Genomic DNA, 72,089 nt, shown 5'->3' with positions numbered 1-72,089 from the left:
GACATTAGACACTGGACACTGGACACTAGACACTGGACACTGGACATTAGACACTGGACACTAGACACTGGACACTGGACACTAGACACTAGACACCGGACAATGGACACTGGACACTGGACACCGGACAATGGACACTGGACACTAGACACTAGACACTGGACACTGGACATTGGACACTGGACACTGGACACTGGACACTAGACACTGGACACTGGACACTGGACAACACTGGACACTAGACACTAGACACTGGACACTGGACACTAGACACTAGACACTGGACACTGGACACTGGACAACACTGGACACTAGACACTAGACACTAGACACTAGACACTGGACACTGGACACTGGACACTAGACACTAGACACTGAACACTAGACACTGGACACTGGACAACACTGGACACTAGACATTGGAAACGAGACACTGGACACTGGACACTGGACACTAGACACTGGACACTGGACACTAGTCACTGGAAACGAGACACTAGACACTAGACCCTGGACACTGGACACCACTGGACACTAGACACTGGAAACGAGACACTAGACACTGGAAACTGGACAACTCTGGACACTAGACACTAGACATTGGACACTAGACACTGGACACTGGACACTGGACACTAGACACTGAACACTAGACACTGGACAACACTGGACACTAGACACTGGAAACGAGACACTGGACACTGGACAACACTGGACACTAGACACTGGAAACGAGACACTGGACACTGGACACTGGTCACTGGAAACGAGACACTAGACACTAGACCCTGGACACTGGACAACACTGGACACTAGACACTGGAAACGAGACACTAGACACTGGAAACTAGACACTGGACACTAGACACTAGACACTGGACACTGGACACTAGACACTAGACACTAGACACTGGACACTGGACACTAGACACTGGACACTGGACACTGGACACTAGACACTAGACACTGGACACTGGACACTGGACACTGGACACTGGACACTAGACACTGGACACTGGACACAAAGTTCGGAACATTGACTCAGGAACTTTTTTAAAAATCTGTAATGGCTTTTTTCCTTAAATCAAACAGTTGAGAAGTTTGTGACGAAGGCCCAAACATCGTCAGCATGAGAAATAAAAGCTGAACTGAGAGTTATCCCAGTTGTTATCCCAGTTCCTGAGTGTCAGAGTGAGCAGTGGGTGTTAGTTGAAGCTGAAGGGAGGAAATCGGTGGATTCTGATGTGATGCAACACTGGACGTCACTTCTGGCCCAGCTGAGCTTAGAAAGCCCTTTTCTACACACTCTCACACTCTTGGAATCACTGAAATGTCTCTTCTCGTAAGGCCATGACTTCATATTCCCATAATAAGTGTGAGAGTCAACTTGGTACAATGTCGGAGAGCCAAGAAACGTATGCCAACATAAATGGTTATCTGTCACAGTGGAGGCTGAGTCATCACACGGCCACAATATAGCAGCTAAATAATGAAGCTGCTAACAGGAAAAATGCTTGGTTTGACACTTCAGGCCTGGTTTTTCCAAGCGATCAAAGACTCGCTGCTGTCAGCTCCTTCACTCCTTCCACAAGTCTCAAATTGGACTTTTTTTCCACAATGTGTAAGAACAAAACAAAATGGAGCCGTCGGCTTCCCTCTCAAGTCTCTTTAAGCTCCATGTCAGTGTTTGTTTGATGATGATCGGCCAACTGGAGATAAGATCAAATATAGTTAGTATAAAAATATAGAACTACACTGTAAAACTCAACTTGTTGTTTCCACTAAAATGTTTGAGTGTTGATGCTGAGAAAGAATTTTATGTCAGGACAACAAAGACAATGGAGTTAACTCAAACGAATCTTGCTATTTGACTCAATATATTAAGTTAAAATTACTTTTTGCACAAATCTTTATTGAATTGAAAAGGACATTTTTTTTTTATAATAACAAACAAGCAACATTGGGTTTTACAGTGTAGATGTTACGTCTCATTTATAATTCTTCATTGAGCAAGATTGTGTTTAAAAGTAAAAACAAACCATAATTTTCAAAATCTGTTTTTATGGTTTTTTTGTGTTCAAAATGTTGATAATAATGGAATAATAGCTGTCGATGTGAAAAAAAATAATAATTATCAGGTCATATAGGTGAAGTTTTGCTGAAAAAAAAATGATGGTAAACATTGAAAAGTTTTCAAAAACGGACAAAATAGCCCAAAACTCCAAAGGGTTCAGACTGAGGCTCCGTTTCCATGACGACAGTCTGAACAGAAGACCTAAAGTGGCGTCTCGTCTTCTCTTTTTATTCCTGGTTTATTGAGTGTTTCCAGGAGTAAATCTGCTGATACGGTGATCTAAAGTGTGTGAATGTGATTGTATGCAGCCAGGCGGCATCACTTAAAGCCATAAGAGCATCTTTGGCCATGTGGAAGTTTTCATCAGCTACTCCTTCCACAAAGTTCTCCTCCATCACTAGATCTCCCAGGTCTCGTCCACAGCCGTCTGGCTCCTCCCACCAATCGCTGCATCCAGAATGTGATGGAGGTAATTCCAGATCCTTCTCTGTTCACTAATACTATCTGTACATATCCTGGACATTTGGTGGAAAGACTCCTGGAAGTTTATTAGAGCTGCCAGAGCAGCTTGAAGGTCCCACCATGGAAATAATCCCACGTTTCTTTATTTCCTGTCCTGGAGCATGGATGTGACGTAAACACATACGTGACGTGAGCAGATCAGATCAGAGTTTTGTGTCTTGTCAGTGTAGACGACACGCTACGGAGGAGAGGATCTAAGTTTACACTCTGGAGGCACATTTTAACGTTTTTAAGACCAAAAACACCGTCACCGTCTAAACAAAAGGCACTTCACAATATTCTGTCTTTTTTACCCGTCCTGGTGTAAACGGGCCTTAAAGTCTTCCTCCCTGAAGAGTGATACAATATGATCATCAGCAAAACGATCTTTCACATCATAGATTAACTGGTGTTGATTTTTCATTACAGATGATGAAAAGCTGCGTTAATGCAGCGGATGGACCAGTTTGTCCGTCCATCCATTTGTCTCAGTTTCATCCATTTAAACAGTGAGTTCCATCAACGCGGAGCCATCTCAGGATGTTCCATTTAAAAAAGCTGTTATCTTTAACCCCAAAATGACAACTATTACTCCATTATGATAAATCACAGCTCATAAGCAGATCTGCCAGAGGAAGCAGCATCCTGTCCATGCGAGCCATTTGGACGGAGCCACGATGCTTTTAAGGAAAAGCAAAAAGGGAAAGAGAATAAGGAAAGTCTTTAAGCCGCTCTGGGTCTCTGCCAACCTGCTCTGACCTTTGCTCTCTTGGTTTGGGAGTTAGCTAGTTTCCTTTTTCCTCTGACATCACTCTCCAGGATTCACACAATGATAACACGGCCCGATTGCATGACATGACTGCTTCCTCCAATGCTCATGGGAGAATTGTGTTAAAAATCCCTCTCGACTGCAGGCGGACTGCAGTTTCCAGAGAGCACCAGCTGCACAGCTGGTGTCCACGGGAGACACGGAGCGGAAACACAGACTCCAGACTGTTATGAAGCAGGGAAAGACATTTCCACCCTGCAGTTAGTGTCCTCACCGTTATGGGATCATATGGCACAAGTTATCTGCTCTTAAACCAGAGACGTGCTGCTATATGAGACCATCAAACATATATATATATATATTTAACATCTAGCAGTCCCATAATGCATCTTGCTTTCCTAAATAGATGTATTGGGACTCTACACTGCAAAAACCAACTGACAAAAAGTAAGGAATCAATAACTAGAATTAAGCAAATACATGCTTGAAACAAGGCAAATTATCTGTCAGTGCAGTCACTAAATGTTTCTTTGTAAGAATTCTTTAAATAAGTAAAAATATCTAGAAACTGGAAAAACCAATGACGTCTGAAAATAAATACAAAAATACTTTTTTTGAGCAGTTGTTGCTTGAAAAGCCCGACTGTAGTAACTGTGTATCTGTGGGTAGATACAGGTGGTAGAAAATGCTTTTAAAATATCATTTAAACTTCATGCAACTAAAACTCTCAACTGGAGCCAATATTTTAGGTAAAAACTCACCATATTCAACAGTTGAATAGATTGAAAAGCATGAAAAAGCTCACAATGTCAATCCTAAAAACAAGTCTTTACACCAGACTGGAATCCCTGTGAAGAGGTTATTCACTCATTTAGTTACAAAAAGACACATGTTGTTAAAATAAGCACATAAAGCTATGGTCAGTAGGTAAATTATACTCTAAACAAGATTATTAAGATACTATTGGTGGATAGAAGAAGAAAATACTTGGTGAGCTTCATGTTTTTTGCAGTGTACTCTCAAATTAGACAGACATTAAAATACATACGGCTTTATTTACAAGTAAATGTATCCAACGACAAACAAATTGGAGGCGTTCCTCTCCAGCTCTGTGAACTGGACCTGTGTTATCTTAGTAAACTAGCTTTACATTGCAATAAACCTTACAGAGCACTTAAACTCCCGCCTTTAATATGCCCAGACCCCCGGGGAGTCTGCTTCTCAAATTTAAAGCAAATTGCAGCTCGATATGAATGTTTTTTTTCTCCGTGTCTCAGATCTTAATTTGTTGTTGTAGCCTATTTCAGAAATATAAGCCAAATACTAAAGTAAAGCACACACAAAGAGGGAAAGAAAAAAATGCACCTTGTGTGATTTTTTTTTCTTCTGCTGTAATGAAAGCCAGATGTGAGCGGGACCATGGAAACAGGTGATGATAGCATTACACTGGGATTGCAAACAGATGGAGAAGGGCTTGAACCTATTCTTGTGTCATTGTCGGGGTCATAAATAAAGATTTTTTTTTCCCTCTGATGAAACGATTTCTGTATAAATAACGCCACAGCAACTGGAGGTGTTGTGTAAACAAGAAGAGGCCTCTTTCTGGGGTCACGCCGTCTTCATAAGGAGCAAAAATAATCATTTTCCTCAGAAGGAAGAAGAGAGTTTGAAGTGTTTCTTGGCTGGCAGGAAGCTTGTAGCACTTCACAGTGACGAAGCTGAGGATTAAGTCCAACAGAAGCCTCCAGTGCCACTTCCTCACTCTATCTGCGTCTAACTGCGTCTCACTGTGTCAACTTATCAGTTGTTTCTTTCACTGCCGTGTTTCACCAGATTGGACCCTCCACTTTCCACAGCAGGGACCCTGCTCTTGTTTCCCTGCTGCAGTAAGTGTTCAGGACTCAGGCCTGTTTCACATCAGGTGAATATACGGCTGAAGAGGAATGTCTCCAGCAATCAGCCGTGATGAAGCGGCTGGTGTTTCCGTCCTGGGAGACGAAGGAGCGAGAGCCACTGAAGGTGTTGGACTGGAGAGGACACTGAGCAGAGCGAGCTGACTGGCAGCCCGGCGCCCCAGAGAGACGCTTATTTAGTGAGCAATTACACCTCGCAGAGCTGAGCCGAGCCCCGAGACCCCCCCCCACACCACCACCACCCCATCCCCCCATCACAACGCTCCCACTGGAAACCTCCTCCTGGAGTTTTCATCCTGTGACTTCATCTGCAGGAGTTAAGTTCTGCATGTTACATGTTACAGGATTAAAACGTGACTCACTGTTACAGAAACACTTTAACCCTCTGAAACTCATGTTTTCTTTTAAAGATGGGCAGAAATACACGTTTATCACAGGAAGAGACTGTAAAAACAGGCATTACAGGCACATAATATGATCGTACAGCTGCATTTACATTAACATGCAGCTAAATCAGGAGCACTGAGTCACAACAACATGTGTTTGAGAAGTTGTAAAAGTTTTTTACACCAGTTTAGAGAGTTGTGAGCAGATAGAGTGACTCTAGTGGGGATGTGAGCTGTGCAGATCCCTGGAGCTGCCACCAGAGAGCACAGCTGGCCGACTCACGGCTCCCCGGAGTCAAACCTTCACACTGTCCCAGCCCACCTCGCTCCATATGGGGCCTCCCACTCTGCCATTTGGGAGAGTGGACTTTCACAGTAATGGACACTGGAGAAAGCGACACCTTCGGCCCAGCGTGGTGCCACAATGTGACAGTTAGCACGGCGCTCTTAAATCATTACATTACAGAGTGAAATGATTTATTGGCCCTGCAGCAGACAGCGTCATCCGGGAGCATTAAAGATGCTCTCTGTTTTAGATTTCACACATTCTCTAACATGTTTATGCAGCTGGATTGTTTTATTGGATGAAGCTGTGATAAGTGAGGACCAGCTCAGAAACGCCACACCTGTCAGAGCTGCTCCCACAAACCTGATTCCCTTATTTACTGCAGTAAAAGTACTAATACACACTGGGAAATGACTCCACTACAGTAAAAGTACTAATACACACTGGGAAATGACTCCACTACAGTAAAAGTACTAATACACACTGGGAAATGACTCCACTACAGTAAAAGTACTAATACACACTGGGAAATGACTCCACTACAGTAAAAGTACTAATACACACTGGGAAATGACTCCACTACAGTAAAAGTACTAATACACACTGTGAAATGACTCCACTACAGTAAAAGTACTAATACACACTGGGAAATGACTCTTTTTTTTTTGCAGTTTTATGTCTTTTTTGGTCATTTTATGTAAAACTTGCTGACTTTAAATTGATCATGTTTTTTATGTTAAATCTCAACTTGAAAAGAAACTAAAGTCCTGCATTCAAAATTGACTGAAGTAAAAGTACAAAAGTATCAGCATCAAAATGTACTTAAAGTATCAAAAGTAAAAGTACTCGTTATGCAGATTGTTTTATATATTATTCTATCTATTTATTTCTGTTAACAGCATTTTAATTTTCTCAAGATAGGGCTCATTTTAACTACTTAATATACTGTTTATACTAGCTTTAATTATAAAAAAAAATGTCTGATCACTTTAAATTAATCATGTTTTTAATCTCGACCTGTAAACTAAAGCTGTCAGATACATGTAGTGGAGTAAAAAGTTCAATATTTACCTCTAAATGTAGTGAAGTAGAAGTATAAAGTTACATCAAATGGAAATACTCTAGTAAAGTACTAGTACCTCAAAACTGTATTTAAGTACAATACTTTAGTAAATGTACTTAATTACTTTCTACCACTACTTTTCAAACATGTGGTGATTTATTTCCTGATAAAGCAAAGTTGTATTATTATAAACATTGAGAATGTTTGAGCTGCTGTCAGTCTAATTAAATCAATAACGCTGATTTCACTTTCCTCTATTTATTTCAGTTTGTAGCAGCTCTGTGTTTCCTTATTAGTGGTTATTAAAGACTTTTATTACCACCGTCTGTTGGATCTTACACTTCTCCTCCTCCTGGAGCTGCTGTGGATTAAGCTGCTACCTCTTTCTTTTTCTTCTTCTGTTTTTTTAAAAGGCAAAGCTTAGTTGCGGTCTGCTCGAGAGGATCAGCTCGTTTCCAGCAGCTCCGAGTCTCAAACAGCCATCAACGTCTTCTTTTGTCGCTTCAGTCATGCAGCTTCTGCACAAAGGAGTCGGGGGGTGCACACACACACACACACACACACACACACACACCCTTGTACTTCTATCTTTATGAGGACCCTCATTGGAGCAGTGAAGCCCCCTACCATAATCTAACCCTAACCTTCAGCATAGGGCGATATGGACTAAAAGTCATATCTGATATATATATATATATATATATATATATATATATATATATATATATATATATATATATGACTTATTCCATATTTTACTGTATAAATACAAAGTTTTTCCATCAAAAGAAACGCTGTTCTGCCATATAATTGAAAAGAAAATACTTTATAAATGCTGCATAAATTAAAGATTTTACCATTAAATATGACAGTATATTTCTGTTAGAGATATGGTGTTTAGTACATTTAACAGGGAGAAAAAGGATTTTTACTAAAAATAAATGCAAAAATTACAGTGATGCTTGTATATATATATATATTACAGTATATTTTGTTACAAACACGGTGCCAGAGAATTTTACAGTGGAGTATTTTTTTTTTTAAACTGTAAAAAATACTTTTTAGTCTGATATAAACATTTACAGTGTTTCATTGTTACTGAAACTGAATTAACCCATTTATCATTTTACGTCTTTTGTAAATTGTAAATTACCAAAAAAGACACAAAATTACCAAAAAAAGACACAAAATTACCAAAAAAAGACATGATATAACAGCTATAAGCTCTCAAATACTTGTTGAATTTCATTTCTATCTGCTACAGAGGCTGAAAAATCTATTATTTAGTAGAAGAGTTGACACTTCTGTTGGATTTACAGAAAAACTTCAGGTTTTAGGGGCTGATTTTAAAATCACCAACCAGAGGTTTACAGGCAGTTTTTACAGACGTTTTAGGCCTGAATGGGTTAAAAATGGACAACAGCTTCATCATTGAACAGACTGAGAAAGAAGAAGAAAGAAGTCTGTAGCTTCAGATAATCCTGTGAGCCAGTCGCAGCCTTTTACACATGATGTGTGTGTGTGTGTGTGTGTGTGTGTGTGTGTGTGTGTGTGTGTGTGTTTGGTGTGTGTGTGTGTGTGTTTGGTGTGTGTGTGTGTGTGTGTGTTTGGTGTGTGTGTGTGTGTGTTTGGTGTGTGTGTGTGTGTGTGTGTGTGTGTGTGTCAGAGTGGAATAAAGCATGTTAACTCAGTCTGTAGCAGGGAGGAGAATTAAAGGAACACTCAAACAAATCTGCTGTCACCACACAGATAAAGACACAATCAGCTGTGTGTGTGTGTGTGTGTGTGTGTGTGTGTGTGTGTGTGTTCTTGTCCTTCCCACATAGTGAGGACCGGAACACGTTTTTAACCAACAGAGTGAGGACATCTCGGCATCCCTCACTTCTTTTAACCCATTTAGTCCTAAAACGCCTGTAAAAACACCTGTAAACCTCTGATTGGTGATTTTAAAATCAGACCCTAAAACCTGAAGTTTCTCTGTAAATCCAACAGAAGTGTCAACTCTTCTACTAAATAATAGATTTTTCAGCCTCTGTAGCAGATAGAAATGAAATTCATAAAGTATCTGAGAGCTTATAGCTGTTATATCTGAGCTCCCTCCGCTATAGTCGTCTTCACCATGATTTATAAGTTCTGGAAAAGTCCCATGATGCATTGGGACACTCCCACATGGATTCTGATGCATTTCATTGGCCAAGAGACCGAAAATAGGTGGAAAAAACTACAAATACTACAAAACGACGTATCCACTTTAATGGTAGAATAACACAACAGGCCCAACAGGTTTTAATGGTAGAAATGCAGTTCACCCCCAAATCAAAAATGCATGTTTCTCCTCTTCCCTGAAATTCTAGTGACGAAGTGAGTAAATACACTCACTGGTCACTTTATTAGGTACACCTTTTCAACTGCTCGTTAAGTTGCCATCAAGGTTATAATAGTTTAGGATTTTTCATTAGTTTTAGTTTTAATTTCGTTATGATTTTTTGTTTTCAAATTCAGTTAGTATTAATGAGTTTTTAGAGTGAGTTTACTAGTTTTAATTAGTTGTTATTAGTTGTAGTTTAGTTTTTATTAGTTTTTATTAGTTGTAGTTTAGTTTTTATTAGTTGTAGTTTAGTTTTTATTAGTTGTAGTTGTTTTGTAATGGGGTATTTGTTGGGTCCAGATTCAATAAGGTCACAATAAATGTTTCCTTTATTTCCTTTGTCTGATCCATCTCAGCCCCAATAAGTTTATTAAGTCATAAAACCAGATAGATGAAATAGATTTCATATCAACCAAAAAGGTTTACGGATGAAAAAAGTTGACAAAGAGGAAAACGAAGGACATTTTCACTATAATTTTACGTTTTTATTTTTATTTCAGTTAACGAAAATGTTTTTTCAATTCTATTCTAGAACTCATTTATCATTTTACGTCTTTAACTTTCATGGTTTAGCAGTTTTTCAACCTAAAATCTCCAGACATTTTTACAGTGTAATAATGGTTACGACGTCTCTGAACAACAACACGTCCAACCTGAAGCAGAAGACCACACTGGGTGCCACTTTATTAGGTACACCTGATGGATAATAAAGTTGACAGTGTTTGTACGCTATGAATAAAATAGTTCCTACATGAAACTGCTGACAAAAAAGGTTTATGAATTATCTTTTGGAAAGAGACATTACTGTTGAGTTTGTCTAATGTATTTTATTGGTGCTTTGAAGCCAAGAGCCATCTAGTTCAATTATATTAGAGAGAAAGTCAGACATCTCAACAACATTCAACAACTCACAGCAAAACACTCTCAGGCTCCGTTTCCATGACGACGGTCTGAACAGAAGACCTAAAGTGGCGTCTCGTCTTCACTTTTTATTCCTGGTTTATTGAGTGTTTCCAGGAGTAAATCTGCTGATACGGTGATCTAAAGTGTGTGAATGTGATTGTATGCAGCCAGGCGGCATCACTTAAAGCCATAAGAGCATCTTTGGCCATGTGGAAGTTTTCATCAGCTACTCCTTCCACAAAGTTCTCCTCCATCACTAGATCTCCCAGGTCTCGTTCACAGCCGTCTGGCTCCTCCCACCAATCGCTGCATCCAGAATGTGATGGAGGTAATTCCAGATCCTTCTCTGTTCACTAATACTATCTGTACATATCCTGGACATTTGGTGGAAAGACTCCTGGAAGTTTATTAGAGCTGCCAGAGCAGCTTGAAGGTCCCACCATGGAAATAATCCCACGTTTCTTTATTTCCTGTCCTGGAGCATGTATGTGACGTAAACACATACGTGACGTGAGCAGATCAGATCAGAGTTTTGTGTCTTGTCAGTGTAGACGACACGCTACGGAGGAGAGGATCTAAGTTTACACTCTGGAGGCACATTTTAACGTTTTTAAGACCAAAAACACCGTCACCGTCTAAACCAAAGGCACTTCACATTAAATATTTAGTGGTTTTTACCTGCGAGCGTCCTAGATTGATAAATAGCGCTACAGGTAAGAGGAATAATATGCATTTCTGATTTTGAAGTGAACCGTTTCTTTAAGTCTGCACCTCTTTTTATCCACCCTTCCATTTCCATCCAACTCATCTGACCTGTTATTAAAATCTGCACATGTTGTGTCTGTTCATAACAGAGTCAGATTTGAGGCCTGTGGGTGTAAAAGTTCCATGTTGATTTGTTTACACTTGGGACGTTCATGACTCACATTTTAAATTAATGTGCAAAGTGTAAATTTCTGGATTGGATAAACAACTAAGTGTTTTTTGTTTTTTTTTATTGTATGAGATTTCCAGCCGTGTTTTTCTATGTTTATCCTTCTATCCTTCTCAGAAAAAACAGCAGTTAATAAGATCAGAGATCAGAGTTGAGAGACGTTGAACTGCTCATTAAAACGACGTCGATAAGACGAGATAAAGACAAACTAAATAAACAATCACCGCTCAAACCATTTTTCATCCAGAGCAAGAATGTAGAAGCTGTCACACACACACACACACACACACACACACACACAGGCCATTTGTTTTGTTAAGTACGCGCTAAATGCTGCGAGGTCATTATCAGGTGGTCTGGTGATCTGCTCCCTTTTCTGCAGGAACCGAATGGTTTTAATGACTGTGGAAGGAAACACTTGAAGGAAACACCTGAAGGAAACACCTTAAGGAAACACCTGAAGGAAACACTTGAAGGAAACACTTGAAGGAAACACCTGAAGGAAACACTTGAAGGAAACACTTGAAGGAAACACCTGAAGGAAACACCTGAAGGAAACACTTGAAGGAAACATCTGAAGGGAACACTTGAAGGAAACACCTGAAGGAAACACTTGAAGGAAACACTTGAAGGAAACACCTGAAGGAAACACCTGAAGGAAACACTTGAAGGAAACATCTGAAGGAAACACCTGAAGGAAACATCTGAAGGGAACACTTGAAGGAAACACCTGAATGAAACACCTGAAGGAAACACTTGAAGGAAACACCTGAAGGAAACACCTGAAGGAAACACCTGAAGGAAACACTTGAAGGAAACACCTGAAGGGAACACCTGAAGGAGACACCTGAAGGAAACACCTGAAGGAAATACCTGAAGGGAACACCTGAAGGGAACACCTGAAGGAGACACCTGAAGGAAACACCTGAAGGAGACACCTGAAGGGAACACCTGAAGGGAACACCTGAAGGAAACACCTGAAGGGAACACCTGAAGGGAACACCTGAAGGAAACACCTGAAGGGAACACCTGAAGGGAACACCTGAAGGGAACACCTGAAGGAAACACCTGAAGGGAACACCTGAAGGAAACACCTGAAGGGAACACCTGAAGGGAACACCTGAAGGGAACACCTGAAGGGAACACCTGAAGGGAACATCTGAAGGGAACACCTGAAGGAAACACCTGAAGGGAACACCTGAAGGGAACACCTGAAGGGAACACCCGAAGGGAACACCCGAAGGGAACATCTGAAGGGAACACCTGAAGGGAACACCTGAAGGAAACACCTGAAGGGAACACCTGAAGGGAACACCTGAAGGGAATACCTGAAGGGAACACCTGAAGGGAACATCTGAAGGGAACACCTGAAGGGAACACCTGAAGGGAACACCTGAAGGGAACATCTGAAGGGAACACCTGAAGGGAACACCTGAAGGGAACACCTGAAGGGAACACCTGAAGGAAACATCTGAAGGGAACACCTGAAGGGAACACCTGAAGGGAACACCTGAAGGGAACACCTGAAGGGAACACCTGAAGGGAACATCTGAAGGGAACACCCGAAGGAAACACCCGAAGGGAACACCCGAAGGGAACACCCGAAGGAAACACCCGAAGGGAACACCTGAAGGAAACACCTGAAGGAAACACCTGAAGGGAACACCTGAAGGGAACACCTGAAGGGAACATCTGAAGGGAACACCTGAAGGGAACACCTGAAGGGAACACTTGAAGGGAACACTTGAAGGGAACACCTGAAGGGAACACCTGAAGGGAACACCTGAAGGAAACATCTGAAGGGAACACCTGAAGGGAACACCTGAAGGGAACACCTGAAGGGAACACCTGGCTGAGGTTCTCAGGCCTCCTTGATCTTTACTGAAGTGGTCTGATGTTGATGAACCTCTAACGCTGCATGTCATAAAGATTATAAATGAAAATACAACAAACAAACTCAAGGGATGCAGAATATATATATATATATATATATCAGTATATAATATCAGTACTGATCACGGAAAATAAACTTTATATTTTGTGTTATTCTGATAAGGAAAGTTATCAGCCGTACTATATATAAGTTGTTTGTTCTTACTCTCAAATAATGAAACAAAACTACTTTTGTTGTTGCATTAAAGAGTACAAAGAGACACAAAACAACCACAAAGAGACACAAAACAACTACAAAGAGACACAAAACAACTACAAAGAGACACAAAACAACCACAAAGACACACAAAAACTCCAAAGGGTTAACAGTTTCAGCTATCTTTTTCTAAGATTAATTTCTGTAAAAACATTTTATAGAAGTCCAGCATTTAATTTCCTATGTTTCATGTGTTTTAGGTAGTTCAGTGTTATCTAAGGTGAATTTCTACTCTTTAACTAATGAAAATATTAAGTAGAGAGTAGAAAAAGTGTTCATTTCAATGTATTTCATCACTTGTAAAATATCCAAAAACAAAGAAAAGCAACAAAAGATTATACGCTGTTAAAGATATCTCAAAGATATTTCAGCTATCTTCATCTAACATTTTAAAGGAGTCCAGCATTTAATTTCCTGGGTTTCATGTTTTTTCTTTCACCTCTGAGGCCAAATCTGAGCGTCTGAATGTCTCAGTGAAGTGGTGGGAATTAAAGTTATCTCGATTAGAGTTGCTTCTCTTGGATGTTGGAGACATTAGTAGTGTTTGGGAGTCCAGAGCATCAGGCTGCAGCTAAAACAAGGCCCCCAAAGAACTTTTTCTTCTTCTTTTTTTCTAAGTGCATTTATTCAGAATTGCCAGCGTTGCTCTTTCTACAGGTCTCCAAAAGGCTGTTTTACACTGTCTACACGCATTACTGCCATAGTGTGTTGAAGGCTGATCCTGTCAGCCACATCTTTCCTGCAGCCGGGCCACCCAGCCTGGATGTGCCTCCAACATGTCATCCCTCTGTGTGGTCCCGAACAAAAGAGAAACACAGAGACGGAGGGAAGCTCGGCGCTGCCAGCCAGAGAGAGATGTTTCAAAATATGACAGTGTCATCTCTGGGAAGAGGAGAGAAGAAGAAAAGCAGTAAACTAAGCAGATCAGGAGGTAAGTTCACTAAGGGGAATTTATACTTTTTAACTAATGAAAATATGAAGAAGAGAGAAGAAAAGGTGTTCATTTCAATGCATTTCATCACTTGTAACCAGATATATTATCTGGTTATAAGTTTATCTGCACAATAACAAAGTAAAATGTCCAAAAACAAAGAAAAGCAACAAAAAATGATACGCTTATAAAGATATCAGCATGAAAATGTCAAAAACTTTTTTTTATACAGAAGTAGATATATCCTAATTTTACCTCTTATATCTTATATTTGCAACCTGTGTTCACATTATCCCATGATTGTGTTTTAGAAAGTAAAAAACAAACATCATTTTCAAAATCTGTTTCCATGTTTTTTTGTTTTTTAAAGTGGTATAAACAGGCAGACTGAAAAGTATTCAAAAAAAGGCCAAAATAGCCCAAAACTCCAAAGGGTTCACAGTTTCCGCTATCTTTTTCTAACATTCATTTCTGTTAAAACATTTTATAAAAGTTTCATGTTTTTGGTAAGTTCAGTGTTATCTAAGGTGAATTTCTACTGTTTAACTAATGAAAATATGAAGAGAGTAGAAAAAGTCTTCATTTTAATCTATTTCATCACTGATAACCAGATATGATCAGAGTTGGTCGTTTATCTGCACAATAACAAAGTAAAATGTCTCAAAACAAAGAAAAGCAACAAAAAATGATACACTAATAAAGATATCAGCATGAAAATGTCAAAAACTTTTGCAATCTGTTTTGTGATGAAGCAAGCCAAAGAAAAAAAATAATTCTCTGATGGTTTACAACTTAAATTCTGTTTCAACAGATTTACAGTCACTAAGCTAAGTGATTGGGAGCCAAACTGTCAAGTGTTATCTGAAACTTGTGGTTCTGTGTTGCACACTTTTGCAATTTTGTGTTTTTTGCAGTGATTCCAGTGTATTCTGTGGTCATTTGTGGTAGTTTCTGGTTGATTTATTTGTCAGCTGATGAATATTCGATAAAGATCTGCGGGTCATCAGACAGATATCCAGCGTCCTCAACGTGTTCTGTGTTAGGAACCATTTTTCTTTCTGATTGATACCAGAAAGATAAAGAACGATGTGCTGAGCTTTTCTCTCTTTATTCCAGCTGAGGGAAGCACACACTGTAAAAAATGTCTGAAAAACTGTTAAACCATGACAGTAAAAGACGTAAAATGATAAATGAGTTAATTAAGTTTCAGTAACAATGAAACACTGTAAATGTTTATATCAGACAAAACAGGATTTTTTTTATAGTTTTTTTTATTTAAAAAAAAAATAAATTACTCCACTGTAAAATACTCTGGCACCGTGTTTGTAACAAAAATATACTGTAATATATATACAAGCATCACTGTAATTTTTGCATTTGTTTTTTGTAAAAAAAAATAAATGTCCTCACTGTTAAATGTATTAAACACCATATATCTATATTTTCCTGTCAATTATATGGCAAAACAGTGTTTCTTTTGAGTAAAAAACTACTATTTATACAGTAAATATGACAATCTTAAACGTTGCTAAACAGTTTCTGTCTACGATAAATAGTGTTTAATAATGTTTAGCTTTTTTTTTGGTTCAGCAGAAAAAGTGCACAAAGTGTCAGAAGGTTAGAAGTTTTGGAGCAGATTAGTTTGAAGGAGCGGCCTCTCTCCACAGGTAGCGATGCCACTGGTCTTTGTTTCCTCCACACCTCCTGGTCCCAGTGAGCCCAGTGAGCCCAGTGAGCCCAGTGGCACATCACAGATTCTGCCCATGAAGTGTTTTTCTGGGCAGACGGAGGCTCGATGTAACGCTTGGGGATTACTATTAAACGGCACTCTGCTGAGAGAGGAAAGCTCTTCATTCACTAGTGTGTTTTTGTTTGCCTTATTGTTGACATTTTTCAGATTTAATGGGCCAACAGGCTGAAACTTTGCAGAAAATATTTGTATGAAACATGCCATATAAAGAGTAAACTTAACATAATAATGGTTTTATAATGTTTATAACAGGGAAGGAGGAAAACAGATCTGTTCCTTCAGTGATTCAGGCGACGATCAACAGTGATAATATGTGCTGATGGCAGCTCAGTTCCACAAAAAATCAATTTCACAACCTGGAATTTCTTCCAGGTCTTTGTCAGTTCAGTGTTTGGGAGTAATTGTGTTTATAATGTGCAGAAACAAACTCCCAAATGTGTTTAGATAGAACAGCTCAGCTAAATCCTTCCACCACATGTGAACAGTGTTTGTCACAGATAATTGCTGCTGCTACATTACACAATACAACACGTTCGGTTCGTCCACAGCTAAAGTCATTCAGCATGTGGCGCGCTCACACACACACACACACACACACACACACACACACACACACACACACTGACATGAGAAAGTGAATGGACGTAAACAATACGGTAATATGGAATATGCAGCGTTACGGCAGCAGCTGGGCCACTTTCAGCCACTAAACGGAGCTGCAGAGATCCGGCTAATGATCATTCATTGAGCTCCATATCCTGTCCCCAAACCTCCAGACCATTTATCTTCACACACACACACACACACACACACACACACTCTCAAGCTTGAGACAATAAGTGTAAGTACAATAAGTCTCCGGAGGAGCTGATTTTCTGTCAATGCTTTCATTGTCAGATTATCTCGTCTCCATGTTTGTGATCTACAAATGCACGAAAAGAAAAAAAAAAGCAGTGTGTTCCTGATGATTTGTTGTGAAAACAGTCCCTGTGGTGGCCCCCGGCCCCCAGCCTGTATTTCCCCACTGTAAATCATGATGAAATGGCTTGCAGGTGTCAGGATTAAAGAATCCTCTCAGAGGACTCACACACAGCTGCTGCTCTCCTTCTGCCAGCTCCTTTATTGCCATTTGTTTTGTGTTTAGTGTGATGGTGTAGTACCAGCGGACCAGCGGCCACCTCCAGAGACCACAGAGCTTTAACTGCTCTCATGGATGTTACCACCTTTAATAAGCTAATGAATAATAAAAAGCCTCTCAGGGCGTTCAGCGTGTCTGAGTTACTTTAATGTTTCTTTGCCCTGTGCCAGTGAGTCTGGATCCACTAGATGCCTGTCACTGCTCAGCAGATGAATCATTGTTGTGGTCATGTGGATATTGGGCCCCGTGTTCCTTCTGGCATCACGGAGAATCAAACCAAATCTATCATAATGAATTTCTCTGGTGACATCATTAGCTGCTCAAAGCTTGATGGAAACACCCAAACGTGATAAAATATTCGAAAATGCACATTAACGTTTTTACGATTACTAGGTAATTTTTGTCTTTTTTGCAAAATAGTTAATGAGCTACACGGGAGATGGAGATGGAAAATTCACATGACTGATCAGCTGTTTCCTCTGACATGAAAGATCAGTTATTAGTTGCCCAATAGAATCATATTCCTGCAAACTTCTCTCCATTTTCTCTCTCTTGGATGGCCAAAGTTGTCTTCTTAGCAACTTCTTCTTTAGTTGTTGTTTTCTCTCTTCTTCTTCTCCTGTTTAAACAAGTCTGAAGTCGATCAGATTAAAACTGTAGGAGGAGTTTGTTAATGAATGCGGCGTGGAAATGGCAAAAAAAAGTCTAAATAGCCATTTTCGATCCAAGATGGCCGACTTCCTGTTCGTTTTTGGGTATGGCTTCTTGAGACTTTTTGGTGCATCTTCCCATGAGACATGTATGGACCAAATTTTGTGTCTCTAAGACAAACCTGTTTTAGGGTCTCAATTCTAGGGGGCGCTAGTAGGTCATTTAGCCACGCCCATTTGTCCTCTCCCCTCTGCTCTGTGTAAACAGTCTCCAGTTCTGTCTGATTTTCAGTGAATATTTGACTATTTGTCTCAGCAGAATCAATCATGGCAGATTTTAAGGTTTTAACAGGATCTAGTTATTACAAACAGTTTATTGGCGTTTTTATTTTTATGTTTTAAAAGAGACATGTGGAATAAATTGATTTTGACAGATAAATCACTATTTTAGGCTTCATTTGGTTACTTTTTTTCCTTTTTATCAACCTATGATCTGTTCAGATTTTTTGTTTTCTTTCTACGGTTTCCTTCAGATCACTGCCAGCTATAGAATTGGTTATTCTATTTCTTTTTTTCTCAAACCAAATGAGAAATAAGCTTGTTCTGATTATAAGGGAGTCTGTTTTTCAGAGATACGTAATCCAGGTTTATTTTTAATAAACTCTACCTGAAAAAACAGTGAGCATGCAGCTCAAAGTGGAAATGATCACATCGTTCTCTCAGCGAAGGTGTAAGTAACACTAACGATGGCTCGGCTCCATCGAGGTCCCCAGTAAAACATGCCAACATGCACAATAACAGGACCTTGGCACTGGAGCAGCTAAATGGAACTCAGCCAGCATTAATGTTTTAAACGATGCCTGAGTTTGACGCGTAGAGAGGCTGGGAGAAACATCTATTAAAAAAGATTATTTGATACATAAATAACACAGTGTGCACTACATCATTTGTAATATCACACACTGTAATCTTTAACGCCATTTAGCTGTCAAAACACGGAATTAACTCTGATTACATTATGAGATCTCTGAAGAATATAGTGAAAACAAAATCACTCTTAATCAATGACACTTGAAGGAACTTTTCCTTCAAAACCTCACTGACACCAAAGTGGGGAGGAAATATAATAATTTGTTGAGAGAGTTTGGATTAGTTTGTGGTTGTGCCAGTGGAATGAGACTGAGCAGATCAGGCTGCCGAGTGCAGTTTGTTGGACCTCGTGTATATATATAAATATAAATATATATATAGTGCAGAGCTGTTCCAAGCACGGAGCCGCCACAATGAGCGTTTAGAGCCCGAGTTTTATCACACTTGGAAAACACAGTTGTAGTTACGATTACCTTGCACCTTGAGTCCAGAACCACTATGAGGTATTAAATGAGGCTGTGGAGCCGTGATGAGCACCACTCCTGCAAGGCCAGAGAGAAACTGGAGCCCCACAGGGATTAGACCGGGTGAGCCTGAGGTTTCCCTTCAGTGTAGATTCCTCGCAATGGGCGCTTTCAGGACAAAGTGCTCTTTATTTATTTAAGTGCATATCGTCCATCTTTTTAGTTAACCATCTGAACCCCAACAAGCTGTTTCAGGGCGTGTTTTTTTTTTTTTTTTTTTTGTTCTTTTTACATTTTACTCACTGTGGCCTTGTATTCCACTGCAGTTTATAAGTCCTGCAGCTCTATCATGGCTACACTGCAAAAAGGTGTGTCTAAAACCAGATAAAACACTGCATCGACAGATAATTTCACTTGACTTAAATTAAGATTATTAAATCTAGAAATAAGCATGTTGAACACTTAAAATAATAAATGAACTCTTAAACCAGATAAAGTAAAGCTGCCAGCAGTGATGAACTGGCCCGAGCAGAGTGACCTGATGATTATTTGGTTCTTACCAAGATAAAAAAAACTTTAGATTTAGAAGTGTTAGATCATTTATCTGGTTTTAAGAGTTAATTTATTATTTTAAGTGTTCAACATGCTTATTTCTAGATTTAATAATCGTAATTTAATAAATCTTGTCAAGGTAAATTATCTGTCCATGCAGCAAGATCATTTCCCTCAGATTTACTGTTTGATCTGGTTTTAAACCTTTAGATTTACTGTTTGATCTGGTTTTAGACCTTTAGATTTGCTGTTTGATCTGGTTTTAGACCTTTAGATTTACTGTTTGATCTGGTTTTAGACCTTTAGATTTACTGTTTGATCTGTTTTTAGACCTTTAGATTTACTGTTTGATCTGGTTTTAGACCTTTAGATTTACTGTTTGATCTGGTTTTAGACCTTTACATTTACTGTTTGATCTGGTTTTAGACCTTTAGATTTACTGTTTGATCTGTTTTTAGACCTTTAGATTTACTGTTTTTATCTGGTTTTAGACCTTTAGATTTACTGTTTGATCTGGTTTTAGACCTTTAGATTTACTGTTTGATCTGGTTTTAGACCTTTAGATTTACTGTTTGATCTGGTTTTTAGACTAAACACCTTTTTGCTGTGTAGAAGTGGGACAACTCAAAAATGTATTTTATGCAGAATAACACTGTTATAATGACACAAATCATAAAAAAGAAAAACCTAATTTGAATTTCTCTGATAAATAATTTCTTTAAAATTGGAATAAAATTTAATTTATATACACAACACTTTCCCAAGTGCCACGTGTGTCATGAATATTGGCGGGAAAAGCCTCTCCTGTCCTCTCCTCTCTGCTCTGTGTAAACAGCCTCTCCTGTCCTCTCCTCTCAGCTCTGTGTAAACAGCCTCTCCTGTCCTCTCCTCTCAGCTCTGTGTAAACAGCCTCTCCTGTCCTCTCCTCTCTGCTCTGTGTAAACAGCCTCTCCTGTCCTGTCCTCTCCTCTCTGCTCTGTGTAAACAGCCTCTCCTGTCCTGTCCTCTCCTCTCTGCTCTGTGTAAACAGCCTCTCCTGTCCTCTCCTCTCAGCTCTGTGTAAACAGCCTCTCCTGTCCTCTCCTCTCTGCTCTGTGTAAACAGCCTCTCCTGTCCTGTCCTCTCCTCTCTGCTCTGTGTAAACAGCCTCTCCTGTCCTGTCCTCTCCTCTCTGCTCTGTGTAAACAGCCTCTCCTGTCCTCTCCTCTCAGCTCTGTGTAAACAGCCTCTCCTGTCCTCTCCTCTCTGCTCTGTGTAAACAGCCTCTCCTGTCCTCTCCTCTCAGCTCTGTGTAAACAGCCTCTCCTGTCCTCTCCCCTCTGCTCTGTGTAAACAGCCTCTCCTGTCCTCTCCTCTCTGCTCTGTGTAAACAGCCTCTCCTGTCCTCTCCCCTCTGCTCTGTGTAAACAGCCTCTCCTGTCCTCTCCTCTCAGCTCTGTGTAAACAGCCTCTCCTGTCCTCTCCTCTCTGCTCTGTGTAAACAGCCTCTCCTGTCCTCTCCTCTCTGCTCTGTGTAAACAGCCTCTCCTGTCCTCTCCTCTCTGCTCTGTGTAAACAGCCTGTCCTGTCCTCTCCTCTCTGCTCTGTGTAAACAGCCTCTCCTGTCCTCTCCCCTCTGCTCTGTGTAAACAGCCTCTCCTGTCCTCTCCTCTCTGCTCTGTGTAAACAGCCTCTCCTGTCCTCTCCTCTCAGCTCTGTGTAAACAGCCTCTCCTGTCCTCTCCTCTCAGCTCTGTGTAAACAGCCTGTCCTGTCCTCTCCTCTCAGCTCTGTGTAAACAGCCTGTCCTGTCCTCTCCTCTCTGCTCTGTGTAAACAGCCTCTCCTGTCCTCTCCTCTCAGCTCTGTGTAAACAGCCTCTCCTGTCCTCTCCTCTCTGCTCTGTGTAAACAGATTCCCGTTGGTCTCAGCAGAATCAATCATGTCTTCAGTGTCTCTGAGGAGCAGAACTTTATGTTTTTAACAGGATCTGGTTTATTATAAACGGTTTATTTTTGGCGAATCTTTAAATGAGAATAAAGTGTCTGAGCAGAGGACCAACCATCTGTATGTGGTGAGTTGGGAATGAGAACTGGTTGTTTTTGTCACTCTAGTTACTCTTTAAAGGTTTTCTCTGAATGTGGCTTTGGTTATAAAAAGTATTTTGTGAAGATGGAAAAGACTATATTCACTATTCAAAGTAACTTGAGTCAAAGTAAACATCTTTAATAATACTGTAAATCCCCCAGTTTGGAGAAATGACTGCCAGGACATTTTTATGACCATCTCAGTGTGAGAGGTATAAGGTATGAACAGAATAATGAAAAAACCACATGAAATAGGACTTTGAAGCCCTGACATCAACATTACAAAGGTGATTACACAGCTGAGTCATGTTACACTCACTGTCTGTCCACAGCAGCTGACAGTCCTCACCTCCAGACCACATGTTCAGAACACCGCGAGCACCTGTTGGCACATGAAGCTCAGAAAAACAAAAACCATAAATGAAAGCTGCAAGCAGCGATGAACGGGGTCCTCAGATCGTTGAAGGGACGAGGTGATACAATACATGTTTACACAGAGCTGAGAGGAGAGGACAGGAGAGGCTGTTTACACAGAGCTGAGAGGAGAGGACAGGAGAGGCTGTTTACACAGAGCTGAGAGGAGAGGACAGGAGAGGCTGTTTACACAGAGCAGAGAGGAGAGGACTGGAGAGGCTGTTTACACAGAGCAGAGAGGAGAGGACAGGAGAGGCTGTTTACACAGAGCAGAGAGGAGAGGACAGGAGAGGCTGTTTACACAGAGCAGAGAGGAGAGGACAGGAGAGGCTGTTTACACAGAGCAGAGGGGAGAGGACAGGAGAGGCTGTTTACACAGAGCAGAGAGGAGAGGACAGGAGAGGCTCTAAAATGCAAAACAATGACTATATTTTAGTGAGTAAAATGTAAACCCCCCTGAAAGAGCTCTGGGGTTCTAAATTGTTGCATGGCGTCTATTTCTCTAAATAAAATGACGTTTTAACCGTTTCTTCCTGAGGTGGAAATTCAACCACTAGAGGGCGACACTGTCACGTTCTCGCCCACAGTTTAAATAAAACTCTTTCTCTCTTCCCGTTCTCTGGATCTTTGTACTGTTGTTTACTGCTCAGAGGAGTTTAACGGCAGGTTGTTGTTGTCGATGGAAACACAATGTTTGTTTACAGCTGAGATGTTTACAGGAAACAGCTTCAAGGAGAAGAAGAGAAGAAGAACGTTCAGCATCCATCGGGAGGAAAACTCAACAGTGTTGCTGTGCACCTCGATGATTTAACCCTTTGGAGTTTGGGGCTATTTTGTCGGTTTTTGACTCCTTTTCATTCTGCCTGATTATAAACCACTTAAAAATATTTACCATAACGTGTTGCTATCATTGTTTTCAGCACAACCTCACCTATATGACCTGACTATTATTGTTTTCATTTTGACTTACTGGGTCAACATTTGAACACAAACAGAAAAACACACATGAAAACACACAAAAATAATACAAAAAACACACAAAAACAAAAACACACACAAAATTACAAAAAACACACATAAACACACCAAAAACATAAAAATAATTACAAAAAACACATGAACACAAACACAAAAACACACATGAAAACACACAAAACACAAAAAACGCAAAGAAATTACAAAAAACACACACAAAAACAGTAAACACAAAGATTGCATTAAAAATGCTGAATGCACACTACAACATTAGAAAAATCTCTGCAAAAAAAAGTAAAATCATGTTATTACACTTGGTCGAGGTGTTTTTTTATCTTTGCTGAAAAAGAGTTGATGCATTAAATTGGAACATGGAAACTTTAGAGTTCAGCTGACAGCAGGGAAACATGCTGCTGAACGTTTTTACGTCGTGACGTCATGAAGAAGTCGTGCTCCGGCGCTTTCCTGGACTCCAGAAGGTTTAAACTGCAAAAAGAAGTAAAATATTGTTTTCAATAGGGGGGAAGTGAAGTCATTGCTGTGTCTAGTCTGTTGTGTTTTTGCCCCTGAAACAGATTTTTGCCTGTTTATGCTATAAAATCCGACGTTGTTCTCATCTGTAGTTTATCCAAAACACTTTGCACACTGAACATCTCAGCTGGAAGATATTGTGAAGGAAGTCATCTAGGAGGGTGTAGCTGCCTGTCTGTCTGTCTGTCTGTCTGACAGCAGAGAAAACAAAACATTAATAAATAAATAAGGAAAACAGTCTGGGCCTCCCACTCCCACTCAGGCTCCTCTGGTTTATCATATCCCACCATCCTGTGGGGGCCGAGCCGAGCTGCACAGTCTGTACTGCAATCAAAAACACGTGGCCTCGGGGCTTGGAACGCTCACAACATTACAGCATAGAAACCAGCCAACTGCTCCATATAGAGGCCCCATAATTGTTGGACTGAAGAGGATTTCTCCTGTTTTTTACTGCACAGTTTTACTATTGTTGTAAGACACAGGACCCAGGGCCAAACTTAACCATCCAATACAGACTTTATGAACATCATTTTACAAACAAATAGGGATTACCCAGAAAGCTGCAGCCTGCTGACTCATCAGCTGAGAGACTATAAGACCTTCAGCTTCACCCACACAGATCTGTTTCACACCTGCAACACACTAAAAAAGATTTGGAATGAGCTCTTTTTTTGATATTATTATATTTTACTGAGATTTGGCAGCATTCAGAGTGGCTGAATTTACACTTCTGGTGCTTGTTAGTTGGGATGTTCTCAAATCAAGGGGCATGATTTCACTCAAGCAGTAATGAAAAACAATATGTTGTTTTGGTCCGCCCTTGTTTCTGGACAGCTTCTTTAGATTGATGTCACAAACAACAGCGGCCAAGAAATTATACCTTAACACTGGTACTCTGCTTGATTGCCCCAACTGACATTACCCAGAGTTTTATAATCCTGCAACCAGGCGATTAGCGAACACAATACGCTGAGAGAATCAACAGAGTATTAAACTTGTGTTGGAAATGTGCATCAGATTAATGGGAGGAGAAGGTTCCAGACATGTGACTCAAGTCAACTTTTGGCCTCAAGTAAGTCCCGAGTCATTGTTTCCTGGGCAGGCCAAGTCAAGTCGGGTCCTTAGTTAAGAAAAGTCAAGTCCTAAGTCAAGTAACTCAACTAAGACAAGTTGTAAGTATGACATTTGTTAAATGTGATCAACACTGAAAAGCAGCTGAAGTTAGAGACTATAATTCAGACGAGCAGCAAACTTCAGGGCTGGAAAGTGAAGCCAATGTGCCAAAAAACTGCAGTTCCTCAAACGTCCACTAGAGGCTGGCTCCAAAAGCAAGTCCATCCTCACAGAACCCTCCATGGTCAAATGTCCAACTAAACAGCAGAAATTAACATGTTTACAGGATGCAACAACTCTAGAACTGTCTATAAGTCTTTATTCTGCCCTACAAAGTCTAACTGCAGTAACTACATTTTTGGTTGAAATTGAGTTATAACTAAAAATTAACTCCTTGATGTCTGACTGTGATCCAGTGTAGTCTTGTATTTCTTCATTGTGTTGAATAGTGAAGACAAGAATAATAGAAATTATGAGTTTATTTGATAGAGAAATTATTATCTAAATAGTGATGAAGTAAACATGTGAGATAAAATTATATTAAGACTAAATTATAACATTACTTTATAATATTCAAAGTGTTTCACAATGCATCATGAGGATGATTTGACCTTATGGATGCATCATGAGGATGATTTGACCTTATGGACGCATCATGAGGATGATTTGCCGTATGGAGGCATCATGAGGATGATTTGACCGTATGGAGTCATCATGACGATGATTTGACCGTATGGAGTCATCATGAAGATGATTTGACCTTATGGACGCATCATGACGATGATTTGACCGTATGGAGGCATCATGACGATGATTTGACCGTATGGAGTCATCATGAAGATGATTTGACCGTATGGAGGCAGCATGATGATGATTTGACCGTATGGAGTCATCATGAAGATGATTTGACAGTATGGAGGCAGCATGATGATGATTTGACCGTATGGAAGCATCATGACGATGATTTGACCGTATGGAGTCATCATGAAGATGATTTGACCGTATGGAGTCATCATGAAGATGATTTGACCGTATGGAAGCATCATGAAGATGATTTGACCGTATGGAGGTATGAAGGCATCATGAAGATGATTTGACCGTATGGAGGCATCATGACGATGATTTGACCGTATGGAGGCATCATGAAGATGATTTGACCGTATGGAGGCATCATGACGATGATTTGACCGTATGGAAGCATCATGACGATGATTTGACCGTATGGAGTCATCATGAAGATGATTTGACCGTATGGAGTCATCATGAAGATGATTTGACCTTATGGACGCATCATGACGATGATTTGACCGTATGGAGGCATCATGACGATGATTTGACCGTATGGAGTCATCATGAAGATGATTTGACCGTATGGAGTCATCATGAAGATGATTTGACCGTATGGAGGCAGCATGATGATGATTTGACCGTATGGAAGCATCATGAGGATGATTTGACCGTATGGAGGCATCATGAAGATGATTTGACCGTATGGAGGCATCATGATGATGATTTGACCGTATGGAGTCATCATGAAGATGATTTGACAGTATGGAGGCAGCATGATGATGATTTGACCGTATGGAAGCATCATGACGATGATTTGACCGTATGGAGTCATCATGAAGATGATTTGACCGTATGGAGTCATCATGACGATGATTTGACCATATGGAGTCATCATGAAGATGATTTGACCGTATGGAGTCATCATGAAGATGATTTGACCGTATGGAAGCATCATGAAGATGATTTGACCGTATGGAGGTATGGAGGCATCATGAAGATGATTTGACCGTATGGAGGCATCATGAAGATGATTTGACCGTATGGAAGCATCATGAAGATGATTTGACCGTATGGAGGCATCATGAAGATGATTTGACCGTGTGGAGGCATCATGACGATGATTTAACCGTATGGAGGCATCATGAAGATTATTTGACCGTATGGAGGCATCATGAAGATGATTTGACCGCATGGAGGCATCATGAAGATGATTTGACCGTATGGAAGCATCATGACGATGATTTGACCGCATGGAGGCATCATGAAGATGATTTGACCGTATGGAAGCATCATGAAGATGATTTGACCGTATGGAAGCATCATGAAGATGATTTGACCGTATGGAGGCATCATGAAGATTATTTGACCGTATGGAGGCATCATGAAGATTATTTGACCGTATGGAGGCATCATGAAGATGATTTGACCGCATGGAGGCATCATGATGATGATTTGACCGTATGGAGGCATCATGAAGATGATTTGACCGTATGGAAGCATCATGAAGATGATTTGACCGTATGGAAGCATCATGAAGATGATTTGACCGTATGGAGGCATCATGACGATGATTTGACCGTATGGAGGCATCATGAAGATGATTTGACCGTACGGAGGCATCATGACGATGATTTGACCGTATGGAGGCATCATGAAGATGATTTGACCGCATGGAGTCATCATGAAGATGATTTGACCGTATGGAGGCATCATGAAGATGATTTGACCGTATGGAGGCATCATGAAGATGATTTGACCGTACGGAGGCATCATGACGATGATTTGACCGTATGGAGGCATCATGACGATGATTTGACCGTACGGAGGCATCATGATGATGATTTGACCGTATGGAGGCATCGTGACGATGATTTGACCGTATGGAGGCATCATGAAGGTGATTTGACCGTATGGAGGCATCATGAAGATGATTTGACCGTATGGAGGCATCATGACGATGATTTGACCGCATGGAGGCGTCATGAGGAGTTTTATTCAACTCATCCATTCACAACGAGGCCATTCCCCGGATAATATAACACAGACAACCTTCACAATGTTCATTCATTCATTATTCCTCATCCCTAACAGTTTATCTGAACTCGGGTCACCAAATTAAACCTAAGCTGCATGTTTTTGGACTGTGGGAGGAATCCGGAGGACTCAGAGAAAACTAAGGTGAAAAAATAAAATGAATACAGATATTCAAGTCACCATGTCTCAAGTCAAGTCACAACATCAAAGTCGAGTCTCAAGTCATCAAAACATGGCCTGAAAACGACTTGAGTCCACATCTGTGATGGCTCAGAAATTAAGTTGACTGAGAATAAACAGATTCTTTTAATCAAGATATTACTTTTATTAGCCCTTTGAGGCAAATCTGTGATTTGTGATTTTGGGCTATATAAATAAAATTGATTTCAAAATTGATTTGATTAGTAAAAGCGTCTTTTCCGGCACACAACGGGTTAAAGAGGCTCCGTCCTTTTTAAAAGTAGAGAAAATTAGATATTCAAGAAGGGAAACTTGAGCAAATTCTACAATAAATGGCGACCGTTTATGGACTTTATTGTGACGATGTAACCCCCCTCACACACGCACACACACACACACACACACACACACACACACACACACACACACACACTCCCTCTTCCTTTGTCTTTTCTTTTCTCTCCCCTCTCTTTTACTATTATTTATGTTATTTATGTGACAGTTGTTTGTTCCTAAAATGATCTAAATCTAAATCTAAGGGTGTGTACAACATGTTTAATGCCGACACCAGTAAACCCTGATAAATATCGGTATGTCCCTCTGTTGGTTTTGTAAAAATATGAAAAAACAAACAAACAAAAAAACGTCTTTATCGCAGTTTGGAAACTTATGACATAATTCACCTGAAAGATTAAAAAAAAAAAAAAAAAGTTTCAGGGCTGAAATGTCACTAAATAGAAGAGGAAGGGCGTAAACAAAGCGAGTGTTCGTGGTATAAAAACGCATAAGGAGGGAAAAAAGTTGGACAAAAGTGCATTGTTGTTGTAACATTAATGGGGATGCAAGAATAAGAATTTTCCTCCTCATTATGAGCGAGCTGCCGGGCAGGGTCTCTGGTTTCTCCCCCCTGCCGGGCCCTGGCACCCCCGCTGCCTCCCCACAGAGACGGCTTCCTCGCCGTGATGAGCTTTTGACAGGTCCTAAAACAGGCTCTTAATGCTGTGCCAGGCCAGACATGGAGCGGCTGGGACGCTGGCAGCTTCTTGGCCCACGCTCTGCATCACGGGCCTCAACCCAGTTTACCCCGACTCTTCCTCCCCCTCTCTCTCTCTCTCTCTCTCTCTCTCTCTCCGCCCTTCCTTTATAGTGCCTCAGGATTGTTATGCAAAGCTTTCCAAGCAGAGATGTGGGAGTTCTTTCCAGCACAGATGTATCCAAATCATATTTGTTCAATCTCCCGTCGTGGCGAGAGCTGCGGCGTCCAGGGCCGAGGGCCGCTCGTTATCTGGCCTCACCTGGGACATGAACCACACCTTTAAAACCACACTATCTGGAATCAAACAGTAATTTAAGCTCTATGTCACAAATAACTGCTGACAGCTGTTGAGCCTCCAGATTCCCTCAGAGACGGCGACTCTGCTTTCTTTTTGTGAAGTTCCTAAAAGTTGCTTTAAATATGACAAAAGCATCGAGAGAAGAAGCCTGAACGTCTCAAGTCAGTCAAACAAACAGTTCTTCTTAAAGTTTTAGTATGAAAACTTGACATGAGAATGGGAGTCCAGATAAAGTAGGCTGATCCACTACTGCCCCCCAGTGGTGGACTAGGAGAACTACCTGCAGGGTTCAGATCAACATGTCGTCCATCTGCTGGGAGACGTGACTCCACCAGGATAACTCATTACAGCTACATGCCTTTTCCATTTGTGGTCACTTTTATGGCTTTTGAACTGTAAACATTGTTCCAAGGGAAAGGAAACACTTGTGTTGTGACATTCTTATCTCACAGAATGCTGCTTATATTAAACCTGGTAGTCACTTAGAAAGTCAAAAATGTGTTGGCAGAGAAATAAGGACCAAACTGTCTTATAATCAAAACAGCAGCGTGCACAATAAAACAACAGTGCATGTGCATGTTTATTGTGCTTTACAGATTATTAGAAGCACATGTTCTGTGCAGAAAAAGCTGTAAATCCTGATTGGTTGCACCTTTTTAATCCAATTCATTAAAAGTGGAGGATGAAGGAAGCGATGCTGCTGTTGTTAGGCTCAGAGAGTTCTACGACATTTCAAAGTGTGAAACAAAGCAGGACGGCTCAGATTTTCACACTCAACAGTTTACCATGTGTAAAAACAAAAACACACATTGGATACGGCCGCAGTGACCACACACACACACACACACTGTGTTCACAGAGAGTTAAAGGCTGGAAGGTTTATCACATGAATCTATTTATGCACATTAACAACAGACAATGGTAACATTTTACAATAACCATCATTTATAAATGGTAAACAGATAGTTTATTAATGTTTAATCATCATTTATAAACTGTATATAGGCCATTTAGAATGGTAAATACATAACTTATTAATGTTTAACGAACTAAATTATTTATAAATGCCTAATAGATGGGATATTAATGTAAGTTTATAGTTAATTTACCATTAACAAACAATTAAATTATAATTAATAGTTTATTAATAGTTTTAGTTGCACTCATTATAACATTTTTAACACCATATTAAGTATGTTAATAATTTTGAAATGATTCATTTACATTAAAGAAATTCGTTTGAAACATTTAAAGATTAAATATGTATAGCACTTTGTAAATGGTTAATAACTGGTCTTTAAACCATCTATAAACATGACTTAGATGGTAATTGTAAATTGTTACTGACAACTTATGCATATTTTATTTTATAGTAATGATTTACAATAAATCACATATGATATGTGCAACTTTTCCTTATCCAGATGCAGGGGTGGAAAAATTATTCAGAACCTTTATTTACTGCAGTAAAAGTACTAATACACACTGTGAAATAACTCCACTACAGTAAAAGTACTAATACACACTGTGAAATAACTCCACTACAGTAAAAGTACTAATACACACTGTGAAATAACTCCACTACAGTAAAAGTCCTGCATTCCAAACTTACTGAAGTAAAAGTACAAAAGTATCAGCATCAAAATGTACTTAAAGTATCAAAAGTAAAAGTACTCATTATGCAGAATGACCCACTCAAACTGTTTTATATATTATAAATATATTATTACATGATTTGTACTGATGCATTTATGTAAGCAGCATTTTATTTTATAAGGACAGGGCTCATTTTAACTATCTAATATAAGGTTTCATTTCAAAACAAAAGTCTAATCACGTTAAATTTATCATGTTTTTAGGTTAAATCTCTTCCTGTAAAGTAACTAAAGCTGTCAGATAAATGTAGTGGAGTAAAAAGTTCAATATTTGCCTCTAAATGTAGTGAAGTAGAAGTATAAAGTTACATAAAATGGAAATAGTAAAGTGCCTCTAAACTGTACTTAAGTACAGTACTTGAGTAAATGTACTTAATGTAACAAAGGACATTTAACACCTTTTAATCACATATTAAGGAACGTATAAATTAATACTTTTTACACTTAACATGATCAAAAATCAAATACATTTTTTCTGATCCTCAGTGGAGGAAAGTACATTTACTCAAGTACATTATTTAAGTATATTGTTTATGCTACTTATACTTCTACTCCGCTACATTTCAGAGAGAAATATTGTACGTTTTGTACGAGAGATTAAATTATTTTACAGATTCACATGAATGCAAGAAATTCACAAGCTTTCCCTCAGTAGCCTGAATAAATCAAATAAAAAATACAACCTTTAGCAGCTGTGATTTAATCTAATATTATATATTATTTTAAATGGCCCATTTTGCATGATGAGTACTTTTACTTTTGGTACTTATTTTGATGCCAATACAATAAATTAGAACTTTAACTGAAGTTCACCTTTGACTTTCTCCTTTTATAACAGAGTATTTCTGCTACTTTTACTAGAAGATCTAGAAGAAAAAAGGGGTGAATTCTCCTCTAGCAGCTGCAAAATCCAACAATTGCAATAATCTATTTCACAATTATTAAGTTTTGTAAATCAGCGGAAAGATTAATCTGACAGCAGGTCAGACATTCTCCATGTTAACTTAATAATAATCTAACTTTTTAGCTTTATCAGGAAATAAATCACCTGAAAAGTACATTTACTCAAGTACTGTACCTAAGTACAGTTTTGAGGCACTTTACTTGAATATTTCCATTTCAGGTAATTTTATACTTCTACTTCACTACATTTAGAGAAAATATTGAACTTTTTACTCCACTACATTTATCTGACACTTTAGTTACTTTACAGGAAGAGATTTAACATAAAAACATTAAACATTTAGAGTGATCAGACTTTTGTTTTTAAATTAAACCTCATATCTGCATATTAAGAAGTTTACATTTTTAAATAAATGTGCCCTGTCTTCACAAAATTAAAATGCTGCTTACATAAATGCATCAATACAAATAATGTAATAATATATTTAGAAAATATTAAACCGTCTGAGTGGTTCATTCTGCATAATGAGTACTTTTACTTTTGATACTTTAAGTACATTTTGATGCTGATACTTTTGTACTTTTACTTCAGTAAGTTTTGAATGCAGGACTTTTACTGTAGTGGAGTCATTTCACAGTGTGTATTAGTACTTTTACTGCAGTAAATAAAGGATCTGAATACTTCTTCCATCACTGCCTAAAAGTACCCAGAAACTAAACTTCACTTCAAGCAATCTCAAACTTTTTTTGTCAGTTCCCCTTTAAAACTAGAACATCTGCGACTGGATTATAATCAGAATCTGTTGGGGAACAAAAAGTCCATTTTTTTTTTTGCTAAATTTTAAATGTAAGTTTTTACACTTTGCTGTTTTTGCCTTGATCCCTGTGTTTTAGTGTTAATGATATATCAGACTGAAGGACTGAAGAAGTGCAAACTTTATTAACTTTTTTAGGGAATTAACTGTTGGTGCTGTAGGACATTTAATGATTTGCTACTTGAGCACAATTTTGTGGCACTGAAACTACCTGAAAGTCTTCAGGGGGAAATACTGCACACATTACGACTATGTAGTAATTAATAATAATGAGCATTATGCAGTCAGAGTTGGCAACAACCATGGAAGGAAAAGCATGAAGGGAACACAACAGGTATTTGTTCTCAGCAGGACGACTGGCAGCGCAACATATTCATTTACTCTGCAGCTGCATTCAGACCATTTCTCTAGAAAATCCTTCTGCAGCGACCTCTGACCTCTGACCTCTGACTGCTGCTAGCATCTACAAAACGCCAACATTTCACATGTAGAGTTGTGATGAGATCTACCTACATATCCATCTATCTATCTATCTATCTATCTATCTATCTATCTATCTATCTATCTATCTATCTATCTATCCATCATCTATCTATCTATCTATCTATCTATCTATCTATCTATCTATCTATCCATCCATCATCTATCCATCTATCTATCTATCTATCTATCTATCTATCTATCTATCTATCTATCTATCTATCTATCTATCCATCTATCCATCTATCCATCTATCCATCTATATATCTATCTATCTATCTATCCATCTATCTATCTATCCATCATCTATCCATCTATCTATCTATCTATCTATCTATCTATCTATCTATCTATCTATCTATCCATCATCTATCCATCCATCTATCTATCTATCTATCTATCTATCTATCTATCTATCTATCTATCTATCTATCCATCCATCCATCCATCCATCCATCCATCCATCCATCTCTCTATCTCTCTATCTATCTATCTATCTATCTATCTATCTATCTATCCATCCATCTATCATCTATCTATCTATCTATCTATCTATCTATCTATCTATCTATCATCTATCCATCTATCTATCCATCTATCTATCTATCTATCTATCTATCATCTATCCATCCATCTATCTCTCTCCTCTCTGCTCTGTGTAAACAGCCTGCAGTTCTGTTTTACTGTTTCTCAGTGATATATACGTATATATTTATATATATATATACGTATATATATATATATAAATATATACTATATAATCATAAGTTCAAGATAATGCCTGTTTTACAGTTTCTTTCAGTGTATTTTTGGTGATCTTTTAAAGAAAATACACGTTTCAGAGAGTTATGACTCTCTACGTGTCTCTCAGATGTAATAAACTAGCAATAAACTATCCACGTCTGGTGTATGTAAAACAAAATGAGTGAGAAAGTGTAATCTAAAGAATGTAAAGATGCAGTAAATCATTCTCCTGATTATATTTTACATCAGGCATCTTTTTTTCTCTACTTCAACAGATTCAGACTGGAGCTGCAGGACTCATGACCGTCTCAGCCTCATATCAATAAATAATAATAATAAAGTAATCTATCTATCTATCTATCGAGCTTCCTCCTCAGTCAGTGACATCATCACTTATGATGTCACTGACTGTAAAACACGTCTGTAGATTTTAGGGTGAAAACTGCTCAACCAGGACAGTAAAATGATAAATGGGTTAATTCAGTTTCAGTGACAATGAAACACTGTAAATGTTTATATCAGACAAAACAGGATTTTTTACAGTTAAAAAAAATACATTACTCCATTGTAAAATACTCTGGGGTGTAACAAAATATACTGTAATATATATACAAGCATCACTGTAAATTTTGCATTTATCTTTGGAAAAAAATACTTTTTCTCACTGTTAAATGTACTAAACACCATATCTCTAACAGAAATATACTGTAATATTTAATGGTAAAATCTTTAATATATGCAGCATTTATAAAGTATTTTCTTGTCGATTATATGGCAGAACAGCGTTTCTTTTGATGGAAAAACTTTTTATTTATACAGTAAAATATAGAATAAAATGTCAATCTTAAACATGAAATCAACAGTGTTAATATCATTTTATCGTAATATTAGAAAAAGTTGCACCGTATTTATTACGGTAAAGTTCTGGCAACCACAGCTGCTGGTTTTCACACACACACACACACACACACACACACACACACAGCTCGTGACATTTGCATGTTTAACATTTGTTGACCTTTGACCCCTAACGAGCTGCTCGGAGTCTCAGCGACCTGCTGGGACGTTTGTTTTCTTCCACATGTGAAGATCTTTTAAAACACGTTTCAACCTGTTTAAAAAGAAGATTCACGTGATTCAGGTTTACTGCTACAGTTCTGTATTAATGACAGTTTTGTTACTTGCACAAGTTTTTTCCTTTCTATGTTATTTAATACTTCTACTCAATAATATTTAAGAATGAATTATGGTTCTTTTCACCACACGACATTCAAACACTTTTACTAGCTACTGAGATGAACATTTCAATATATCGTGCTTCCTTGTGTGAACTAATTTGACAAGGACTTGATTGTAACAGATTTTCATTTATATGTAAAAGTTTCACACTCGAGTTTTAATCTCTTATCTCTAATCTGACGAGTCCTCAGATTCATCTGATGAGTATTTAAAGGAAACACTGAACTAAACTATTGAACTGTAAATAAATAAGTAAAAAACATTACTGCACCAGTAGCAGAGGTGGAAACTAACTCAGTACATTTACTCAAGTACTGGACTTAAGTACAAGTTTGAGGTACTTGTACTTTACTTGAGTATTTCCATTTTATGTAACTTTATACTTCTACTTCACTACATTTATCTGACAGCTTTAGTTACTTTTAACATAAAATATATGATCAATTTAAAGTGATTAGACATTTTTCTTTAATTAAACCAGTAAACTAAGTATATTAAAATGAGCCCTGTCTTTACAAGCCCTTACATAAATGCATCAGTAATAATAATGTTATAATATATTTATGATACATAAAACAATCTGAGTGGGTTCATTCTGCATAACGAGTACTTTTACTTTTGATACTTTAAGTACATTTTGCTGCTGATACTTTTGTACTTTTACTTCAGTAAGTTTTGAATGGCGTACTTTTACTGTAGTGGAGTAATTTCACAGTGTGTATTAGTACTTTTACTGTAGTGGAGTCATTTCCCAGTGTGTATTAGTACTTTTACTGTAGTGGAGTCATTTCACAGTGTGTATTAGTACTTTTACTGTAGTGGAGTAATTTCACAGTGTGTATTAGTACTTTTACTGTAGTGGAGTCATTTCACAGTGTGTATTAGTACTTTTACTGTAGTGGAGTCATTTCACAGTGTGTATTAGTACTTTTACTGCAGTAAATAAAGGATCTGAATACTTCTTCCATCACTGATCAGTATTAAAAATATAATAATAGAGTAGATAGATATAATCATTCTGTCACAGCAGATATTTTCCTGTGGAACAAGTATTTCTACATCATTTTTGAACTTAGATGATAATAATTTTGTACAGTTAATAATAATAATAATAATAATAATAATAAAAGAGATTAAAACAGGTGCTCTTTGAAAAGAGGAAATACAGATGAAGACATGTCTGACAAACCTACAGTTGAAATGTTTGAGCTGCTCCCATTGAAGGTTTCTTTTATCTTATAGACTTCCCTCCTGTTTATACTTTTGAATGTTAACTTGGTTTTGAATGCTTGAACATTTGGTTGGGTGGAGGAGCAGACTGGTCCCAGTGCAGCCGGAGCAGGGAGAGCTGGTTCTAATTGGGATGAGGAGATAAAGGCTGTAACTTTATCTGCAGAAAGCTGCTGTGTGCTGCATTATTTCATCTCCTCATGTGCCCTGAAAAAATATGACAAAAACATCAGAGAATGGAAAAAGCATGAGCTCAGCCTGTAACCTGGCAGATATAATCCAATCATTGTGCCGAGGCCCAACTCGTGTTTAACGCCAGTCTATACATCATGCTCTATATCTAATTTAAGCTCTTTGAAGCGCTAGTTTTGAAATCACATTCCAGTTTCCCCTCCCAAACAGCAAATTATTTCTAGTCCCGCGAGACGTGTGATTTCGGACTCAGAGTTGGAGCAAATCACTTGCAGACTACTTCACGAGGAGCTTATTAATGTGAGACGAGAGGTCTGGGATTCAGGCTGAAGTATAAACAACCTCATCATCAATGGACAGCGTAAGAAGAAAAAATAAAAAAGCTTTGACCGTAGAGAGCGTGAGCTTGGTTCCACCTCAACAACATCAACATGCGCTCAGAGTTAGCTTTGACGCCAGATAGCAGAGAACGCTACAGCAGAAATGTGCCCCATAATTGGTAACAGTCTCCGACTGTATGTAAGCAAGGTAGGCTGTAATTAATCCCAGCACAATGAGGATCTTCTGCTCATGTATTTGTTATTGGACGGGGCCACGGGGCCACGCTGGAGCCCATCAGATACAGTGTCCAAATACCAGCAATCAGATGGAGCGTTTCCCTCCTGAAACATCTCCACCAGACTCACCAAAGGTTATCAGGGAGCATCTCGCAGCTCTGACCCCCATGAACCGCCCTCCTCCCCCAACCAGCCTCATTAAAACCTGAATCAGGCTGTTTAAACCAGGCTGGAGTCTGAAGAGAGATGATGGAACGTAGCTGGCACTTCTTATCTGCACATATTAGCACCGTTGAGAAATGGTATGTTGCATTAGCTGCTGCAGTGCCGTTCCCAGCAACAACACCGTCTAAATGCACTCCAGATGTCTCCGTCTCAATATTTCACTACCTCTGCATTCATCTTATCAAGTGTCACAGATCCTGATAACATGTGATAACATGTGATAACAGGATCCTGGAGAACCAGAACCTGCAGCTGACCCACTGCAAAAAACCCTCAAAAACAAGGGAAAAGGTGTATTTTGATTAAAAATATCTAAATTATCTGCCAATAGAACAAGAAAACTAGTCTTGTCAAGACTTTCCAAAACCAGTAAAAATATCTAATGTCAATGAACCACAAATACCTTAGAATTAGTGTATTCTAACTAATAACTAGTGACTTTTTCTTGATTCTAATGAAATACACGTGACCTATTTTCTCAATATGTGTAAAAATATTCTTTAATTAAAAATCAGTAAATGCTAGAGCCATCATCTGGACATAATGATATGATAGACATTATATTTATAGAAACCAGCAAAGTCACAATAAAAACTAGTCAACTTTTCTTCACACAGATACAAAGATTTTTATCTGGCTGCTTGTTTTAAATTTAAGTTATGATTTCTTAGTGATGCTTGAAATCAGAAGTTATAACTTGTAAATATCAGTTTTCTAGTTGTTAGTGTTGGTGAAGCAGCTTTGTAACTGTTGATATTCTAGTTTCCAGCATGTATTTACTCAGTATAGGTGATAAAATCTCAGTAACAAGCTGTAATATCTGATTTAGATCATTAAGGACCAAAACACTGAAAACAAGTGAAACAGTCTAAAATAAAAACTGCTGACTAAGAAGAAGGATCTGATCAGACATTAATAAGCAGATATAACATATTTAACTATTGAATCTGACTCAGAGTTCAGTTTCTGCAGTGATCTCACCTCAAACATTGATGTTGCAGAGAAATTAACTAAACAAGCTGCAAGTCTAATAATAAGAAAGTTTCAGTCTATTTAATACTTAAAATAGTAAAACTTAAATCAGTGGTGGAAAGTAACTAAGTACATTTACTCAGGTACTGGACTTAAGTATAATTTAAAGATACTTGTACTTTACTTGAGTATTTCCATTTTATGTAACTTTATACTTCTACTTCACTACATTTGGAGGCAAATATTGAACTTTTTACTCCACTACATTTATCCGACAGCTTTACTTTTCAAGATTTAACATAAAAAACATGATCAATTTAAAGTGATTAGTTATTAAATTTAACTTCATAACAGTGTATTAAGTAGTAATGTGGCCTGTGTTAACTAAATTAAAGCATTGTTTACATAAATGCATCAATATTAATAATCTAATAATATATTTAGAATATATAAAACAATCTGAATGGGTTCATTCTGCATAACGAGTACTTTTACTTTTGATGCTTTCTTTCTTTTTTCTTCTATTTGAATTTACAACCTGCATGCAGCTGATAAACACAGACACACTTTTTAATCTGTGCTTCTTTGTCATATCTTAAGTACTTTTGATGCAATAAAAACTATGTAAAATATTGTTTTAAACACATTATATTGAAAAAAAGCATCAAATGATCAATATTCTGACAGCTTTGAAAAGCCAAACATGTTTCCTTGAAAGCAGCTTTGAGGAGTTTTCTCTGGTTTGGTGGGAGAGTCAGAGGTCACTAGATGATTATCTGATCTAATAGAATGATTATTATTATTATCGATTAATCTGTCGATTACTTCAACGATTCATCGATTAGTTGTTTGGTGAATAAAATGTATAAAAATATCAATGAGTGTTTCCAAACCACAAGATGACGCCCTCAAATCTCTTGTTTTGTCCACAAATTATAAATATATATATATATATGTATATAAATATATATATATATATATATATATATATATATACATATATATATATTCAGTTTATTGTCATAAAGGAACAAAGAAACCAGAAATATTCACATTGAAGAAGCTGAAATCAGAGAATTTGGACTTATTGTCTTTAAAAAACTGCTCAAACCAATTATTGGATTATCAAAATAGTTGATGATTAATTTAATAATCGATTGTTGTTCAATTAATAGAATAATTGTTACAGCTCTAGATATGTTAATTTTGTATTTACACAATTTAATTGAACTTTATGAGCTTCACTCGTATTATTTATTACATTTCCAACCACAAAGATGTGATCAGTTCCTGATGAGCAGCTTCACCACACACACTTTACCCTCACTCATTAGTATTATTATTATTATTATTATTATTATTATTATTATTATTATTTCTCCTTTCTCACACGTCTTTGCCTCGTGTTGGAGGCTTCCTTCCGTCTGGTAAATGACATTTCTAGTGGTCAGATTCTGGTAAACTTATTCTGGTATTTATGACATCTGATACTACAAGAAACAGCTGAGAAACGTTTTGGTGAATTTTTTTCAGGGTTCTGTGTTTTTTGTCATATAAGCGCCTGCCTATTAAAGATGCATTTCATCTGTCCTGAAAAAGCTCATATAAACTTCAAATTGTCTGTAAATAAGGAAATAAATGGACTGTCACCTGACTTTACACACTCACAACCATTTGAGAAATCAGATGGATTTATTTATTGAATTCTGTTTCACAATCTGTACATTAAATCTGTAATCATTAAATCTGACTACAGACTCGTGTCTTTTTTTCTCGACAAAGCTGTAAACAGTCTTCTCCACTGCTGAGGAGCTTTATCTAATTACTAACAGGCTAAAAACAGAAATGTTAACTCCCTGGCCTCTGCTTTAACTGTAGCATTGAAGACTCCAGTAGGTGTTATAATTATTATTCATTATATATAATTATATAATTATTCCTCAGCCCAGAACAAACTGAATGACAGTTCAGGAACTGGTTGGGAACCATTGAATCCCTGAGCCCAGTGACCAGCTTCACACCGGCCAAAGCTGCTTTCCTCTCTGAACAATTCTTGTCCTGGGAGGAAATCCCGTTTGATGGGTCCTGATTGGGAAGCTTGTTCCCTCGGGGCCAAGGTCCCCCTGGTTCCCCCAGCTCCGGCCCTCAGGGCCCTCAGGGATCAGTCCTCCTCTGAGGAGAGCTGGGCTCCTTGGTCCTGGAGCTCTGTGTCGGGCTCCATGGGGTCGCTGTCAGCAGAGCAGCTCCCCATAGAGACCTTCAGTCCCTCAGACAGTTTCTGGGCGGCCAGCTTGGCCTGCAGCTCCTGAAATTAAACACAGAGAAAAGTTGACATGAATAGGCTGGTAAACAGAAAACAAGCACATTATTATCAAGCAGCACAGCCACAGCTATTAAACCGGGAACAAAAGAAGAAGTGATAATCAGCTGAACAGGCAGACTTCAGCTGACAACAGCACAATGTGACGTTTGGCTCTGGAGTCAAACTGACGATGTGAAGAGACACACGGAGCTTCGCTGGCTGACTCAACGCTGGCTGACTCAACGCTGGCTGACTCAACGCTGCCCTCTAGAGCCGCCGGAGCGCTACGACCTGCACTTTAACACATTTAGACTCAACGCTGCCCTCTAGAGCCGCCGGAGCGCTACGACCTGCACTTTAACACATTTAGACATTTAGCTGCCCTCTAGAGCCGCCGGAGCGCTACGACCTGCACTTTAACACATTTAGACATTTAGCTGCCCTCTAGAGCCGCCGGAGCGCTACGACCTGTAATACATTTAGACATTTAGCTGCCCTCTAGAGCCGACGGAGCGATACGACCTGCACTTTAACACATTTAGACTCAACGCTGCCCTCTAGAGCCGCCGGAGCGCTACGACCTGCACTTTAACACATTTAGACTCAACGCTGCCCTCTAGAACCGCCGGAGCGCTACGACCTGCACTTTAACACATTTAGACTCAACGCTGCCCTCTAGAGCCGCCGGAGCGCTACAACCTGCACTTTAACACATTTAGACTCAACGCTGCCCTCTAGAGCCGCCGGAGCGCTACGACCTGCACTTTAACACATTTAGACTCAACGCTGCCCTCTAGAGCCGCCGGAGCGCTACGACCTGCACTTTAACACATTTAGACATTTAGCTGCCCTCTAGAGCCGACGGAGCGATACGACCTGCACTTTAACACATTTAGACTCAACGCTGCCCTCTAGAGCCGCCGGAGCGCTACGACCTGCACTTTAACACATTTAGACTCAACGCTGCCCTCTAGAGCCGCCGGAGCGCTACGACCTGCACTTTAACACATTTAGACTCAACGCTGCCCTCTAGAGCCGCCGGAGCGCTACGACCTGCACTTTAACACATTTAGACATTTAGCTGCCCTCTAGAGCCGCCGGAGCGCTACGACCTGTAATACATTTAGACATTTAGCTGCCCTCTAGAGCCGACGGAGCGATACGACCTGCACTTTAACACATTTAGACATTTAGCTGCCCTCTAGAGCCGCCGGAGCGCTACGACCTGCACTTAAACACATTTAGACATTTAGCTGCCCTCTAGAGCCGCCGGAGCGCTACGACCTGTAATACATTTAGACATTTAGCTGCCCTCTAGAGCCGCTGGAGCGCTACGACCTGTAATACATTTAGACATTTAGCTGCCCTCTAGAGCCGCCGGAGCGCTACGACCTGCACTTCAACACATTTAGACATTTAGCTGCCCTCTAGAGCCGCCGGAGCGCTACGACCTGCACTTCAACACATTTAGACATTTAGCTGCCCTCTAGAGCCGCCGGAGCGCTACGACCTGTAATACATTTAGACATTTAGCTGCCCTCTAGAGCTACGACCTGCACTTCAACACATTTAGACATTTAGCTGCCCTCTAGAGCCGCCGGAGCGCTACGACCTGCACTTCAACACATTTAGACATTTAGCAGACGCTTTTATCTAAAGCAGCTATTCTCAACCTTGGGTTCGGGACCCCAATTGGGGTCGCGAGATGATTTCTGGGGGTCGCCAAATCATTTTGGAAGTCAGCTCTGTCTCCACTGTGTTAAAGTGTTCATGTGTTAATGTGTTTTAGTCTTTTTGGTCACTTAATGTCTTTTTCTGGTCATTTTGTGTGTTTTTTGGTCATTTTGTGTCTTTTTATCATTTTGTGGTCAATTTGTGTCTTTTTTTGGTCATTTTGTTTCCTTTTTTTGGTCATTTTGTTTCCTTTTTTTGGTCATTTTGTTTCTTTTTTGGGTGATCTGAACTATGCGTGTGAGATTGTGTTCAGTGAGTGGGGGTCACGGACAACATGCATGTTAAATTGGGGGTCGCGACTCAAAAAGGTTGAGAACTACTGATATAAAGGGACTAACAGAAAGAAAGGGGAATAACCAAGGAATAGTGCAGTAATAAGGTCTGGAGAGGATCTTTAAGGAGGAGAGTTATGGTGTGGTCTAGGAGAGAAGCTCCTCTCTGAAGGTCTTCAGGAGGTTCTAAAGGTAGAGAGGAACCCTGCTCTGGTAGAACCGGTAGTGGTTCCACCAACGGGGAACAACAAACACTAAGAGTCTGGATTGTGTTGGACCGGACGGGGGGCAGAGCCAGAACCGTTCACTGGAAGAGCTCAGTGGTGGAGAGGGAGCAAACAGTAGTGTTCAAAATAATATCAGTCCAGTGTGACTAACCAGATTAATCAGGTTTTTGGTATATTTTTATTGCTACATGGTAAACAAGGTACCAGTAGGTGCAGCAGATTCTCAGAAACCAACCAGACCAGCATTGGTGATATGCAGCTCTGAAGGCTGTCACATTGGGCAATTAGTTGAAAGGGGTGTGTTCATAAATATAGCAGTGTGGCATTCAATCAGTGAGGTCATCAATTTAGTGAAAACCAGGTGTGAATCAGGTTTCCTCTATTTAAGATGAAGCAGCACTTGTTGAGGAAAATGGGTGGTTAAGACATTGTTCAGAAGAACAGCGTACTCTGATTAACAAGTTGATTGGAGAGGAAAACTTATAAAGAGGAGCAAACTATTATAGGCTGTTCAGCTAAAATGATCTCAATGCTTTAAAATGGAGAGAAAACCAGAGACAGGTGGCAGAAAACAGAAGAAACCATCAGAATGATGGAAGAATAAGCAGAATGGTAAAGGCTCAGCCAATGATCAGCTCCAGATGATCAAAGACAATGATCAGCTCCAGATGATCAAAGACAATGATCAGCTCCAGGTGATCAGAGACAATGATCAGCTCCAGGTGATCAAAGACAATGATCAGCTCCAGGTGATCAGAGACAATGATCAGCTCCAGGTGATCAGAGACAATGATCAGCTCCAGATGATCAGAGACAGTGATCAGCTCCAGGTGATCAGAGACAATGATCAGCTCCAGATGATCAAAGACAATGATCAGCTCCAGGTGATCAAAGACAATGATCAGCTCCAGATGATCAGAGACAGTGATCAGCTCCAGATGATCAAAGACAATGATCAGCTCCAGGTGATCAGAGACAATGATCAGCTCCAGATGATCAGAGACAGTGATCAGCTCCAGATGATCAGAGACAATGATCAGCTCCAGGTGATCAGAGACAATGATCAGCTCCAGGTGATCAAAGACAATGATCAGCTCCAGATGATCAAAGACAATGATCAGCTCCAGATGATCAAAGACAATGATCAGCTCCAGATGATCAAAGACAATGATCAGCTCCAGATGATCAAAGACAATGATCAGCTCCAGATGATCAAAGACAATGATCAGCTCCAGATGATCAAAGACAATGATCAGCTCCAGGTGATCAGAGACAGTCTGGAGTTACCTGTTAGTGCTGAGACAGGTAGAAGACGTCTGTGTGAAGATAATCTAGTTACAAGAATCCCACAAAGTCCCTCTGGTAAAAACAGGCAGAAGAGTTACAACCTGCCAGAGAACACATCAACTGGCCTGAAGAGAAACGGAGGAACATTTAGTGGACTGATGAGAGTCAAACTGTTCTTTTTGGGTCCAAACGCAGACAGTTAGTGAGACGAGCCCCAAACTCTGAATTCAGCCTCAGAACACAGTGAAGACATGAAGCATCATGATGTGTTCCTCTACTATGGTGTTGTGTCCACGCTTCTTACTAAATAATAGATTTTTCAGCCTCTGTAGCAGATAGAAATAAAATTCAAAGTGACTTAAAACCACTTAAAACTACTTAAAACCAGGGAGACACGGCCGGACTCAAAGCCTTAAAGCCTCCATGGTGGAGTGTTTTAAGTCTCGTCTTAATAAACATTTTTATTCTCTGGCTTTTTAACTTTGCCTGAGTTTTGTGGTCCTCTGTGTCTTTTATTTATTTTACTATGTTTATCTGTTTGATTATTGTTTTATTTATAGCATCATTTTACATGTATGCACTTCTGTGATTATTTTGTGCTTGTTGTTCTATGGAAATGTTTGTTTTATTGTTTTTATGATTCTATGTGGAGCACTTTGGAGACGTTTTGGTAGTTTAAATGTGCTCTAGAGATAAAGTGGGTCACTAACCAGCTGCTTGTTGGTCTGATCCTTCAGCAGGATAGCCGACTCGTCCATAGACAGCAGCCGGGCCGGGCTGTGGTGGAGAGGAGGCAGCCTGGCGGCGGTGATGTCATCCAGGTGTTTCCTGTCCCGCTCCCTCCTGGCCTGAGCAGATAGCGGCGAGGGGCCCTCAGGAGACGGGCTGGGAGACGAGGGGCCCTCAGGAGAGACGGGGCCAGGTTTGTGGGGCAGCCTGGAGAATAAAAAGTGATTTACAATAAGAAATATTGCTTCAGAATGAAATCTACACAAGCATTTTTGGTCTAAATGTCTACAAAAGTAATCACTAGGGAGGGCATCGATTTTAGAATATTCGAATAGTCATTAAATCATAAAAAATCAAATAGTTCATCATATCTGGAAGGAAAATAAGTTGTATTATTGGTGCCTTCCTCACGGGGGCAGCGTAGCATTTGATAATACAGTGTGGCGGCTAGATGCCAAACTGTAGAAGAAGAAACAAACTGTAGAAGAAGAAACAAACTGTAGAAGAAGAAACAAACGGGGCAGAGGGTTTTCCACAGCGGGACAAGATAGTTAGCCTCCAGAGGGATTTGGAGACTCTGGAGGTGACGTTTGGTTTTCAGCCTCGCTAACTGTGCACGTCAGCAGCTGAGCATAAACAAACCAGCATGGCTAATTATGCACAGAGTCTCCGCTGATCATAAACAGAGTGATGGTGAATTAACGCCATCACTAACTGCACAGAGTGTCTGGTGCTTGTTATAAACAAACAGAGATCGCTAAGCTAACACCTCCTGCAGCAGCAGCACATACACACTGTACTGCTACAGAGCTAACTGTTAGCCTGTTAGCACATACACACTGTACTGCTACAGAGCTAACTGTTAGCCTGTTAGCACATACACACTGTACTGCTACAGAGCTAACTTATAGCCTGTTAGCACATACACACTGTACTGCTACAGAGCTAACTGTTAGCCTGTTAGCACATACACACTGTACAGCTACAGAGCTAACTGTTAGCCTGTTAGCACATACACACTGTACTGCTACAGAGCTAACTGTTAGCCTGTTAGCACATACATACTGTACTGCTACAGAGCTAACTGTTAGCCTGTTAGCACATACACACTGTACTGCTACAGAGCTAACTGTTAGCCTGTTAGCACATACACACTGTACTGCTACAGAGCTAACTGTTAGCCTGTTAGCACATACACACTGTACTGCTACAGAGCTAACTGTTAGCCTGTTAGCACATACACACTGTACTGCTACAGAGCTAACTGTTAGCCTGTTAGCACATACACACTGTACTGCTACAGAGCTAACTGTTAGCCTGTTAGCACATACACACTGTACGGCTACAGAGCTAACTGTTAGCCTGTTAGCACATACACACTGTACTGCTACAGAGCTAACTGTTAGCCTGTTAGCACATACACACTGTACTGCTACAGAGCTAACTGTTAGCCTGTTAGCACAAACACACTGTACTGCTACAGAGCTAACTGTTAGCCTGTTAGCACATACACACTGTACTGCTACAGAGCTAACTGTTAGCCTGTTAGCACATACACACTGTACTGCTACAGAGCTAACTGTTAGCCTGTTAGCACATACACACTGTACGGCTACAGAGCTAACTGTTAGCCTGTTAGCACATACACACTGTACTGCTACAGAGCTAACTGTTAGCCTGTTAGCACATACACACTGTACTGCTACAGAGCTAACTGTTAGCCTGTTAGCACAAACACACTGTACTGCTACAGAGCTAACTGTTAGCCTGTTAGCACATACACACTGTACTGCTACAGAGCTAACTGTAGCTACACTGTAAAAAATGTTTGTAGAAATTACAGTAACACTGTGAAAAATGCATCACATAGAAGGTGTACAATTTAAAATTGTATATCACGGTAGTAGACAACTACTATCAAGGAATAGTACACAACTTAAACTATAAAAATATTTTTAAAAATGTATGTAAAATTAATGGAGAAATACCATAATGTCACAAAGACACAACTACCCTGAAAAAAACAATATTATTCAGTCTAAATTACAGTTTTTTTTCCTGATATTTACATTTAAATTTCCAATTGAAAAACCCACTCACTGTATTTTTACGGTGAAGTTCTAACAACAATAGCTGCCGGTATTTTACCATAAATCAAACAGGGGTTGGAGGCTCTTCTTAACGAGCTGCGGGGTCGGAGGCTCTTCTTAACGAGCAAGTATTATCGAATACTTGAATATCAATCGATTAGTACCCCACGATTATGGAATAGTAGCTTTGCCTGAAATGCACATCCCTGGTAATCACATGATGAAATGAAGTCCACTCACTGATTTGGTCTGAAGATTTGCTTCCTGAGAGCTGAAGTCTTCTCCGTTTTCTCCAGGACTGTGACGTAGTGAGGCTGTTTTCTGAGAAAGTAATTGCTGTTTCCTGGGTCTTTGGACTCTCTGCTGAAACCAGGACTAGTTTCAGACAGCCTGACCCTGTCCAGGGCCTCCACCAGGTCCCCCTCAGAGTCCAGAGAGGCCCCGGCAGCAGCCGTCTCCATGGAGACGAACTGCTCCCGTTGCTTGTCGTTTTCCTGAACACGAGCCGAGACAGGTGAGGCTGCATCACCTGCAGCAGGTGAGTCGGGGATCGCTCGTCGTTGTGAAGTGAAAGCCTGCTGGTACTTGGACTGTAACTCTGTCCTGGCAGCGGACTCCAAGCTCCGCCTCCTCTCGTCTTCATCATGGTGTTCAATGGCAAGACGCACTTTCTCTGCAAAATCTTTAATCTTTTTCCCTTTGTCAGGAAGACTCTGGAGAAACCTCCTACAAACGACACACAGGACAGAAAGATGTTCAATCTGGGCTGTGCACTGCAAAAAGACACCTCTCAAAAACAAAAAAAAGTACAAAAATTTGGTGCATTTTGCTTAAAAATATCAAAATTATCTGCCAATGGAACAAGAAAATTTGTCTTGTCAAAACTTTCCAAAAAAGTAAAAATATCTAATCTCAATGAAGCCACAAATACCTTAGAATTAGTGTATTCTAACTAATAACAAGTGTTTTTTATTGTTGTTGTTAAATGTTTCATGTTAAATGTTTAAATATCAAGTGTCAGTTTAATGTTCTAGTTAATGACATACACACTACACAACAATACACACTTCTATTGATTCATTGGTCATAAAACTATTGATTCATCTGGCTGCTTGTTTTAATATGTGAAGAGGTCAAATTATGTCAAAGTTATGATTTATTAGTGATGCTTGAAATAATAAATGATTACTTGTAAATATTAGTTTTCTAGTTGTTAGTGTTGGTGAAGCAGCTTTGTAACTGTTGATATTCTAGTTTCCAGCATGTATTTACTCAGTATAGGTGATAATAATAATAATAATAACAATAATAATAATAATAATAATATCTGATTTAGATCATTAAGGACCAAAACACTGAAAACAAGCGAAACAGTCGAACATAAAAACTACAAAATGACTCAGCAAGACACAAATTGACTTAAAAAAGACACAAAAAGACAGAATAACATGTTATCCTGCAGAAACATGGAGTCAGCTCCAGTTTTAACCCCTGAGGATAATTTATTCTGGGTTAAAACAGTTTCTGGTAACTTACCTGTTACTGAGGATCTTCTGCTGTCTCAGCAGCAGCTCCTGGAGCTCCTCTCTGCTCAGCTGTCCCATCTGTCCCATCTGTCCCAGGTGTCCCAGGTGTCCCTGCTGTCCCAGGTGTCCCATCTGTCCCTGCTGTCCCAGGTGTCCCTGCTGTCCCAGGTGTCCCTGCTGTCCCAGGTGTCCCAGGTGTCCCTGCTGTCCCATCTGTCCCTGCTGTCCCAGGTGTCCCTGCTGTCCCAGGTGTCCCTGCTGTCCCAGGTGTCCCAGGTGTCCCTGCTGTCCCAGGAGTCCCTGCTGTCCCAGGAGTCCCTGCTGTCCCAGCCGCTCTGTCCCCGACCAGGACATGTCTGTTAGCTGGAGACAGCTAGCAGTTACTGACCTCCATCACAGACAGACAACAGCTTCACTGCTACATAAACACTTCAATCAGACCTGTTAACTGACTCTTCTCTAGTTTAAAGAGTTTAACCTGTTAACTGACTCTTCTCTAGTTTAAAGAGTTTAACCTGTTAACTGACTCTTCTCTAGTTTAAAGAGTTTAACCTGTTAACTGACTCTTCTCTAGTTTAAAGAGTTTAACCTGTTAACTGACTCTTCTCTAGTTTAAAGAGTTTAACCTGTTAACTGACTCTTCTCTAGTTTAAAGAGTTTAACCTGTTAACTGCCTCTTCTCTAGTTTAAAGAGTTTAACCTGTGAACTGACTCTTCTCTAGTTTAAAGAGAGTTTAGTGAAGCTGTGAGTGTTTACAGCAGCTTCCCGTCTCAACACGAGACAACAACAGCTCGGATCTTCTTCTGCAGCGGACATGGAGCTGTGATGTGGCGCTCTGAGCTCTCTAGCGCCCCTCCGCTCAGGACGAGGTACTACTATGCTGCGTTCGAATGCACTCGGAACTCGGAAAGATGCCTTTCCTAGGTGTAATACAAATCGCTTCTCCAAATCGTCCCCCTTGCACGAAGTCTTTTAAATTCTTCATAGGGTTTTTATTTTTTTATTTTTTTCCTTATTTCTTAAATTCTTAAAGCAATGTGGCTTATAAATAATCTGTATGCAGTAGGCTATCACAGGCTTTTTTCAATCAATAAAGTGTAAACAGTCACTTTATCTTGAACATTTAGTCTGTTATGTCTCATTTAATTTAGCATTTGTGTTACTAAAAGTGTAGAATTACTTTGTGGTGGTATTTGCACTCCCACTCTGTTAATTAAAGAGTTTGTGTGAGCGTAGAAGGGACGAAAAAGCTCAGTAAAAGTGTGAAAAAATATTATAGTTTTTCCCATATTTAGACTACATTAGTCTATAAGGTGTAATATTGCACTTATTTTAATTATATCCAGGAAACTGATAAGATTTAATTCTATTTTTATCAAAACCATTTAACTGTATGTTGTACCAGGCAGCGTCTGACCCGTCAACTTTCACCATCAAAATAGAAATCATTGCACTTGGTGAGTGAAACTTTGAAAAAAATGTTTCACCGTAGATTAAATATTCACATTAAAGAAGCTTTCTCTTTCTCTCTCTCTCTGGTAACTGATGTACTTCCCTAGAATAATTTTTAAATGCTCCAAAGACATCCAAACAAACATCACTTTGCTGTGGCTGGCCACGTTTTCAGAGGTTGAGCAATGAAACACATTTACCTCGGAAGTCGGAATTTCCAACGGGGATCTTTCCGAGTTCCGAGTGCAATCGAACGCAGCATTACACCTCTTCTCTATGCCACTGGACCTAGAGCGCCCCCTGGAGGACTGGAGGAGCCCCACAGCCACTGGACCTAGAGCGCCCCCTGGAGGACTGGAGGAGCCCCACAGCCACTGGACCTAGAGCGCCCCCTGGAGGACTGGAGGAGCCCCACAGCCAAGCTCCCTGCAGACCACCTCTGCATCCTGCTGGTTAAAGTCAGCTTCACACACTGGGGACCAGCTCTGGTTAGACTGGTCAGACTGGTCAGACTTCAGCTCCAGTCTGCCTGAGAACACACTGGTCCCATCCACCAGCCTGACAGAGTCTGGAGAGGAGAGAGAAGAGAAACAGAGTAAATAAATAAAAGAAGAAAAACTCCAGCAGCAATGAAGACAGTGGTGTTGTCCTTTTGTTGTTCAGAGCCACAATTAAAACAGATTTTTAACTAAATTATTTAAAAATGATTTAAAACTTAAATCTGAAGATGAGTGAAATATAAAACTTGCGAGTGATACATTTGAGTTTAATTTACTTTTATTACCCATAAGTCATCCTGTCAGGAAACAACTACAACTACGGTGTCTTATAATGGACAAACATCAACCGTTATGGAAAATGATCTGCAGGACTGATAAAAGAAATAATGAAATGTATGCTGACTGTGTGATGGGTCTTTATTAAGAGAGAGCAAAGCTACAGTCTGCTCACATGTGCCAATATAATGTGCACGTCTAAATAAATGCTGAACTGTTGTTCTTCCTGTTACTACAGGCAGCTAGACCACTAAAACAATGAAACAACACATGAAACAAGGACCAAGAGCTCTGACCTGCATCAAGGCCAGCTATGATGGTTTCAGGGGTACGTCAGGGTTAAGGGCTGATCTGTCTAAACATGGATCCATGGAACATTCTCCCAGCTTATGAAGAAGTAGTGTTTGAATGTGTCATACGTGTAAAGATACAGATTCAGATATCTCCCTGACGTACACAGAGCTGTTTGTCACCTCTGTGCAACGTGCAAAAATGTGCATGTAGGTGTCATACATCTTCATAAATGCAAGTGCTGATCTTTTGAAAGTATATTTAATTTATTATTATTTATTTATTTTAATTCAGGCTAGCAACACATTGTCATCAGTCAAAATGTTTTGCAAAAACAAATTACAAATGCAGAATCAGCCAGTCTTCACTTCTTTAGACTTCCTGACAGACAATGAGGTGTTAATGTGAGTATTTAGTTTTAGCTGCAGATTAATATGATAAAGTCATCAGTTCTTCTGTGTTTATCTCCGGGCGGTATAAACTACATCAGTCTCCACTTCTCTCTCATCTTTCAGGACACCACAGTCATTCTGTAAAGAGTCCACACATGTCAAATAGTTTGAAAAAACAATACACCACCTTTGAAATATGAAAACATAAAAGCTGTTTCACCTCATACTCAGGTTGGTTCTGTTCTTCGTTGGCAGCTGAATGAAAGAGACGATACGTCTGATCAGCTCATTTAATCACCGTGACACACTAATGCAGAATGTATAAATATAAAATAAGATATCCAGTAGTTCCAGGGAGGTTCCTGTCTGAAGCTTCCTGACTCTAACAGCCAGACCAACGATGACACTAACAAGGACAACAGTGAGAGAGCCCAGGATCACACTTCATTCCCATGCCTGTTAAAGAAATAATACAAAATAAATATACTTTATTAAATGTACGTGCATAAATGATACACAATGCACAAAAGCATTGAAATCATTTATCTTTGGAGACAAAACTTACGCTGAAACAAACTGAGTCTAACTGTTTTGCCTTCAAGCATCTGATAACCTGTGCAATGAGAAATCTTGAGGAGAATCTTACTTTTACAGTCGTTTTCTGTGTCATCACCTGACTCATTGCTGCCTGTTAAAGAAATAAAAGATTAAGTCTCCTTTAATCAAAATTATAAAACCGACTGTGTTGCATAAAGGATGTTGTTTTAAGACTATTATTACAGAAGAGACTGATCTTACCTTTAACCTTTAAACGTCTCACACAGAAAGTTGGAGTTCCACCTTTACTAAATCCACAGAAATACAGTCCAGAGTCTGATGCATTTACTTGTTTGATTTTGAGAGAGACATGGGAGATGTTGGATCTCATTTCATAATTTCCATCTTTAAATCCATCACAGAAGGTGACACTACTCTTGGAGTTTATCATAGCAGAGATACAGATGGGCTCAGGTCTCTGGTCCAGTCTGAACCAATGTTGAATGTTGGAACCTCATATCTTGACATGTTGGAGCACGTCAGAGGGACTCCTTCTAGCCTGGACCTCCACAGTCTGATTCTCAGAACCTGAGACAGAGATCCAGCCTGAAACAAACAGCAGAGACGGCAGAACTTTAAACATACATTAACACTGATGCAGTTTGGTGTAATTCAGTGTCAGGACGTACTGAGGCTGCAGAGAAGTAAAGCTGTTATCAAGATGAACTTCTTCATGGTGTGTGAGACTGCCGGTCTGCAAGGTCCTCAAATGAACTGTGCTCCAGTAACGCTCCTTTAATGTTAAGAGGCGGGCTCTTTTCTCATGCATCAGTCTGACCACATGCATGCTTTCAGGAAAACAAAAGAGTTGATGCAGACGGTAAACTGTTACATTATTCTCACAATATATTCATCTTTATATAAGATAAAGATAAGATAAGATAGGATCAGAGTAAGATAAGATCCAATTCCCTCATCCAATATAAAAGACACACTTAAACCACTAAGTGACATTTACACAAAGTAAATAACATTCACTGCCTGCAGGTGGCAGAGCATTCAAACTGCATTTCTTCACTTTATCATGTAGTGATCAGATTCAGAGGGATCGTTGTTGTGTCCTCTCACATAATAAACTCTCATCTTTATGACCTCAGTCATCACCAGTCACACTGCAGCACTCTCTCACCATCTGAAGTTACTAGAAGTTCATTTATAATAACGTTTTTTTTCCCTGAGAAAAATATATCCCAGATTTTACCTTGATGAGATTTTGTGATGTCACACTGATCATGACCTTTGACCTCCAAAGGTCATGATCAGTGTGACATCACAAAATTTTGGGCAGGCGGCAACCTCCTTGTCTGAGCAGGGAGGCAAACCAGGAAGTGCCTTAAGCTGCATTCTACCATGAATTCCGGCGCTAAGTTATACAAACTGAGAAAACTTCTCACTTGATTTATTAGCTCAGAAATGTTTTTTAGGACAACACTATGGTCTCAATCACAAGTAAAAAAATCTTCTTCAGCGATATGTGAGTCAAACTTTCTAATTACTCCAAAACCTAAATTAAACTGTAACTCATTTGAAAGCCTTGTTCTCAGTCTTTCACACCCAACCTGGAAAATCCAACAGCCAATCCTATTTGTCATAGTTTCCCGGTCCATATTCAGAATTTTTATCACAATTCTCTGAGTTTTTATCAAGTCTAGTACTAATTACAGATAAGGATATTATTGTAGGTGATTTTAATATTCATGAAGACGTTGATAATGATAGCCTCAGTAATGCTGTTATCTCTTTATTAGATTCGATTGGCTTCATTGTTTTAACCACACCCTCGATCTTGTGCTGACGTATGCGATTGAAATTGAACATGTATGTCCAAAAAAACTGAAAAATATTGAAAAATAACCTTATTGGGGCTGAGATGATAAACCAAAGGAAATAAAGGAAACATTTATTATGACCTCTTTGAATCTGGCACCCAACACATAGCCCATTACAAAACAATTACAACTAATAAAAACTAAACTAAAACTAAACATTTTTAAAAAATGAAGACTAAACTAAAACTAGCAAACTCACTCTAAAAACTAATTAAAACTAACTGAATTTAAAAACAAAAATCCACAATGAAATGAAAACTAAAACTAGTGAAAAATCCCAAACCATTATCACCTTGTTCCCCAAACCCTGGCATGTGTCCATGTTGCCACAGTCAGATGTAAACTCTTGAATCAGAACTCCTCCGCCAGCAGCCACTCCTTAGCTGCCCATTGTAGGGCACATGTGGGACAAGAGAACATCCACCATGTTCTTGATGATGGGAGGTCCTGGGTGGAGTAGGTGAGGTAGGTAGTGGGCCAGGACCATGTCCCAGGCATCAACCCAACGGACATTCAGTCCTTTGAACATGGCTCTCAGCACCTTATCCCGCTGCAGAGCGCTCCAGTCACTTAGCATCGGCGTCTCCTGAACGTCTTTGGGGTTCGCCGTCCGGATGATGACCAGTGTGTCTGGAGATCTGTCCAGCAGCCGGACTACCGCCCTGCGGATGTTCTGGAGTCGCCGGATGTAGATCTCCATGGGATAGGTGACAAAGTGTGCCCAGACGCCAATAACGACAACAGTGTTGGTGCCTCCAGTCAAACCATCGAGTTCATTGGCGATATATCGGAAGCTCCTGGTCAGGAATGGGCCGTAGTGGAGAGGAGGACCGTGACAGTGTTCAAACATCAAGATGTTGTTTGCATAGTCTAAGGCCATGAAAGGTCCAGCTTTCATCTCAGTGTGCAGATTAAACATCTTAAGACCTGAAAATATTACAGAGAGAACAGATGAAGCTGCAGTGTTCACATAAATAAATTAATAAGAAAGGTGAGCTGGCTTTCTCCACCAGAGACCCGACTCTGGAACGAGGAGATAAGGAGCTCAGAGGCACTAACTTCTGTTAAATCACTTCTTAAAACCCACTTTTATACACTTGCTATTATGTAATGCTTTATATTCTACTACTCCTTTATGGTTTTTACTCCTTTTCCCTTTTATTTTCTGTGTATGCAAGAATGTCTTGTGATTGTTCCTGCTCTTTTCAGTCTTATGGCATCATTCTCCTTGTGAATAACTCTCTCTGTCCAAGCTCTTTGTAAACTGCTGTTCTTAAAAGGTGCTATATAAATAAAGTTATTATTATTATTATGTGTTTCAATAGTTGCCTGTGGATTACATACCTGGATGTGCTTTCAGAAGGTATTTAAACCACTGATTGACGGTGGAGTCTCCGTACATGCGGAGCTCTTTGCCTTTCAGACACTCAACGATAACAGAGGCGCTGTTGAACTGGTGAACTGTGGTGCCATCTAGTGCTCGCCACACACCCTGGTAGTAATAACCGGAGGGCCCAGACTTTACAATGTTGCTCTTCACCTCTGGTTCACCTGATTTAAAGGATAAAGGTGGGATTAAAAATGATCATTAAAAGAATGTTTTCCTGTACACAAATCCCACGAAAAAAAGCCCAAAACCATGACCTCTTCCCTAAAATGCTTAATTTGTGGTGCTTGTTAGGGATGAATAAAAATGAGCAATTATCTGCATTATAACCATTAATAAATGCTGCTTAAAAATGTGTTTAGCACTAACGTTAGCCGGTGATTGATAGCGTGCTAGCGTTAGCCGGCTAGCAAGACCAAGACAGACTCGGTGCCGTTGAGAGAGTCCGACTAAAACGTATCATTCATTTATTGGATTTGTTTAACTGCAATGTGATTGATACGGGCTAGCAGGCTAACACTATATATCATGTTACTAAATTTAAATATTATTATCATAAAATACAAGATCATTATCTTGAAATAACTTCATAATATCACATGCATGTCAAGACGTGCGCATCACTTTTAAGTGTCCTCTGGAAACACTTCTGTTGTGTTGTGGTCTTTGCAGCGCTTTCTAAATGCTGCACTTGTGTTGTCCAGGCGGCAACCTCCAGGTCTGAGCAGGGAGGCAAACCAGGAAGTGCCTTAAGCTGCATTCTAAAGAAAATTCCAGCAGGGGGCGCTTAGTTTGGCTGCAGAAACATTTGAGTCCATTCATTTCAATACAAAATGAGAAAACTTGTCACTTGATTTATGAGCTCAGAAATGTATTTAAGGACAACACTATGGTCTCAATCACTAGTAAAAAATCTTCTTCAAGACAATCTGATGTCAATAGTTCTAATAATGGCCCCATTTAGAAGAAAATAGAAGATAAAGAATCGTATGATTTGGGGCGGGGCTACCTTTGATTGACAGGTCACTAACAAGGCGAGCCGTCATCAGGAGAGAAGCAGAACAATGCGTATCCACGGCAACGTGTCAATAAAGTTATATATAACGTTATATAGATATTAAAAAGGACGTTTAGCAGTTTGGTCTCATAACTTTGACCCTTTCACTGTATTTTGACTTACTGACGTATTATCTGAAGGTTTTGTTCATTAAATGTCTTGTTCAGCGTTTGTTGGACTAACAGACACTCCAAGGAGTCGCTGCTCAGTTTTCTGAGGTCAGTAACAAACATTTAAACTAGCATCAGTTAATGCTCCAGTTAATGCTGAGAACCACAAGAACCACCTAAAAGACCCGTAGAACCAACTAAAGGACCAGTAGAACCACCTAAAGGACCCGTAGAACCACCTAAAAGATCAGTAGAACCACCTAAAAGACCAGTAGAACCACCTAAAGGACCAGTAGAACCACCTAAAGGACCCGTAGAACCACCTAAAGGACCCGTAGAACCACCTAAAGGACTGTCCCAGTTAATGCTCCAGTTAATGCTAACACGAGTGAGTCAGGTTGAGGTGTAGAGAGGCTGTAGTCAGTGATCAGATCCCCCTCCTCCTCCTCCTCTTCTCCTCCTCCTCTCCTCCTCCACAGTCCAGATATGGTCTGATCCCCGTATCGGAAACAAGATGGAGACCAAGAGTGGAATGCTGAACTGATGCTTCCAACGGGACACAAACCAACCAGACGCCACGCTCACTACAAACATTATTTATATACAGTCTATGGTGTGGTCAGATTGATGAAGATGTTTTCACAGTCTGCTTGTGTTTTGTGTATTTGCGTTGTGAGCTCTCAGGGCCTCCGTATTATGGGCTAAGAGGGAGTAAAGCACTGAGGAACACAAAGTTCAATCAGAGAAGGGCCAGACACAAAGAAATGTGTGTAGAATAAATTCCTCCAACAGCAACCGACTGGAAGCTGCAACACCAAGAGGCTAAGGACTTGGCCTAGGGAGTCATCTAAACTAGGTGCAGCTTGGACCAATTAGATAGTTGCACATTCACGATAAAACTCTGTTAAAGTAAGATAGGAGTCCTCTCTCTGGCGGTGGTTGCAGCTAACTGTCTTACAGGCTGCCATTTCTCTGTGATTACATGATTTACTCTTTCATTATTCCCTTAATAAATAGTCTGTTCTGCAAAAAAACAACTCTATCACACTCAACCTCAAGTCAGTTGCCCTCATTTATCAAACGAGCGCAGAAACAAGAGCAGATCTGAGCTTAGATTTCGTCATATGACAGGGTACACGTGGGATTCATCAAACGTTCATATCTAGCCAATCACAGCGTGCGAATGATCAGCTGTTGATAAATGTGGCGGCAGGAAACAAGCGTCATTTAAATACCACGTCCTAAAGATTACGACACCGAAGGGCACAATATGGCCAAAAAGAGGATTTTCCCCGCTAAAGTCAGCTTTATTAGCAAAGTCCATCTTGACAAATAACAACAGGAGGAAATAGACATTTTACAGAAATACACAGCGACGGAGGTTTATGAAATAAAAGTAGTTATAGTTATAAACTCAAACAAGTTGACTGAATATTTTACATTTGGAGCACAGCTTTTTGGTCGAAGGAGGTAAACATTGTTTTAAAAAGTAAGTTTTAATCCAAAAGAAGAGGAATTTCTCAGAGTCAGAAAGTGAAACGCTGACGTCCAACAGCTGCAACACAACAAACTGGTTTAGTTTGGCAGCAGAAAAAGTGAAAAGGAAGGAAATCAGTGGTGCTGTCAGCAGAGTAGCAGTGGAGCATTCAACTCCTGGTGAGGTTGGAATATTTAATTTATACATTGTGATATATAAAGCCTAACAGCCTATATAATATCCAAATATTGTTGTTATTATGATGGAGAGATATGATTCACATCTTGACATCTAGTAAGAATCAGCAGAATCCAGGCCAAATGGAATCACCTAAAGCTGCCGAGGGGAGGATCTCTCATGGAAAGTTTTTAAAACGTTTTTTTCTGCCTGTTTTATTTTAATTGTGTGTAACACATTCACATTGGTGGCAGCTGTAAAACTCGTGCTTTACCTTCATTTTTTGGCAACACTGGCACACTGGCAGGTCCTGAAGGACGAATGTAGACTTTCATGTTGACACCACTAAGGAAAAGCAAATATAATTTTAAAAAAAATTCACGTACAAACACTACAAAATTAACAACATAAAAAACAAAACAGAACAAATGCAGAAGCATTTGGCTCCATTCATTTCAATACAAACTAAGAAAACTTCTCACTTGATTTATTACCTCAGAAATGTTTTTAGGTCAACACTATGGTCTCAATCACTAGTAAAAATCTTCTTCAAGACAATCTGATGTTAATAGTGTAAATAATGGCCCCATTTAGAAGAAAATAGAAGAAAAAGAATCATATGATTTGGGGCGGGGCTACCTTTGATTGACAGGTCACTAACAAGGCGAGCCGTCATCAGGAGAGAAGCAGAACAATGCGTATCCACGGAAACGTGTCAATAAAGTTATATATAACGTTATATAACATTATATAGTCAGTGATCAGATCCCTCTCCTCCTCCACAGTCCAGATATGGTCTGCTCCCCGTATTGGAAACAAGATGGAGATGCAAGATGGGCGGGTCCCTCGATTTTGTTTATTCCCCCCCCCCCCCAAAAAAAAAACATCTTTTCGCAAGCCTACATATAACTCCATTGTCTTGTGCATTGATGGTCACAAGAGATGTGAGTTAATTTCTGAAATGTTTGGTTCAAGTCAAGTAACTGATTACAGCCATTCCTTCATTATCCTGAACCGCTTATCTGCTGGAGTCGATCCATCCGTCAGCTGACATTGGGGGTCCACCCTGGACAGGTCTCCAGACAAGTAGTGAAGCTCTCATTCACTCCTACGGGCAATTTAGAGTCACCAATAAAACCTAAGCTGCATGTTTTTGGACTGTGGCAGGAAGCCGGAGTACCGGAGAGAACCCACGCTGACACGGGAGAACATGAGAACTCCTCTTGCTGTGAGGCGAGAGTAGATGATGTCAGACTGCCCTCAGATTTTTGTATGTGGCTTACGCATGGCACGAAGGTGTGCATCCTCGATTTAGAAGATTTTTGAATTCATTTTTCAAAATATCATTATTTACGTAGGATGTGTTGCAGCATTGCTCTGTTTCTGATCGGACGTCGTCTGAAGTCTATTTAGCCGACCTATCTTTAGGAGTTTTAAAGTCGCTACAAGGTTCGATTTTCCAATAATATTCTAATAGTTTCCAGTGAATATCAATGTTCAATGTGTATGTGCTGGATGGTGTGGTACTTTATGAAAAGTTAGTGTTTTATGGAGTTGCAGACGTTGTTGTGGTCTGCATAGCCACAATATATGAAACACAATAGTTATCAATCAGTCTACATATTCCACATTAACACACCTAATAACCCTGACTCACATTATTCACATCCATCTGTTTGTGCTGCATGTAAACGTTTTCCCTCCTATATCTGTGTCTATATATACTGTATGTCTAACCATGTTGATTCAGTTTATTTTTCTTAAACCTTTGATGCACAATATATAAACACCTTCTAATGCACAACTTGAGTCAAAAATAACCCACATTAATTTGCCATTTCCCGTTATTTCATGCTGGCTGTGTGTTTGAATATCATTTTTTTTTTTATTACAACAGATCATTATATCCATTTTTCCTTTCATACTTTATGAAGAAAAACTGTTTTTGTATTATTACATCAAGTTTAAACACATGGGTCAAAAATTACCTTGTTCATTAGAAGCATAGTGATTAAAAAGTGATTCACTAAAATGAACAATGTGAGTATATCTGTAACTATGTTTGTCTTATTTTGAAGGTTTAACTTTAAAAGAGTTGTTAGAACCACCAGGTTACATTGGAAAATCACATATTTTAAAATGTGAGAGTTATTAGAGACGCCAAATAATAATTTCCATTGGAAAACATCAATTTAACAAAATAGGATAGTTAATAGTCGTCTTTGTCAGGTTTTAAATGGTTGACAACATATAAACACCTTCTAATGCACAACATGGGTCAGAAATCACCTTGTGCATTAGAAGAGTAGTGATAAAAAAAATGGGTTTTTATTCAAAAAGTAAGAAATGAAAACATAAAATTAGGATGTATGATGATCAAAAACAAGTTATTTGAGGAAAACCTGCAATACTGAATGATGAAATTAATTTATTGTAAAGATATAGAATATAAAAACTTAGTCAGGTCACTTTAGACCATGTTGTGCATCAAAGCGTTAAAATAGCTATTTCTGTGTCTCTTTATATGTCAATGTACATCCATGTATTACCCAATATACACTTTGTATATTAACACTACATGAGAGTATTACACCTAATTGTACATCCCACTTTCACACACAACCTCATTTGGCCAGAATTAAAAATCTACTTAATCTCCCACTATAGAATACATACTTCCTACGGGTACTGCACTAGTGTTTTAAATTCAATTTAATTTTCAGCAGAACATCTGAAAATCTGATGCGGACCCGTGAGTGACAACAAACTGCTATCTGGGCCTGCCATTGCTCTGATGTATGTATGTATTTAACAGAAATCACACAATGACTAGTTCTTTCTCTCCGTTTTCTCACCTTTGTAAAAGCACGTTCTTGCGATTGGAATCAATTTGCCAACGATCCTGCAGGAACCTGGTCCCACAGCTCAGGCTCTTTGGCTTCAAACAGAAGAAAGGTTCTCCTGTGAGGGGGTCAGTGTAGTTGCACAGCGGCTGCTGTGTGGGACGCATGCAGATGTTACAGTAGGACGTTTCAGAGAGTGAGCCTGAGCGAAAGACACTCCTGAAGGACATCCTGCCAGGGTATTCACTGACCAGCCTCTGCAGCACTGGGATCGCCTCACTAGGGTGAACCAGCATCACCTGATAGACAACCAGAGTTTTCACAAAGTCACATCAATAGAGGTAAAACCACTTCGAGCTGCATACTCTGACATATTTTGTTAGACCAGACTGTTTCTCAGAGTCCATATTCACAAAACATCTGCAGGCTAAAGGTAGGAGTAACTCAGTCCTAATCTGAGGACCTTTTCCATCTCAGAGTATTTTTACAAAATGTTTTAGTGCTAAAACCAGCTCCCAAATCTGCCAAGAGTTGGAAGTAGTCAAGAGGACTGCTATGTCACTAAGAGTCAGTGGTGGAAGAAGTATTCAGATCCTTTACTACAGTAAAAGTACTAATACACACTGTGAAATTAATCCACTACAGTAAAAGTCCTGCAAAAGTACAAAAGTATCAGCATCAAAATGTACAAAAGTATCAAAAGTAAAAGTACTCGTTATGCAGAATGGACCCACTCAGATTGTTTTATATATTCTAAATATATTATTAGATAATTATTATTGATGAATTTCTGCAAGCAGTGTTTTACAATGTAGGATGCATTTTAACTATGTAATATACTTTATGTGGTTAAATTTATAAACATGCGTAATCACTTTAAATGTCTCATGTTTTTATGTTAAATCTCTTCCTGTAAAGTAACTAAAGCTGTCAGATAAATGTAGTGGAGTTAAAAGTTCAATATTTGCCTCTAAATGTAGTGAAGTAGAAGAATAAAGTTGCATAAAATGGAAATACTCAAGTAAAGTAAAAGTACCTCAAAATTGTTCTTAAATCCTGTACATGAATAAATGTGCTTAGTTACATTACACCACTGCTCTGGTTGTCCAACAGAGTTATTTCTAGCGTAATTATGATGATATCTAGACATTTAACATGGTTTTTTTTGATAATAACCATAACCATTATCAATAAAACCATGGCAAATGGTTATTTTTACTTTTTCTAAATGAACATTTAGTTGTACCAGCCATTAAAATGAACAAGAAATAGAAGAAAACAAGGAGGTCTAATAATTTTTTTCCATGACTGTATATAGAATAGAACTAAATGAATGTGATAGTTTGAAGCGTTACCTCAACCTGAGCGTCTCCTTCCCACAGTAAAGAGAAAAAAGCAGAGTAGCTGCCATTGAGATGATCCACCACCTGCCCAGCCACACCTGCAACCAGCGCCTGATTGTGCAGCCGGGCGAACAAGAAGTCCCCCCCGAACGTCTTGGGACGGCCCTGGAAGTCAGACACTTTGATCAGAACCTCCAGCTGATCCCCAACATGCCACTGTCCTCTTCCCTTCGCTGGGACAATGGTGAAGGAGCTGTGAGCAGGATCACTGGTCTGAGAAAGAGGAGCTGGCAAAGGTGGAGGTCCAGGCCAAGCAATGGATTCGAGCAGCAGGATTTCTTCGGCAGCATCCTCTGGAGAGAGCGGCTGCAGGGGGCAAAGGCTGCGATGCATGTCAGGGTCTTTGGACCGTCTTGGGACAGGGATGGTGGCGTTCACGTTCTGTCCAAACTGGCAGAGGGGCGAGACACAAGGTGACCAAGATGCATTAAACAAATCTATCTCTAAAGCAAGAAGCGTCCGAGAGTGTGTGTGTGTGTGTGTCTAGGGCATATCTCTCTGACCGTTAGTCAGACTGACTTCAGATTTCATAAGTGGCTTGCTCATGTCACGAAGGTGTGCATCCTCGATTTTGAAGATTTTTGAATTCATTTTTCAAAATATCATTGTTTACGTAGGACGTGTTGCAGCATTAGCCGTGTTTCCTTTAGGGGGAAGAGTGGCCGCTGGGAAAGTCTCAGGACACGCACTCTCAAATGTCTGCTAACTCTGCGTATGTCTGTAACAAAAAGGCCCCAGAGGGATTTAGAGACTGTTGCGTAATCGCTTTGCGACAGTTTCGACTGTGATCAAATACGTGGCGGATTAAACACGGGAGGCTCAACTGTGGCCGCCGTCGCTAACTGTGCACAACGTCAGCAGCTGATCATAAACAAAGCAGCATGGCTAATTATGCAGAGTCACTACTGATCATAAACATTGCGATGGTGAATTAACCGGCATCGCTAACTGTGCACAGAGTGTCCGGTACTTGATCGCTAAGTGAACACCTCCTGCAGCAGTAGCACATACTCACTGTACTGCTACAGAGCTAACTGTTAGCCTGTTAGCAGTGGCTTGTTAAGAAGAGTAAGAACGAGTCTCCAAAAGTCTCCAATAACACCAGAAAAAGTAGCTGGATTTGTCTCCAGACGCTTTTAAAAAAAATAGTCGCTAAGGGAGTCTGAAAAGTTGCTAAATATAGCAACAAAGTCGCTAAATTGGCAACACTGCTTCACCGGCTTTTAGAAATGGCGCGTTGTTGTTGCGTCGAGTACTATGTCACATCCTGCTTAACGTTCTATCCAATCAGCAACCAGGCTGTTTTCAGGGGAGTAAAACGGCCCTGCTCTTCTAGACAAGGACGTTGAACCTCAGTTACACAGAAACAATGATGCAGGGACCTGAAAAGTGAAAAGGCAAAACAAGGCGTTGCCTTGCTCAGTGTTGTTCTGACTTTTGGATTTGTCTATCATCTGTTTTTGATACTTGCTAAATAAATCCCGCACAAGGCTGCTATTCGAATCTACCTGGTCGTCAGTTGATTTTCTACAACACAGGGACTAAAAAAGTCCGGTCAAAAGTCCGCTCCAGATGGCTCATATTCAATTAGGGGCGTTTCTATGTAATTCAGGGATGACATTCATGTTGCTTAGCGTAATGACAATAATCATGTGCTATGAAATATTTACATGCAATATAGTACATCAGCTAATTGGGTTCATGTTAATGTACTTTTAGTGCAGCATACTGCGTAATGTGCTATCTCACCATTAGCATGCTAGAGAATACTTCGTCTTTTTAATTTGGCTTTTACTTGAACCATTTTAAAATATTTTTCTGCTCATGGATCTTAGTGTTACAACATCTTCTCTTTTATTTATTTTGTATTATTTATTAGTATATATATATTTCATCATGCTCTACTTTTTAATTATTTATTTACTATTTTCATCTTTTTATCCAGCTTTTTTATTTCTTATTGTTATTATTATTTACTTTTATTTTATTTTATTTTATCTTACCTTACTTTATTTTTATTTATTTTATCTAATTAATCAGTATTTTCCTTACTGCTCGTCAGGGCGGAGGGTGTTTGCTTGTTTCTATGTTTTATTATCATTATCATTATTATTATTTCTTTTTTTATGTGAAGCACTTTGTGTTACATTTCTCTTATATATATATATTCCTATATTATATGAAAAGTGCTCTACAAATAAAGTCTGATTAATTGATTGATTGATTGATTGATTGATTGATTGATTGATTTGAATATGTTTTTAGCGGACTATCTCTATTTCCAAACCTGAACACGTCATTTCTCACAATCAAAGAAAATATAAAACACAAAGACACACATTTCTTGTCACCAGTACACAATTTGAACACCCAATCTATCTTAAAATATTGTATTTTCAACTGACAATAAAAGTAATGTCAGCCATTCTTTGGTTGTTTTCAGAGGAAGACGCTTGGCAGGCTCATTGGATGGACACAGACCAGTAGAAAAGGAGAAGAACAAAACATCTCAACATTCAAAAGCAGTTGTTGTGAAACTAACATACTTGTATGTGGACCAACATTAAACCGTTAACATGTGTGGAGATGGGTCTAGGGACGGGGGGATATGTCCCTGATCCTGATCCTTATCTGCCCCCCCCCACCTTCAGTGACAAACATTGTCGGTAAAACAGGATTAATGTTCCGATAGTTAGATTATTTACATTGCAGCACATAGAGAGTCTGGCGGCTAATGGTGCGTTCAAGGTCTATATACGAATGTCAGAATTTTCAACGTTGTTCCGAGCTCCAAGTTCAGACTTTCAGTGTAAACTGATAAAACACCCAATAAGACGTTACGGTAAGAACGTGTTAGACCCGCCTTAAAATAAAAGCAAGAGTCCACCATAGAATTTACAAGAAGACTGTCAAAATAAGAGCACATGGATTTGTTAGCAGAGTCCACCACAGAATTGACAAGAAGACTGTCAAAATAAGATGTCTTAAATAAAACATAGAAGAACCCTTATTCTCCTTTACAATACATTACAATATGCAATGATTCAGATGGAATAGTGGCGTTAGAATGTGCGAGAGGCACCAAATTTATCTTCATCGCCCCAGTTCAAAAATCCCATCTGGAGACTTATTTGGCTGTCAGCAAGTCACAATGCAATTATTTTTGTCCTGATTTTAGATTAGTCTTGGTGACCGATGATGAAACACACTTTTTAACACAACATCTTGTCCCAGTGAGTGTTCTTACCTCCAGAAGCTCCATGTTGTGTAGCAGCAGGATGAAAGCGCCCACGGCCAGGAAGAGGAAGATGGCGATGTATTCCCTGGACAGACCAACTCTGACCCTCATCGTAGTCTTCACCTGTCTCCACCTCCTCTGGTCCTGGTCTAACCAATGTATCAATGACATGCTTTATATTTCACCAAAAGTCAAATTTTTTATTTTCTGTTCATGTTTCGCTGTTATTTTTCATGTAAAAATCCTGTTTCTGTATTTCCTTTGGGGAGCTTTTATTTTGTTAGTTTTATTTTTTTATTGTGTGATCTTTGACATTTCGGCGATGTCACATCCTGTTGTTTGGCGGTATTTTTTTCTTCACTCTGCTATTAGCCCTGCAGAGGAGAGGTCAGACCGTACGAGTGGTCCTGTTAACAGTGTCTTACAATGTAAAAAACGCTAAATATAGATGCAGATTGTTCTTTGTATGGGTCACATATGTTGTATTTTATTAGCATAATGTTTGCTCGAGTGTGTATGTCTATTTTTTGTCATGTAGCGAGTTATGTCGCTGTTTTTAAGTTATGCTACCAGAGCATGGAGACAGTTTATGATTCAGGTTGTTGTTATGTACCTTTCTTTTCAAAGGTGCTTTTGGAGACTGGTCATGGGATGTTGCTGTACTGACTTTTATGTGTTTTACAGGTATGTGAGTTCCCCTTTTTGATTTCATGTTGTTCATTTATAAAATATAAAAGACTGCTGCTGGTGGGTGGAAAAATATTTCTGTGATTGGACAATTGAACAATTGAATGGGATGTATTTTGTTTTATTGATTTAATTTACTGTAATTGAACATAGTAAATGCTATAACTGACTCGGCTTCTAGTCCTGCAGAGGAGAGGTGTGCTTCTGGAGACTAGTCATGAGATGTTGCTGTACTGATTTTTATATGTTTTACACAGAATAAATATACCCCAGCCAAGCAGACCAGCAGCTGTCAGCATCTCATTCCTCAGCATACATAAACACAACGCAGAGATTGTAGCAGACCGAGGTATCAGGACAGACCAGCTACATATATATATATATATATACACACTACAGGCCAAAAGTTTGGAAGTAAGATCAAATTTGTACAAAAAAAAATCATAGTTTCATTGCTATACTTTGCAACTAAATAAACATGATTATTATATAAAGAGTCACTTATTAGAACACATTTTGATTATAGTTATCAGGTCTTTTTTATTGCTTAGACTTTGTGTATCCCTCTTTCCTTAATGTATAAATCTGTTCTCTTGTTTCTTTACTCAGCTGCTTCTTTCTAGCCATTTCTGTGGTAGTTTGTCAGAGATATGGACAAAGAGCTAAAGTGAATAATGCAAACTGTGAGTTGTTTTTTAGTTTTGCACTGCAGTTGTGACTCTTCCAAATCTTCTCAACCCTAAAACTATCTATCTATCTATCTATCTATCTATCTATCTATTATGTTATATATATATATATATAAAACACAACGGAGATTGTAGCAGACCGAGGTGTCAGGCCGAAATAAAAACACAAATAAAAGCAGGGTAATTCATACCTTCATATGTTAAAGAAATGTTGTTGTGGTTCTACTGTGACGTGTCCAGCTTACGCAGGTTTATTAATTCACTCCCTTGGACCACTCAATGGGACTTTTTCAGCCATTTCAGTATTTTTTCACTTGTGTTTTGGCAATAATTTTGGCTGTGATGCTGTAAATGGCATGCTTTTTGGAAGAAGGTTTTTTTTCTTGATATATTTTGAAATTCAAATGTATTTTTTTCTAAAGTGTCAATAATTTTAATACACTGTGTACACATTTACTACCCTGTCAGACCCTTTGGGCTGAAAATCCAAAAAAATGCCTTAAAAACTTTACAGATTAATATTTTTTTTCTGCATAAACCTCTGAAACAACGTCCTCCCTGCTCACAACTACCAAACATTAAAATATTTTGATGATTTTAACCCTTTAAATGCCAGTTTGATTACACGATGTCACTGTTTTTCAAAGAAAAAACACTACAATGTAGTTATTTTCCATATTATAAATATATTTTGGCTGGGGCATTTGTTTTTTTTAACACAGCCTGGGATATGTCAGAGCAAAAATAGATTTTGATGCATTTTTAGTTTTTGTGTAGGGTCAGATTTAAAATGTAAAAACCCCATTATGGCCACTTGATGGCAGACCTGTCCACTTCCAAAAAACCTTTAAAAATATTACTGATATATATTTTTTTCTGTTTTATAAACTTATATGTTTTTAACAGTACATAAATCTTAATCGAGCTAGAAACTAAAATCTACTTAACGTACTGAAGTACAAGGTACAATATTTCCTCTGAATTAGAGCAGAAGTAAAAAGTACCATCAGATGGAAGTACTAAAACTTAAAAAACAAGTACCTCAAAAGTATACATAAGTACGGAAAGGATAGTGGCAACATTTAGTTTTCAAAATGTATATAAGAATATCATGTGTCTTACCTTGGCACAGATTAATGTGAAAACACAGAGATTAAATGTGAGTGAGGTTGTTGTTCTTGTGACAGGAGTGTTATCTGCAGGGCTCGACATCTATAGGGGGGCGGGCTTTTTCCTGGATGCCTTTTGACACCAACAATGTGGAGAAACCAGTGACACGGGGCATACGGATTCTATTTTCGACATTAACAGCTGAGACTGAGAAGGGAAAGAAAACAGCCAATTTACTTACAATACAGGCTAGTAGCTTGGCTAAGTGCAATAAAGTTTTATAGTTTTAATATATTTATGAAATGTAAGGGAAATATTTAATTCTGTTTCTCTGATGCTGCTCCTGTGCTCCCTACATATTGTTCTGTCCCTTTAGGACAGAACAATATGTAGGGACCACGTATGGTTCATTTGTAGTTGTTGAACTGGTTTTTCCTGCTGATGTCTCCACCTCAGCCCTCCACAATGGACTTTCAACCCTCACACCTGTGCTACAGCTCCAGGCGTGGATTTGCATGTTCCCTCATTGGCTACAGGACCACTGACAGAACAGGGAGATAAAAGCCTTCGCTCATCTTTACAACTCCCTCCAGGGAACAACTGTTTCTCTGTTCTTCTGCACTCTTTTCCTCCAGAAAACAGGACTTCCAGCTTGGGAGAAAAGCCTCCAACTAACACCAAGTGAACTCCAGCAGCAGTTGGCTCAGAGTCCTGGGGGCTAATGTGACTCCCTGCTCGGTAACCATGGTAACTAATACTGCTGAACTGTGTATCAAATCATTTCTGAATCGAAAAACACATTTCCAGCACGTTTCTTCATGCGCTTTATTACTGGAATTTTCAAATTTGGAAACATTACATGGGAATTAAAGAAATGGGAATTTACTAAATTGAAGGTTGGCACTTAACAGTGAACAAAAATATAGTCGGGAAAATATTTGTTCAATCATTATCCTTATCCGGACTCGGGTCGTGGGGGGCTGGAGCTGATCCCAGCTGACATTGGGCGAGAGGAGGGGTCCACCCCGGACATGTCTCCAGACTATCACAGGGTTAGGGGGGTCCACCCTGGACAGGTCTCCAGACTATCACAGGGTTAGGGGGTCCACCCTGGACAGGTCTCCAGACTATCACAGGGTTAGGGGGTCCACCCTGGACAGGTCTCCAGACTATCACAGGGTTAGGGGGTCCACCCTGGACAGGTCTCCAGACTATCACAGAGTTAGGGGGTCCACCCTGGACAGTCAAAGGCAGTGCACTGGCCGTTGCACGTCGTCCGCAGCTCTCATCACTTACTACACCCTTTAAACTGGAATTAGAATAAGTCTATTTTGCCTATTTATCATTCTGCTTGCTGAGGCCTTTTTGGAAAAGGTAGCGTTGATTATAATAATATATAATAAAAGCCTGTTTTGTTCATCACATGTATTGGGATGTGGAATCGTTTTTCTATGAAGTCACCTGGTGGACGTGTATTCTGATTTGAGTATTTTTCTTCTTTTGTTATCTTTTCTTCTTTTCTGTCTTTTTGATTTGGTTGAGGTATAATCTGGTTTAATATATTATTATATTATTTTATTATTGAGTTTAGAGGTTGTAATGCCCTAAATAGGGATTTTTCTACAGGTGAGGTATGCCCTCTGCTGGTCAAATTCTGCCTTGCACCTGCATTATTTCACAGTTTTCAACATCATTGCTGCACAGAGAGACATTGCAGAGTGAATTTTGCCCCCTGCTGGTCAAGGTATGTATTGCAATACATTTTAAAATTATATTTTATTCATTAATTTAATTTATTTTTAGAGTTATATTATTAGACTTACCTTATATAGACAAATTATTTTACATTGTATTGTACATTTGTAACAATTCACGCCGACACAGCGAATTAACGTTACCACTAAAAAATGAAGGAGTGACCGTTCAGTTATAAAAATACAAAGGCTAGAGATTTTTGATAGCAACAAATTGTTTATTTATAAATAAGGGCAATCCCGAAATTACGGCATGTACAAAAGAACAGAAAAAGGCCTTAATCTAGGTTGAAGAGTCAGAGTTCACTTTTAAGAAAAAATATAATCCCCAACGAAAAAAAGGTATTCCACAAGTGAAAAAAATAGCAAAAGGTAATCCACCAAAAAATATATAATCCACAAAAGGAAAGAAGGCAGCACTCCAGCCAGGGAAAAGTTCCAATCCAGTCTCAATAAGACTAACAAAAAGAAGGGTGAGGGCCTTTACTCCCCCAAAGGGAAAAAACAATTCAGCCACTTACAGCCCTGCAGCTAGCCACTATGTGTCCACAGGCAGTAAGTTGAGGACGGTCTCAACTAATCCAAATGGGCTTTTTAGCCAATGTGTTGAGTCTGTCTCTGTCTTCTCACTCTGTTCACACTGATTTCTCCCCCTGTTCTCCTCACCTGGCCTTGCATTTGTTAATTCCCAATCACCCCTCCCCCGCAGCACACCTGAGCTCACTCTCCTGCAGCAGCAGGTCACCTGACTCTGCAGGCAGCAGGCTCACACACACAGACGCACAGGATTCACTTAATTGGGTGGCAATGTCACACATTCAATCAATTTTTATTTTTTATATATACATGTACCATTTACAGAAACCTTATTTTACATTATATTATTGAATCAAGTTTATACTCACTTACAAATGAGCCTGAAGGAAGGATGTCCCTCTCTGTGGACCAGTCTCTGTGTTCCATACACTGCACAACCTCAGATTCTGGCATAAAAATCTTTAATGTGTAGGGACCCTTTAATGTCGTTGCAACTGTTCTCACTCGCTGTGTTGGTCAAATTTTTGACCTGAGCAGGTTAAGAGCACTGAGGTTACGAGCTCTGCTCAGCTCATGTCTGAGGTTGTTAAGGATGTTTCTTAAGTTCTTCTATGTTTCTGATCTGGATTCAGTCTGGGAGGAATCTTTCACTGCACGTGAATCCTGATTACTGAGTTTACAGGATGAGGTTTCCAGCTTTAAGTTACTGTCTGTTCTTTCCATATATATTTGTTTCTTCACTTCACTGCAGCCATTTATAAACAGAAATACACTATATAGCATGAAAAGATCAGGATGTTTTGTTTGCATGCTACATGTCAAACTTTTAAACTTGATTTTTACCTAGTGTTTGAAGTGGATTTTTAGTTTCTGGTGGTTGAGAGCAGAGAAAGTGTTTGTTCCTGCATGTTAGCTGATGTTTTCATTGTTTAAAGGACTTTTATTGTGACGTGTCGGAGCATGTTTCCTCTATGTGGTTTCTAGGAAAAGAAAAGGCTGTATGAATGTATGCGAGCCTCTATGTGTCTCACAAATACAGGAAATGAAGTAAAATAATGTAAAGATGTTTAAATAACACTTGTGATATTAAGAATAGTATGTAAACTGTATTATTTTTTTAAAAGAATGTCTTCTTGGACAGCATGCCGCCATGTTGGAAGAATTTCACATTTGATATTTTAACTCTTTGGTAACTTGAACTGCACAAGTTAAAGGGATGTTACAAATTTCTTCAAAATAGTTTTGGTAACTTTACGTCAGAGATTTAAAAACTCTTCTTCTGTCAAGTTTAAAATGTGTAGAAAACTCTTAAGTAATAGCTGAAGATGTTTTTTCTCCCAAACTCCATACGGAACTCTAGTATCGGAGATCCCCTCCAAAAAGATATCTGGTCTAAGCCTCGTCAAAACGCAGAGTAGCCTCCACCGGATACATAAATACATTTTTGATTCATATTCAACTAGGTTTATTTTTATGCATCCAAAAGGAGAAAAAAAAGTATTTCACCATGTCAGCTTTTGGTGGGTGTGACCGGCTGCTGTTATTTACCTGTACTGCTTTTAGACCAGAGCTGGTGCCCAAAGAACCGGCTCCAGCCCAAAAAAAAAGAGTTCATGCTGCTTCAAAACCCTAACCCTAACCCTAGCTGAACCTAACCCTAACCCTAGCTGAACATAACGCTAACCCTAGCCAAAAGAACCCAAAGAACCGGCTTCAGCCCAAAAAAAAGTTTTGAAGCAACGTGAATTGTCCTTGACTCAAAGAGAGTTCATGCTGCTTCAAAACCCTAACCCTAACCCTAGCTGAACCTAACCCTAACCCTAACCCCTCCAGGAGGCGCTATAGCTCCCTGCTCTCCAGAACCAACAGGTTCAGGAACAGCTTTTTCCCCTCAGCTGTCACCCTCTTGAACTCTACACAGAAGTGACCCACCTACTGTTCTGTAATCTGCCCACATTCATGACTATT

At 39.4% G+C, this 72,089-nt stretch overlaps 2 protein-coding genes across 2 annotated transcripts; both read right to left on the bottom strand.

The window, feature by feature from the left end:
* Window positions 1-39,778: 39,778 nt before the first annotated feature.
* Window positions 39,779-48,567, bottom strand: polr2m (RNA polymerase II subunit M). The gene is made up of 4 exons (XM_059354837.1): window positions 48,325-48,567; window positions 47,029-47,514; window positions 44,680-44,905; window positions 39,779-40,452 (listed from the first exon to the last, which is right to left on the bottom strand). The coding sequence occupies exons 1-4, from the start codon at window positions 48,525-48,527 to the stop codon at window positions 40,309-40,311; spliced, it is 1,059 nt and encodes a 352-aa protein (XP_059210820.1). The 5' UTR covers window positions 48,528-48,567; the 3' UTR covers window positions 39,779-40,308.
* A 5,419-nt stretch (window positions 48,568-53,986) lies between these two features.
* On the bottom strand, window positions 53,987-67,901 carry LOC131990456 (NXPE family member 3-like). The gene is made up of 7 exons (XM_059355647.1): window positions 67,843-67,901; window positions 65,354-65,493; window positions 62,059-62,496; window positions 60,716-61,002; window positions 58,135-58,205; window positions 54,997-55,203; window positions 53,987-54,579 (listed from the first exon to the last, which is right to left on the bottom strand). Exons 2-7 carry the CDS (start codon window positions 65,453-65,455, stop codon window positions 54,032-54,034), a joined length of 1,653 nt encoding a protein of 550 aa, XP_059211630.1. The 5' UTR covers window positions 65,456-65,493; window positions 67,843-67,901; the 3' UTR covers window positions 53,987-54,031.
* Between the last annotated feature and the right edge of the window lie 4,188 nt (window positions 67,902-72,089).

Source organism: Centropristis striata, chromosome 2 (assembly GCF_030273125.1).
Source record: "Centropristis striata isolate RG_2023a ecotype Rhode Island chromosome 2, C.striata_1.0, whole genome shotgun sequence".
Classification (NCBI taxonomy): domain Eukaryota; kingdom Metazoa; phylum Chordata; class Actinopteri; order Perciformes; family Serranidae; genus Centropristis; species Centropristis striata.
Note: the sequence above shows the minus strand (reverse complement) of the source record. Positions and strands in the feature narration are given on the sequence as shown.

What these genes read in the sequence shown, in the direction of transcription:
- LOC131990456 (XM_059355647.1), bottom strand. Translation starts at nt 65,455, where the DNA reads ATGAGGGTCAGAGTTGGTCTGTCCAGGGAATACATCGCCATCTTCCTC. An exon ending in AAGGAGACGCTCAGGTTGAG is followed by an intron (nt 61,003 to 62,058) that starts GTAACGCTTCAA and finishes GTTGTCTATCAG; the next exon opens with GTGATGCTGGTTCACCCTAG. An exon ending in AGTGTTGCCAAAAAATGAAG is followed by an intron (nt 55,204 to 58,134) that starts GTAAAGCACGAG and finishes CCTTTAAATCAG; the next exon opens with GTGAACCAGAGGTGAAGAGC.
- polr2m (XM_059354837.1), bottom strand. Translation starts at nt 48,527, where the DNA reads ATGGGACAGCAGGGACACCTGGGACACCTGGGACAGCAGGGACACCTG. An exon ending in CAGAAGATCCTCAGTAACAG is followed by an intron (nt 47,515 to 48,324) that starts GTAAGTTACCAG and finishes TGTCGTTTGTAG; the next exon opens with GAGGTTTCTCCAGAGTCTTC. An exon ending in ATCAGACCAACAAGCAGCTG is followed by an intron (nt 40,453 to 44,679) that starts GTTAGTGACCCA and finishes GTTTAATTTCAG; the next exon opens with GAGCTGCAGGCCAAGCTGGC.